Here is a 68,396-nt window from a genome sequence, read left to right on the forward strand (position 1 = left end):
AAAGTAATCAAGCACATTTAACAAATCATCAATTAATAATGTTAATTCATTTAAAACAATATATAAAATTATTTTAAATAACTTTAAAATAAATTATAAGATCAAAATATCCAACAATTGTATAAAAGGAATTTTGCACAAGTGATATTTACTACTCAATGTTATTAGTAGTGTTTTTTTTTTGTAATGAAGAATGTAACACCTTGAGCCAATATTTCATAATTCATTTCGACTTCGAGTTTTAAAACTTTTTATCCGTTGCATAGTTTTTAAACAAACATTCTTTTATTAAGATAAATTGAATATTGGGTTAGGGTGGTTACAAAGTGGTATCAGAGCCCCGTTGTCTTCGGACTGTGTGGGTTATGTGTCAGTCAGAGCAGGTCTGTGCAGTCAGACCGAGTGAGCGCGATGTCAGTCGTGTCTGTGTAACTGTTATGATTTCTTGTGAATTAATTTTTGTAGTTACACTTGCACATTAGTCACTATTTAATTGTTTTGCGAATGTGTGAATAGTTTCATAAATTTTGTTGCTAGTTCTTTTGTTAGCGTGTTGTTTTATTTGATACTCGAGACTTATGTTTTAATTGGTATTGACCTTAGCATCTATAATTCTTGTTTCATGATTGAATGCTAAAATGATGATTGTCTTAAGTGCTATTTGTTAATACTTGAATAATATGTGATGTTTTATTCTAGTTGATTGCGTATAAGATTTATTGTCTTATTTGCGTTTCTTGTGATTAAATTAAATGTGAAGATGATAATTGTTTCGTTGTTAATTGAAATTGTGTAGAATATTAGAATTTACTTTATGCTACATGAATTCATACATGATTTGAATATGTTAAAGGGATGAATAGTTTAATTTAACTATTTATACTAGAGTTTACGTGAATTCTTATGTATGTCTACATGTATGCTTTTATGTGTAGCTCTTTATGACATGAGATAATTTTATAACTAGTATTAATTTCTGATGATGTGAATCTTGTTGAAAATCTAAATTATTTTATTTGAGTATGTGAAACTAAATTTTCATGAAAGTAAGAAGAGTAGAATATTAATAGTATGGTTAAGTGGATTCTAGGATATGTTTGACATATATGTTTTGTTCTATATGATATGTGCTAGATTATTGCTAGTTGACTTGTGCTTTTGGTTATTTGTAAGTTATAGTGAATAACTATGCTATTTTCTATAAGATGAATTTGATAAATGTGTTGCACAAGTTGACTATTTTATTTTGTCATGTTAGTTATCATGTTAAGATAGATATATTCTATGCTTATGTGAATATGAATTGTTGAATTTTTAAAATTCATTGCTATGAAATATTTATCTTTTCTTGTATTGATTTGATTCTCAATTTTGAGATTTAGAGAAGATATATGTTTCTTGAATGTCTATGTGAAATGCTATGTTTTGCTTTTGTGCAATTTTATATAGATGTTCATGTTTTGTATTTCGTAGTTTACCCATTGTATGCGACATGTGTGTAAACATTGTCGATACTAGTTTCTTTCGTGGGAGCTAGTTAGAGAACCGTAGAAGTCTCCAGTTAGGTATGAGAGTTGAGAATTACAATAGGAGTTATAAGTGGGTTTGAGATAAGTGGGGGAGAAGGTTAAATTCCTTTGAGATGTTTAAGTGTAGAAGAATAAGATAGATAGAGATGTCCGAAGGAGAGCGTTCATGTGTTGGTGTTGTCCATTTCGGAGTTAGATGATTTGTAAGAACAGTTAGAAGACCGTTGGAGAAGAAGTTTGTCGGATCGATTGTTTTGCCATGAAGAGCGTCATTGTTGTTAAGTAAGAAGAGAGGATGAAGTATGAGAAAATCGGTGGAGATTAGTAAGATCAAATTCATTATGTTTGGAATAATGAAGAAATGTGTAGAGTAAAGTGTAGTATGTGATGAGAAAATAAAGGATTTCGGATATTGTAATCGTGAGTAGTTGAACAATATTTAAGTAATACAACTTAAGAGATGTTTGGATATTAGTATCTCGACAAAAGAAGTGATATTGGAAACTGTGATGAGAGATGAACGTGAAGTAATGATTTGGAAACAAGGTAATGGTGTTGTAGTTCGACTTAAGAAATTGAGTTTGGTGTGAAAGGAATAATCGTATTGTTAACGACGTAGTTTCGATGTTTATTAGTGGGATTTAGAACTAGATGTTGTGCTGAAAAACTTAAGACTGTGGTTTGGATAAGAATTGAACATATTCAGATTAAAAGGAACTAAGAGACTAAAAGGAACTAAGAGACTAAAAGGAAAAAGAAGGAACTTGTGGAAACTTGTAAAGTTGTGAAAGTTATCAACATAGATGAGATATTTTCGGAGTGAAATGGATTGAGTGGTACTTGTTGTGGAATGTTACCTTTCGGATGTTTTGTGCTTATGAAAGCACTATTGTAGTTTGGTAAAGATGGTTTATGCCATCATCATTATTATTGGCTATTTATTGACAAATTGAGGAATTGGCCGTCCTTGATCTCTTATTAATAAGTAGACGAAAATTGTGTTGATTGGATAAGACTAATTTTGTCAAACTTTAGTAGTGTATAGAGTTTTGGATATTTTATTGGAGAATTGAATGAAGGTGGTCTTATGCGGTTTGTTTTAGTCGGACAATTTTCGAGGGCGAAAATTCTTTAAGTGGGGGAGAGTTGTAACATCCCGATTTTATTAATAGGTCATTTATTAATTTAATTGTGTGTATTTTATTATGGAGGATATTATAATCATAATAGATATTAAATAGTTGAGAGTTGTAGACTAAATTAGAGTCAATATAATTAATGAGTAGAAATTAAGTAATTAGACTAAAATGAGCATTGAGCCTAAGAGGTGTTGGGGGGTGAGTTGAGTAAAGAGGGGGTGTAGGGAGTAACTAGTAAAAACCTAGTATAAAAGGAAAGAATTAGTAAGAGAATTCAATTTCTCTTGAAACATAGAACAGGGAAAGAAGGAGGCTTTGGGAGAAAGAAAGAAAAGAGAAAGAAAGAAAGAAAAGAGAAGAAAAGTCTAGGAGATTAGAAGAAGCTCAAGAGAGGGATTAGAGATTTCAACTTATTAAGGTAAGAGGATAGTAACATAATTATTGGAGATGAATTTATGAGAGGAGAGAAAATCATTTTCTCTAGCCCAAACTCTCACCATCTCAATTGGGGGTTTGTATGTGAGATTTGGGAATGTGTTTATTAATAACTTTTGTGTGTTGATTCATGATTCTACTTGTTCTATCATGATTATTGAGTGTTTTAATATGATAAAAATACTCACTTTGATGTTTGATGTTGTTGTATGATGATTTTAATTGGATTTGTGATTTTGAGCTTAAATCCATGAAATAAGTGATTATACATGATGATTAAGTTGTTTTTAAGTGATTTTAAGTATGTATGATCATAGTATATATTGGTAATGAATTTTGGGTCGAAATAGGTGCTTATATGTGAAGAATAAGTGATTTTTGAACAATCCCGTATTCAAAACGTGTTTTTCTGCAATTCTGCAGCTTTGCGTCGAAAATTGGCCGACGCTATGACCGACGCTACCTGTTGACTCGTAACCGTTGACTTTTTGTCTACTTTTTTGGTCGGAACTTATTTTGCTCAGTTTTTCGCGTAGATTTCGATTCCGGAGTCCATTTTCTGAGATTATGCTTGTATAATGATGTTGCCTATATTTTTGGCATTAGTTTAATTTAAAATAACTTTCGTATGCTTAATTAATTGAAATTGGTGAACCCTTGATGGTGTGAGACTTTAGTGTCTTGTAAATGAATATGTTGTTGATTAATGATGATGATTAGGTTGTTGATAGATGATGATAATCATGATGTTGATAAATGATGATGTATTATGATTAGATTGGTAAATTATTGATAAATAAATCTTATTGAAGATTAGTGTGATTACGTGATGATGTATTAGTGACGATTCATAATGTTATTGATTATGATGTTGATTTATGATATTGATTTATTGATGATGATAAATGATGATTTATCATGAGTGAAGGTATTCTAAAGACGATGATTTAGAATATTTGGATTGTATTATCCTTATTGTGTTGATGTTATAGTTGAGATAAAACCATATATTTGGTATATGCACATTTCATGCATTCATAAGTTGTGTCTATTGATGAGTATCCTAGAGACGATGATCTAGTTTACTGTTATTCTAGAGACGATGATCTAGAATGTTTTAGAGACGATGATCTAAAACACTTGGGTTAAGTTATCCAAGATTATGATGAATTGGTACCACATGCATATAGATATGTCTAGGTGACATCATATCTACGTGACATTAGAATGCGTTAGGTATTACGTGACATTCTTAAATGTTACTCGACATTGTGTATTTCATTTCTTTGTTCGAGAGTTTGTACTTCTCAAATGTGACGAGTAATTGATAAATGAATATGTCTAATACATGTCTGAGCATGTCTGACACATGTCTGAATATATTTGATATAAGTCCGATATATTTCTGAGTAGATCTATACATGTCTGTATATGTGGTGATTGTATGAGTTGAATTTACTCAATTGTATTTATTTTATTCAGTGTCTGATATGCGTTATATTCAGTCACTTTTAATAATTATGTTATCTAACCTCTGTTTTGTGTTTGTGCTGAACCGTTGGGGGTTCAGGTTCTCAGGTTGTATGTTTGTTGGTGTTCGCGTTGTTGGTGAAAGCTCTGCTCTGATTGTGACACGAGGAAGAGTTCATAGAGTCTTTATTTGTTGTTGTTTTATTTAAATTAAATGTGTATATTGTATAAAAGGAATTTTGCACAAGTGATATTTACTACTCAATGTTATTAGTAGTGTTTTTTTTTTGTAATGAAGAATGTAACACCTTGAGCCAATATTTCATAATTCATTTCGACTTCGAGTTTTAAAACTTTTTATCCGTTGCATAGTTTTTAAACAAACATTCTTTTATTAAGATAAATTGAATATTGGGTTAGGGTGGTTACAGTATTACTCTCCATTATGCAATTTCTCCTTAAAATCTCAAAAATTTGGATCTTTTATCATATTTAAATAAACTATTACATTAAATATAAAATTAATTTTACAAATAATTAAAAAAATCACAATATTAAAATTTTAATAATCCATATTTTTCATGTGTGAAAAAAAATGATCTATATTTTTCATAGAACATTAACCCGGGCGATAGCACGGGTAAGTTATACTAGTTGTGAGTTGTGAAAGAAGTTTTATTTTTTTACTTTTATATTTTGTATGAATCACATATGAGAAATTGCTATATTAAAATGACAAATATCATCAGAAGAAGTTCATTATCATTCATGTATGAACAAGTCATTATTTATAAACATTACATTTATAATTATTATATACCGGAAAACAATCTTACAATAACGAATAATTTTATAATGAAATTAATTTCGTACTATACAATATTCGCTCTACAATGAAAAAAATCACGATAACACCACGACACGTGTATAAGCACATGTATTATACTAGTTGTTTAATTATAAGAAACCGATCACACAATGTCACATATCATATATATTTTTGATTTATTTTTCCGTGACAATCAACATTCTCCAACTGAGATGTTGGAGTTTAACCTTGTGGATCATTAATAAGGAATATTCTAACATATACTTTCTCTGTGACATACTATTATAAAAATAAAAATAAAAACTTTATTTTTTAAGTTCATTCAACAATAAATATATTTAGTCTATAATATAGATCAAAACATCAATTGACAAATAAATTGATAAAAATATTTTTGCTTATAATATAGGAAAATGTTAAACAGTGTTTCTGGTACACTTTTTAAACATCTTAAATAGTAAGTTTTTGTTAAAATTTTATAGAAATGTGAGATGTCAACGTATTGAAAATTGAAATGTTTTATTTTTTAGATAAATTATCTCTTTAAATAAAATACTTAAAGAGTGCTCAGGAGACACCGTTTAGCATCACCCTATAATATATTAGGGAGGGGGTAACTTTTTCCTTTTAAATTAGCATCACACTAGCTAAATATAACTAGGAAATAAAAGATAACTAACTTTCACTAATACATCCAATATCACTTAGAAAAGTCTTCAGATTTTTATATGAGGATCCATCTTCCTTAATGCTTCCCTAGCCAAACTCTTCCATTTGTTAGCATTCCTTCTTAGTTCCTCTCCTTTTTCTTCTTTCCCGATCACCACTTTCAAACACTTCCTAATTTCCTCAGTTAGAGGGTCAAAATCGCAAGCTTATAAAAATTAGGGAGACAAAAATGTAATTTAGCCTTTTTTATAAAAACAACGGGATGTAAGGTGGTGATTTGAGTTTTTTATTTAACAAAAATAAATTCAACTCATATCATTAATAAATAAGTTTTGATATAAATAAGAATCGACTTAAAAATACAACGATTGGTCTTAAAATATACTGTTTTAGTTAGACTATGACCAACCATATTCGTTTTTAGCTTTGACAAACTTCATCTTAAAATTAAAAACCAGTAATAACAAATATTTAATATGAGAAATCAACATTCTAAATTCAAATAATTCATGTCACACAGATGAAATAGCATCAACAATCGGAATGATTTGAGTTACGCATTTGCACCTGTGAGATGATGACAATTGGGGTGAGACTCGATTGTTAGTGTTTCTTAGAATTCCAATAGGACACAACTAATATGATAGAACAAAATTCTTAAAAGCTGCAAGATATGGATGGAATATTAAGACTAATTCTAAAATGGACTAGGCTAGGAAATGGTCCATGATAGACAAGGACTAGTTAGCTTTAGATTAATCTATAGACCACCATAATATCATGCACCTTCCACATATGATTAGTTTCCTTAACTCTCTCCCTCCATCACCATCACATCACCCGTCTCTCTTTTTCTCTCTCTTCTTTATTTTCATAAACTAAAATTTTCCTATAATTTATTTTAGGCTTAAATGTACTTTTGATCTCCAATTTTTTAAAAAAATGAAGTTTTGGTCCCCCTATTTTAAAAATCAGTTTTTTAGTCCCCCTATTTTCATTTTTTTTGAGTTTTGATCCCCCATCCTATTTTGGGGTTATTTTTGTTGATGTAGCCTTGTAACTAATGATGTGACAACATTCATGTGGACAAATTTAATATCCATGTCATTATTATATATTTTTAAATTCAATAAAATTTATTTATAAAATATTTTAATTATTATAATTATATATTCAACTGAAATAATAATTGTTAAATCTTATAAAACATGAAATTTGAAATCATAATTATCAAACCTTCAACTACTAGAATTTTATTCACCATCAGAGAGAATCTTTCCTTATGGATTTCACCAATCCTATGGTTTCCGTTCAAACTCAACAGTTTCTGAATTTTTAAAAACGAAAAGAAATTAGAGATGATTTTGTGATTCAATAGAAATTACTCATACTCTTTAAACTATCTATGACTTTGGATGAGTTTGAATGAAAACCCATAAATTGTTTTAAGTTTGAAGTTGAATTCTAGATTGGTTTTATATAAAGTTGGATGATAATGAAAGTTTGAGGTTCTTGAAACACAAAACTTGCTTTCAATATGCAATAGTTTGATTTGAATCAAAGAGGACCACGTCCATGTTGTGATTGTTTGTCTTTTCTTAGGTTTAACAAATTAGAGGTTGTGAATTTTGGGATTTTTTATTTTAATGAGTTTACGATGATGATGATGATGATGATGAAACGTGATTATTTTGTTTTTTGGGTTGGTAAGAAGAGTAGGATAACTGGATAAGTGGAAGATAATGGGGGCTATGGATTGTTTGGTGTGATTTTTGATATTTTTGAATTATTTTTTGATTGATTTCTTTTTAAAAAATACGATAATTTTAATAATTAAAATATTTTATAAAATAAGTTTATTGAATTAAAAATAAATAATGATATGGATATTAAATTTGTCCATGTGGACGGTGATATGCATTAATGGCAATGTCACATCAACAAAATTAACCCTAAAATGGGATGAGGATCAAAACTCAAAAAAAGTTAAAATTGGGGGACTAAAAAGTTGGTTTTTAAAATAGGGGGACCAAAACTTCATTTTTTTGAAAATAGGAGGATCAAAAGTGTATTTAAGCCTTTATTTTATTAAAAAAACTTTGAACTTTGTACCCAAAAAAAAAACTGTGAACTCTAAGTTTGGAATTTACATTTTTATTTTTAAAATTATTTTAAGATAAAAGGTTAATACTGAAATTCTGGTACACAGTAGACAAGTGTTGTCCACGATGTTCAGACACTTGTCGTAACACTTGTCTTAACAGAAAGAACAATAAAGCAGAACATTAAAAACAGATACTGAAAAGCATAAACAACACACATAATTGTTAACTCAGTTCAGCCTAACAGCCTAATATGGGGGATACCAATCCAGGAGGAAATTCACTATCAGCAGTATTAATTCAGAGCTAAACTCCCCCGTTTACAACTCCTCACTTAATCCATACTCAATGCAACTTCTACCTAGGAACTCCTAGACATGAGACCCCGTCTCACTCCCCTCAACCTTACAACCAGTAAGGATTTCAATAACAACAGAATGGAGACACTCTCCTTGACAAAGATGAAGACACACTTCAATGACATTAACACCTAGCCAACGACTAAGTTCACAATTTGGAGTTGCTTAAAAGCTTCCTCCAAGTACAACACTCAACTCATTACCTACAGGTTTCTGAGTGAGGAAATATTGACCATCTCACAACCCGAGTGGTTCACTTTACACCAACTCTCCTAGAGAGTGGCTTAAAGACACGAAACCCTAAAAGACTACATCTTTGATATTCTATATTGATTCTAGTTTCGGTGTGTAAAACAGGGTTAGCAGCACCCTTTAAATAGCAGAGCCTCGTGGGCTTTTCATAAGGCTTCAGCTCCAATAAATCTTCTAGGTGCAAAATATATATTTTTACCAAATATTTCTTTGCATCAAATATTCCTCCCATAAATATATTTGTTGTAAATATATTTTAAAATTAAATCTTCTAATCTTCTTGAAGCACAAAGATTTATTTGAAATAAATCTTTTATATTTTCTGCAGCAATCTTCACAAGATATATTTTTGAAACAAATATTATATTTTCTAAAAGTTATTTTATTCCTTTAGAAAATAGAACTAGGGTTCGGCTGCCTTCAGAAACAATAGACCATGTGCGCCTTGTTGTGTAAGAAACCACGAAATAATTCTTCAATCAAATCTTCGAAAGATTGAATAGAAAATAAAAACGCTAGCTGGCGCGAACAATCAGACATACAAGTGTTGTTACATCTGTCTCAACACTTGGTGTACGCACATATGTCTCAACACTTGGCTAAAAGATGTTTTTGCAAAATGTAGCCAACATACAAAAACCCAACAAATACATTAACTAAAAGGGTTAAATCAGTTTTTGTATCTAAAAATTTAATGAATTTTAGTCCCTAAAAAATAAACATGATATATTTTCATCTCTTAAAATTTTTTATTTATATTTTTTTATCCTTAATGAATATAATTTTGACATGTCCTTGACATTTTTTTTAACATATTAAGGACATACAAAGATTTGACATAATAGATAAACGTAAAATGAACACAAAAAAAATCAATCGTTAGTTGATCTAATGGTGATTGGCGCATGACTTGGTAGTAAGGATCACAGTTCGATCCTCCGCAACTGCTTTCATGAGGGAACCGTAACCACTTGATATCAGAACTTACCTCCGAACCAGATTTAGTCGGTGCAGTGAGCCGGATACCAATGGTGAAAAAAAATGAACACAAAAAGAGTCATAAACTTGTGACAATAACATGCACACAAATACAACAGATAAATATAACTAGGAAATAAAAGATAACTAAGTTTCACTAATACATCAAATATCACTTAGAAAAGTCTTCAGATTTTTATCTGAGGACCCATCTTCCTTCACAGCTTCCCTAGCCAAACTCTTCCATTTGTTAGCATTCCTTCTTAGTTCCTCTCCTTTTTCCCCCTTCCCCATAACCAGTTCCAAACATCTCCTAATTTCCTCAGCTTTCACTATTCCTTCATCATCATGATTTAACCTCACCCCAGTCTTCCACACATCTTCAATTAGCTTGGCATTAGTAGTTTGGTCTGTCCACTGAGGAAATGCCACCATAGGAACCCCGGAACTTAAACTTTCCAACGTTGAATTCCATCCACAATGTGTCACAAAACAACCCAATGAACTATGTGACAGAACCTCCACTTGTGAACACCATTTCACTATCTTCCCATTACCATTCTTCTCAATTTCCTCTCTACAACTCAACTCGTCCTCCTCTTCTTTTTGTTGTTGCAAGTTTTTATCTCTAATTACCCACAAAAATGGAAATCCAGAATCCAACAATGCACGCGCAATTTCCTCCATTTGTCTCTTAGGCAAAATTGCTAGAGAACCAAATGAAACATAAACTACAGATAACTCATCCTTCGAATCCAACCATTCAATGTAATTATCATCCGAATCCACACGGATAACGTCTCCACCAAATGAAGTATCTGAAGGATCCTTACAATCCAAGAAAGCTGATGGAATCAATGGTCCGATGGGTATCATTTTAATCTTACCAACATCAACGACTCTGAGTGCATCTAATTCAAACTCCTCAATAGTGTTCACAAGTACTCTTGGGTTGGTTTCTTCATCCAAAATTTGAAGTTGCTCTTTGAAAGATGGAAGAGCAAAAGTGTACGTATTTGAAGCCAGTAAAAAAGATGGAAGGTCACAACTTTTAAGAGAAAATGACAATCCTGGTAAATCTATCGAGCACTTGGCATTGTCTGATATGTTTGTGATGTAGTCACCGTGGTTGAGAAAATAGTAATAGTAGATATCAAATACCGTTGCTGCTTGAATCCATAGAAGTGCCGATGGGAGGTGAAGCTCACGCGCCACTTTTGGGACCCAAGGAATGATGAGACTGTAGATTAAGCAAGTGAATGGACGACCTTCCTGTTTGGCAGAGAGTATGATACTTGTGAGAAATTCTGAGCTTCGACATTGAAGCTCAGACATGTAGGTGATAAAGTTGTCGTCACTTTTGTTTTCGTGACCGTCATCAAAGCCATCGGAAAAAGTTGCGAAGGAGAGATCGGGGATGGTTGGTTTGTTGACAAGACGACGGTGTAAGTAGATAGTGGTAGCAAAAGTGACTTGTGCACCCATAGTAACGAGTCGCTTGGCGAATTGGATAGCGGGGTTTATGTGACCTTGTAAGGGGTATGTGATGATGAGGAAATTATGGTTTTGCGCCATGATAGTGGTGGCAAGTGTGGTATGAGTGAATGTATGTGACGTGCAGGTTATGTTTGTATAGTTTGATGGGAAGTGTTTATATAATTGGTGATGGTGACTGGTGGGGGACGTTTGAATTGAAAAATCTCCATGTGCTACTCGTGTATTAGATTGGTTGTACACCATCTAATGACATTAATACTTGTGGTTTTGTTATCCAAAAAGGGTAGCAGCACAGCTTGTTGTCAGTTTGCCTTTCATTCAAGTGTAATTATCTTACGTGTATATATATAACATTTATAGCGCATTGAGGATGGCTCTTGTAATTTTGCAAAGCATGCATGAAACGTGAACACGTTGGTGTTTGGTAAGGTTAATCAAAACATTAGTAATTTGGCTTAACTACACATTTCGTCCCTTACGTTTATTTTAGGTTTCAAGTTAGTCATTTCCGTTAGTTTTGTCATTAATACCGTTTGAACAGTACACATGTCAGTGTGTATAGTATAAGTGTCACGTGTCTGTCCACATATGCAAATTGATTGCCACATGTGACAAAATTGACAGAAATGACTAACTTGAAACCTAAAATAAACGTAAGGGACCAAATTGATACTTTTTAAACGTAAGGGACCAAATTGAAACTTAAAATAAACGTAAAGGATCAAATATGTAGTTAAGCCATGAATTTTTTTTATAAAATGGGTGTATATAATAATAATATTCATTTCAAGCTATCAATAATTGAATGAAGTACTCGGTGGGTGTGAAAAGGTACATTTGGTTCAAGTTAAATAAGAGAGTGGAACTAGGTTGGTCCTTATGGGAAGAATATCAATCGCAACCGTGATTGAAAGGAGTTTTAAATCACTTGATGCAAGAACTGCTCCCAAATTAGATTAGGTAGTCCAATAAACCGAATAGTGATGATGAAAACCAAAAAAATAAAATAATAATAACATAGTTACATACAAGCAATTTTAAATCTAGACCGTTGATACCATATTAAACAATTATGTTTAAAAACTATCTTTTGTATTAAAATTATCTCGACGGTTAATTTTAGATCAGATGGTCAATATTGATCAACCAAAATAGTGAGTGTCTATATTCATTTCAAGCTGTAATAATTGAGGGTGGGATGGGTAGCTCAACTGGTTAAGTTAGTTGAGCTAAGGGTTAAAAAGCAAGAAGTCCAGGGTTCAAATCCTGACAAAGGAGAAAAAACTAACATAACATTGTAATACAGATACTAACATTGCTTATAAAAAAAATAAAATATAATAATTGAATGAAGTACTCGATGGTGGGTAGGGATGGCAAAAAAACCCAAACCCGAGAGACCCACCCGAACCCAAACCCAAGTCAACGGGCGAAACCCGATTTGACTGGGTTTGGGTTTGGGTTCGGGTGACACCCGATAATATGGGTGTGAGTTTGGTATCAGTCAAACCCACACCCGAAACCCATACATCCACCCGAAATATTTTATAATTACCTAATTACCCCCATAGTCTCCCTCAATTTCCTTGGAAGACCTTAAATTTTAGTTGTAATTTAATTTCTTGAAAGTCTATGTTGTAATTTCTCGAAAGTCTATGTTTGAATTTCCTTGGAAGACCTTAATTTTAGTTGTAATTTAATTCAAAGTCTATGTTGAAATTTAATTTCTTAAATTTGCAAATTATTTTCAAATGTGTTGCGGGTTTGGGTCTGGGTGGAAAAAACCCGAACCCAATGGGTGTGGGCGTGAGTGTTGTTTTGCCACCCGAACAGACTTTGGGTTTGGGTTTGGGTTTGGGTGATGATTTCGGGTGTGGGTTTGGTAAGTGTCAAACCCGCACCCGTGAGCGCCCGTTGCCATCCCTAATGGTGGGTCTGAAAAGACCCATTTGATTAAAGTTAAATAAGAGAGTGGGACTCAGTTGGTCCTTCCTTCATGTGCGGAGTACCTTCATATGAGGGGTTAAGCCTCAAAGAGGAATGCACATTATTAAAATTTATAATTATAAAATTTAAATCTCTTTTTTTTTTTTATATATTGAATCTCTTTTACTGATTTAACACATCATATTTTCTTATTATTTTTTTATATATTGAATTTCTTTTACTGATTTAACACATCATATTTTATTTATGGATTATATTAAACAATATTTTCAAGCCACTTGTTAAGTCTACCAAAAGAGGAAATCAAAAATAAAATTAATGTTGAGAATATAATTTTTTATATTTTTAAGATATTAAATACACAAGTTTCAAGATGAAATTTTCATTAGCTAAGGTTATATTTTTAAGATATTAAACAATATAATTTTTTATATTTTTTATATTTTTAAGATATTAAAGCCACTTGTTAAGTCTACCACTTGTTATATTTTTTATATTTTTAAATATACACTATTATATGGGTGTACACCGAACATCTTCTAAAAATAGTTTTTTGCTTATAATAGCACAACATATCAACAAAAATACTATTATTGATGGGTCGGACAATCATTAGCTAAGGTTAATCATGACTGTGGGACAAGGTTGCTCCTTCAGGGTGCAAGGTATTCTGAGGGTTGAAAAGGAGGAGGTGCATCTTGTGGGACTACGAAGGATATTTGGATGTAAGAGGGAGGTTCAAACCGAGAAGCTTGGGAGCCTAACAATAGTCGATGGAAGCAAGTGAAGGTTGGTGTCAAGGTCAAAATTCAAGTAGGACTTGGATTTGGTTTGGTGTCTCAAATGGTATAGTTCAAGATTGGAGAGAGCAGGAAGATGGTTCAGTCAAGTGGTTGATGCGTAAATGAACATCATCACTGATTTGAAGTCAATGTTTAGGATTATGGAGATTTGACTTGAAAATCAGAAAACAAAAATTATATTTGTTTTTAAACTCGATATGATTTTTTTGACGGCTTAAACTGAATATGGTTAAAAACAAAGAAATGTTGTATTTGTTTTTAAATTGGATATATTTAAAAACAAAAGGAGATTCTGTTTTATTTCAAAACAAATTTGATTCTATTTTTAAGGCATATATTTTTCTATAAATAGAGGTTGCTATTTGCATAGAAAAATGAGAGAGCAACAAGAGAGTGGACAAAGATGTAGAGACAAGGATTAAGCCTGCAACTGAAATTTCGAATCAGCTTTGTCTACAAACAAGGAAGCTATAAGTAATGCAACTAGGAATCTCATTGAGAGTTTGATCCTAGCTCAGGATGAACGCTGGCGGCATGCTTTACACATGCAAGTCAGACGGGAAGTGGTGTTTCCAGTGGCGGTTTGCCACCACACAAAGTCTAGTGTTTTAGATAGGAAAAATGGTTTTCTGTCGATACAACTCTAGGGGTGGGTGAACTATCTTTGTGGTACACCTCGAGTAGACTAAATCAAATTGAGTCACTTGACCACATAAAGAGATTCGGGACTTGGTAGAATTAGGATTGAAGGCTAATTCTTATAATCCAATTGGAATTTTTTGTAAAGTTACTCATTTGATATAGTGGAACAGAAGGATGCTTTCTCCCCCATAGTAGGTCATTGTTGGATTGAACTGGATAAACAAATATGTGTGTTCTTCCTTTATCGCTTTTATCGTTTGTTATTATTATTGCATATGCGCTTGATTTTTGTTGTCGTTCTTTTACTCCACAAATCAAGTATTATCGGTGTGATTTTAACCGAATTCACAACAATCTTCGTTGGGGCTTGCATAAACCGGTGTAAAAACCACACACTCGGGATAATTCATTCGAAGATGTAAAAATTGGAACTTCTTTTCCAGCAACTAAATTGCATGATACAATCAACCTTCCATGCTACAATAATTCCACTAGCATACCCACGAACTTCAGATGCCAAAATACCATCGTAACTTAGCAAAGTGAAAGTTTTTTGTAACTTTTCCAGATCACATCTAGTCTTCATAATAACTAGCATGACATGTTTCCAGATTTCTACATATTATTACTTACAATAACAATAAAATGAAGTGTTGGCTGCTTCACGGCAAAGTGAGTCTTAGTACATTGAATCACGGCAATTCTACACTAAAATGTGATTCAATGTAGTAAGACTCATTACAAATATAAACCTCAGAGCATGTAATTAGCAAAGAAAAACTAAGACTAAGACTCAATCTCACATATCAATAATTTCAGTGATTGTAATTATAATTCCAACAAATAAGTCACATTTAATTTCATATAATATCACCGTATAATTTTATCATGTACTATAAGCATTACATATTTCAATTTTGTCTCATTTGATCAATGTGAAATTGTTGGTCGCGATCAACTACGATTGGAATGAGGTTGGAACCACTGAACAAACTAAAATAAGATCGGAGGGTCCAAATTTAGGCTCAATATTTTTGAGTTTTGAGCAAAATTTAAAATTTATATTTTGGCTTAAATGCAGTTTTACCCCTTCTGTTTTGAAAAATGCGGAATTTTACCCCCCCTATTTTAAAATGCGGAATTTTACCCCCCTATTTTATAATTTGTTGGATTTTGCCCCCCCCCAAAATTTTGCACAAAATCTGCTTTTGAGCCTTAAGTTCAAAGCTTCGCGCAGAACTCAATTTGGATCAATACTTCACAAAACTGGTACCGAAACGACCGAAATCGAGTTAGTTTTCTACAGAATCAAACTCCACTAAATTTGGAGTTACAGAGAGAGATTAATTACCGTTTTAGTGAAGGTCTGTTCAACAATGGACAAACACCACCAATAGACTGAATGCGTAAGTGCGTGGAAAAACAACAATGGATTCAGTTTTTTATACGTAAAGAGTGTTAAGAAGTTCTACATCGGATGTGAGTTGGCTTGAACATGAGTTTATAAGTAATAGGCAATCATCGCCTTAAAAGTTGATTTTGTAAGGTTCAATTTGGTTCAACTCCTAATTCTAAAATAGTATCACAGTCTCTCCAAGATCCGTTGAGTCACCCGCTATCAGGCCACCTACCATTTATATCCACGTATCAAACCTAATAAGTGTTGGGCGTGAGAGCGGTGTTAAAAAATCTCACATCTGAGTTGGCATTAACATGAGTTTATATAGATTTCCCAACAACTGAACAAATTAAAATCTAAGTCTGCAATTTTTATATTATACGAGCAGATAAAATATTTCCAAAATGATCAACAATTTAACATCACACATTGTTTGAGTCAACTCCCCATAGGCTGAAACTGATAAGAAATTGTAGTACAAATAATTGATTTATCATTTATGTTGATCATGAAAAAGTAATATAGAGAAAGAAATATAAATCAAAGAATGATATTAAATTAAATTTAAAACATCTACAAATAAATACATTTCACACAACCGTTGTATTAAATAAGATCACTATTATAACTTTATAAGTTCTTCAATAATTGATCTCTCAGAACCTTGAACGCCTGCACTCAGCAGGAATACCTTGTGGGAATCGCTTAAGATCATTGCAGTAGTTATAAATCATGAAGTACTTTTGAACCCATCTCAATCTTCTTCTACCATAAGCATCAAGCTCGTTGTTCTGCAATGCAGAATCAGAGAAGGAATTGGAAGAGACAGAGGAGAGTTCAGTGGCTTTGAAATTGCGGTAGTAAGCTGTAAAGGGTGCTTTTGACCAATCAGTTTTCACCAAACCACCTCTTGTAGCCCAATCATCTGCGTTCCAGAGACTTGAATAGATTCTCATTGGTTGGTTCTTTGGGAATGGAACACCAACTGATTCAGCATTCTTGAACATCCTTATGGGAATGTTGTCAACTAAAAATCTGCAATTGAATATATCTTACATAAGTACTTATACGATAAACACTTAATTGAACTGTTTATGTGAACTATGACTATATAATTTGTTTGATTTGAGTACTTACATAATGTGTTGGGGCTTCCAAATGATAGAGTAAGTGTGAAAGTTCTTGGTTGGGTCAAACCAGAGGTAGAATTGTTGTTCTCTGTTTCCTTTGCCTTGAGAAAACACATTTGTGTGGAGAATGTAAGGATCGCCGCTAACATTTCCCAAGAACTCAAAATCAATTTCATCATGAGTTGGTCCTTGTGATGACAACTGCACCATATATATGAAGATAATACATTATTAATTTTATGTTACTGTTACTAAGAAGCAAATAAGCAGCAGAGCAAAAAAATATGCTCATAAAAGTATTTGTTATGATGAAGTTATGTTAAGGTTGCTTTTGAAAAAGAATATAATATATTATGTATGGAAGTAAAGAAAAGAATAAAAAACTTACGTAGTAAGCAGTGACAGTTCCGGCAGAGTTCCCAGCAACGAGTTTGAGTTGCATATCAATCCTACCAAATAAGTACTCTTTCTTGGATTGGAAGCCAGAGCCAGAGATTTTGTCTAGAGAAAGAGATAGAAGCTGACCACCATTGAATATCTTAGCACGGTGGTCACCCCATGCTAGATCAAAGTCTTGATAGAAGTTGGCCGAACATGTAGCTATCAAGGAGCTAATTATCACAACTCCAATCAGCATACTATGAATGCTAATAGAAGAAGCCATTACAAAAAGTAATTAGGAGATAGAGAGAAAAGTTTTTTAATGTAATTGTTGTGATTTGAAGGATGTGTTAGAACTTAGAAAGAAGGTGTATATATATATGAGTGTGTTAGAGGGTTCAAGGGAATTTGAATGTAGGGTTGTTGTGGGACGCGTGAAGGGAGTATTACCCTTAAAAGCTGGTGCCAGCTTTGCAAGTATTGAAAGCTGGAAGATTTTGTTTGGTAATTGATTTTTAATTATGCTTTTATACTTATGGTTTGGGTTATGTTTTGGTTTATGCATAGAACCAACGTTGTGAATTTTACTAAATTATTGTTATTATAGCGTCCTAAGTATGATACATATGTCAGGCGCCCACCCATTTGGATATGCTTCGGACCAAAGTATTTGAAACTAAATTAGGCGGTGGATGGAAATCGAGATGAAGGAACCGGAATTACTCAATTGAATTCAAGGAGAATAATAATGCTAGCGATATAGTCAATGTGTTTTACTCATATTTTTAATACTATTATTTATAAGGTTCTTTCAATACTACTCTTTATAATTTAAAGATATTTATCCAGCAATCAATAAGAAAATATGATACCTCCTCTCGTTCCCATTTTGTGTCACCGATCATCTTTAATGATCGGATTTCGACCTCCAACTCGAATAATTTTCAAGTAAAATAATAGAGGTAATTTTGGAATAAAACATAATTAAATTATAAGCTAATTGAATTAACTTATCAAAATAAACTATAACTTAGTTTTTTTTTTTGAAATTTTTTTTTATAAGCAATGTTAGTTGTTAATATTACAATGTTAGTTTTTTCTCCTTAACCCTTAACTTAATTAGTATATAAATATAAGCCATAAGCTCGTAAAAAAATTATTATCAAATATGTTTTATTTTCTACAATGAGCTTATAACCTATAAACTATAAATTTTAAAATTTTGTATTGTCAAATAGAGAGTCTGTTTTTTTTTTATATTTTATATTTTTCTATGCAGCTAGTAATAGACTCGTGCTATCGCAAGGGTCGTAGCGTTATGTCGATATTTTTTTAAGTTACACTTTGCTAATAGGGATGGCAAAAAAACCCAAACCCGAGAGACCCACCCGAACTCAAACCCAAGTCAACGGGCGAAACCCGATTTGACTGGGTTTGGGTTTGGGTTCGGGTGACACCCGATAATATGGGTGTGGGTTTGGTATCAGTCAAACCCACACCCGAAACTCATACACCCACCCGAAATATTTTATAATTACCTAATTACCCTCATAGTCTCCCTCAATTTCCTTGAAAGACCTTAAATTTTAGTTGTAATTTAATTTCTTGAAAGTCTATGTTGTAATTTCTTGAAAGTCTATGTTTGAATTTCCTTGGAAGACCTTAATTTTAGTTGTAATTTAATTCAAAGTTTATGTTGGAATTTAATTTCTTAAATTTGCAAATTATTTTCAAATGTGTTGCGGATTTGGGTGGAAAAAACCCGAACCCAATGGGTGTGGGCGTAGGTGTTGTTTTGCCACCCGACCAGCCTTTGGATTTGGGTGATGATTTCGGGTGTGGGTTTGGTAAGTGTCAAACTCGCACTCATGGGCGCCCATTGCCATCTCTATTTGCTAATTAAAATTAAGAAAATAAAATATTGCATTAAGACAGTCATTTGAAAAAGTAGAAGACTTTCATCAATATTTTATGATTTATTTAGTATATATAATAGCAATTTTGAGATTTTTATAGGTTATAATTTATCCCGTATGTGAAAGCATATTTTTTTTTTTACCAATGTATATATTTTGTACTTATAAATAATTTTTTTCGTATTTGAATTAGTATCGTATTTTGTCCCGCGTATGATTTTTTTTTACCAATGTATATATTTTGTACTTATAAATAATTTTTTCGTATCTTGTCAAAAAATAATAATTTTTTTCGCATTTGAATCAATATCGTATTTTGTCCCGCGTATGATTTAATTAGTATATATGATAATTATTTTGAATTGTTTATCGGTTATAATTTATCCTGTATCTGATAACATATTTTATCCGGTTTTTTTTTTTTTACAACAGTGTTTGGTTTATTTAGTGCATTATAAATATTTAAGGATAGATCAATGTAAATTTTGATATTAAATTTATTTTGTATATGGTAGTTAAAATTTATGTCAGTTATAACTTATCCCGTGTAAAAAAGTTTTTTTTGAAAAAAAAATAGTTAAAATTTGTCTCACATATGATAATTTTTTTGAAACTTTTATCAGTGATAATTTATCCAGTATATAATGGTTATTTGGAAATTTATGTCAGTTATAAGTTATGCCGTGTAAAATAGTTTTTTTGAAATTTTTATTAGTTATAACTTGTCTTACATATATTAATTATTTTGAAATTTTTATATCGATAGTTTATGCCACATATGATAGTTAAAATCTATGTCAGTTATAACTTACTCGTGTAAAAAATTTATCAGTGAAATTTTTATCAGTGATAGTTTACACATGACTTAAAATTTTTATCAGTGAGAAGTTATAAAGAATGTAATTCATGAAATTTGTTATTCAAATTTCAAATTGTTCTTTGGTGGAAAAATAAAGAGTTGAATATGAGTATGACCCATTGGATTAGTGTATGACAAAGTTGAAAAGATGACAATGACATGTGATTGCATTTAATATTTGGCATAAAATATGGCTTGGTTTGAACAACAACCAGATTTGTTTTCACGTAACCATGGCTTGCCAAAAACCAACTTTTTCTCTCACAAGTATACAAAATGCCTTGGTTGGCTCACAATAAGCTTGGTTTGTAGCAATATTAGTTTAGTTACACAAATTTTGGACACCAAATACTCTTACTTTAAACACATGGCAGCATTTGAAGCAAAGTTATTTGTGAGTTTTCTAGAACAATCAACTTTCTTATATATATTAGATAGATTAGATATAATTTTTTTATTTAATATCTATATTTTAATTTTCTGTAGTCATTCATCCAAGTTAAATTTTCCCGTACTGCCATTATCTATATATTATACAATATCAATTTTTTCTACTAATCTGCGACTTAATTCATACTTCTTCTGGTCATATATATGAAACGTTTCACTTTTCAAATTCATTGTAAAATAAATATATTTAAATTATATTATTGTCTTGATACATCAATTTTACAATGAATCTAAAAAATCAATTTTTTATTATATATAGGACCGGAGAGAGTACTCCCTATCTCGACATGATTAAAGGATATAATCCCTTGAACATGCAATGATGCAACCAAATACAGTACTCGTAATTTATTTTCTGATTCTGAGCATAAAACCACCGCCTTTGAGATTGCATATGGTGATGGAGATATGGGACTCATTAATTCCAAGGATCATGCATGCTTTGGGTTTGGGAGAACTTATCCATTTAATTGTTTGGTGGCTGCAGCACAGCAAGAAGCCAGTTCACGTTCTCGATCGCACTAAAAAATTTCACCATTGTTTTTGAAAATAGTACTGTATTTTTCTTTTTGCTGATATATATATATTTCCATTCAAATTTGTCAGCATTGCAAAAGACAAATTAAATGAAGCTGCGTAGTTATGGTACCTCATGAGCCATTGGTGATCTCGTGAGTCATGTCAGAAACCTCAACTTATACTGTACTTGATCCTTAAACCTATGATGAAGTAAAATCTTCTTTTAAGCATAGCGTGTGCATGGTTATGCCGTGTAAACAAAATATTTCGAACAAGTTCGATTTTGTAAAACCTTTGAATTCAAGTTTCAATTAAAAATAAATTTTATAGGTAAAATTAATTCTACGGAGAACAATTAAATATACCAAAATCAATATTAACATACCACACATATAAGATATCTATAATTTTTTATGTTTAAATAACACAATTTATAAAATACATTGGCTATATTCCTTTATTATTCTCTAATTCAAATTGTGGTTCCTTCATCTCATTCACATCTAGTTGGCATCCACCACCTAATTTTGTTTCCAATTTGTTTAGTCCCAAACCAAATTATATCAAAATGGGTGGGAGCCTACACATAAGTATAAAGCATAATTAGGACGCTGTGATAATTATCGATTAGTACAAATTCATAACGTTGGTTATGTGCATAAACCCAAAACAAAAGTATTAAGAATAATTGAAAAACAATGACCAAACAAAAGGTTCCAGCTTGCAAAGCTGGCACCAGCTTTTAGGGGTACTCCCTTCACGCGTCCCACTACCTTACATTACAATACCCTAATCCCACAATTCACATTCAAATTTCCCTAACACACAAGTATATATACACCCTCTTTCTAACACATTCTTCACATCACAACATTTACTAAACATTTCTCTCTCACAAACATTTTTGTGTCTAATTAATTAATGGCTTCTTCTATTAGCATTCATAGTATGCTTATTGGAGTTGTGATAATTAGCTCCTTGATAGCTACATGTTCGGCCAACTTCTACCAAGACTTTGATCTAACATGGGGTGACCACCGTGCTAAGATATTCAATGGTGGTCAGCTTCTATCTCTTTCACTAGACAAAGTCTCTGGCTCTGGCTTCCAATCCAAGAAAGAGTACTTATTTGGTAGGATTGATATGCAACTCAAACTCGTTGCTGGGAACTCGGCCGGAACTGTCACTGCTTACTACGTAAGTTTTTTATTCTTTTCTTTACTTCCATACATAATATATTATATTCTTTTTCAAAAGCAACTTTAACATAACTTCATCATAACAAATACTTTTATGAGCATATTTTTTTGCTCTGCTGCTTATTTGCTTCTTAGTAAAAGTAACATAAACTTAATAATGTATTATCTTCATATATATGGTGCAGTTGTCATCACAAGGACCAACTCATGATGAAATTGATTTTGAGTTCTTGGGAAATGTTAGCGGTGACCCTTACATTCTTCACACAAATGTGTTTTCTCAAGGCAAAGGAAACAGAGAACAACAATTCTACCTCTGGTTTGACCCAACCAAGAACTTTCACACTTACTCTATCATTTGGAAGCCCCAACACATTATGTAAGTACTCAAATCAAAATGAACATGGTCATTATCGAATAAACAGCTTAGTTAAGCACTTATAACATAAACATTTAACATATAAGTATTATGTAACAAAATATAAAGTGAAGTCAAACTGTTTTCATATAAGTAATTAATAAAAATAGCTGAAAATAAGATTCTATAAGCTCTAGGAAATAATATTAATTAATTTGCTTACCTCTATTAATTTTGATAACTAAACTAACAATTCATATAATCAATTGCAGATTCTTGGTTGACAACATTCCCATAAGGATGTTCAAGAATGCTGAATCAGTTGGTGTTCCATTCCCAAAGAACCAACCAATGAGAATCTATTCAAGTCTCTGGAACGCAGATGATTGGGCTACAAGAGGTGGTTTGGTGAAAACTGATTGGTCAAAAGCACCCTTTACAGCTTACTACCGCAATTTCAAAGCCACTGAACTCTCCTCTGTCTCTTCCAATTCCTTCTCTGATTCTGCATTGCAGAACAACGAGCTTGATGCTTATGGTAGAAGAAGATTGAGATGGGTTCAAAAGTACTTCATGATTTATAACTACTGCAATGATCTTAAGCGATTCCCACAAGGTATTCCTGCTGAGTGCAGGCGTTCAAGGTTCTGAGAGATCAATCATGAAGAACTTATAATAGTGATGTTATATATATGTATTATACAAGGGTTCTGTCAAATGTAATCTTTTTGCGCCTGTTTTAATTTATTATTATTCTTTGATTTTATTTCTTCCTCTGTATTTTTTGGTGTCTATTTTATATAACACGTGATCAAATAAATCAAATTATTTGTACCACTTTCTTATCAGTTTCAGTCTTTTGAGAACACTATATATATTATATACTCTGTTTCGTATAAAACGTCAATAATGATCGATTCTATTAATTTCTATTATCAAGACCAATTTGACCAGCGATCTAATGAAACTAAATTGAAATATCTTATGCATATTGAACTCAACCTTGAACCTTCTTTACTTTATATAAGCATAATATTGAGTAACTATGGGTGATGCTTAAGATACAAGTTAAGAAACTAAAGAAAGAATTAAAAAATAGGATTAAATAAGTTTTTGGTCCCTATAAATATATCATATTTCGTTTTTAGTCTCTATAATTTGTCTTCAAAGGTCCTTTAAATATATTTGGTCAACATTTTTGGTTCCACTTTTAAAGCAACTCATGTGTATCCTTCGAACTTTTGAATGATTTTCGAAAAAATTTAGAATTTTTTAATGATGGATGAATTATATATATTTTTTTAAGTTATTGGTGCTTAAATATTCATATTTAATTCATCTTTCGTTAAAAAATTATAAATTGTTGCAGAAGAGATTCTTATAATATTATAAACATGTCGATAGTAGTCCCTAAACAATGAAAATACACCAATTTATTCCCGAAACAATAATGAAAAACGACAAAATAGTCCATACACATTCAACTTTTTTTTTGGTTACATACACCATTTCTTCTCTAATTAACAATCTCTTGTCTACTTACTTCAGTTTCAAATTGCACAACAAATTTTGTTTCAGACATGGTTGGCAGGTTGTTCAATGAAGTTGGTTCAAACTCAACAAGGCTGAGAAGTAATAGATCAATGTTTATAAAAGAAAGTTGAACATTTGTGGACTATTTTGTTATTTTTCATGATAGTTTATAGACTGAAATGATGTATTTATAATTTTGGGACTACTAACAATAACTTTAACGGGAGAGTTAGCAAGTGGATAAGTGGGGAACTCTGGGTTCGAACCCCGACCCCTACATATTTTAGTTGATTTTAATAGTTTAGGAATTAAACTAGTGAGAGAGCAATAATTTAGGGACAATTGACCGTTTATTCCAATTTGATATGTCCATTGTAAACCAACTTCCCCACTTTCGGGAGCTAACTCCTCGTCTTCTAGTAATCGCGTTCATAACCCGACCTCTCAATCTTCTCCTGCGCATTCTCTCATGTTGTCTGTGCTGCACTAAGAGTCATTCACCCATCTTTTTTCTATCTATTCTAAACTTTTATTCCCTCTTTGTGGTCTATAAACTATTGAATTAGAAAAAGTAAGAGATGACTGAACAAAAAGGGCAGGATAGGATTCTTAATTTTCTTATTTCCTAATAGGAGAAATATAAGGTAGAATGTGTGCATGGTTTTAACTTTTAGGAATAAAGGAAACTAAATTGACTACTATTCAAACTATTCAAACTAAATTGCATACTATTCAAACTAAATTGACTGAAAGTTTGAGTTACCTGAGTAGCAGAAACCAAACTTACATGTTATAATAAACACAGGCTCTTCATAGTGATTTCAGGTTCCCTCCATTTGTAGTATACTCCATTTAGCCATTGATCAATGGGCTAAAAGGAGAATTTATCAAATGGAGGGAACCTGACCTCCTTCATAGTCAGAATTATTTTGTTATTTTGTCGTGATACCCAGATGTGCCTTCCATTTTTACTAGTGGTCAGATCCAAGCATCCAATGGATTAGAGTTTCATCAACACTAAAGTTATCTACAGTTATCATCATCTACAGTCAAGGCACTGAAAAACAATTCTATTTCTTCCAAGAGCCTCTTGCTGCCCATGTTAAATCCCCTGGAATCCGTATCTAAATATGTCTCTGCTGACATCAAATCAATGAGATACCGGCAAACATCTCCAAGATTATATGGCATGGTGAGGACCTTCTTTATTGGTTCACTTGGGAGACTTTCTTGAGCATTGTTAGTGTACATATGTTTTCTGCATTCCTGTGAATATCATAAATGGCACAACTATGTAATCAATATTATTTAAATGTGTACCAGAACCTACATGTTTCCCATATTCTTCTTTCAGTAAATTGCCAATTATCAGAATCAATAGGACCTTATAGATTAGATACAAGTGGAAGAAATTTTCTATTGACTTTACAAATATAAAAAAGATGAAAAGAGCAAGTTACCTGCAGCATTTGATTTATAGTTGCAATTTGTTCAGTACTTAAGAAGTCAGATTTCAGTAGTTGTCGAAATAAAACCAAAATTTCCGGGCTCAAATTGGTAGCAGCAAGGTTCTCCAGTATGCCAGATATGCATGAATTATTAAACACGGATCTCATCCACTGGGGTATTTTATGCAGTTTCAGCAACGCAATAGCAACAAGGACTGCAGGCGTTTGACTGTTCATGAATGATTGTGATGCTAAGGCAGGAGCTGCCAAAGATACTGTCATCTCCTCCATAATCAATCTACACCAACTACTCTTTACTAACTGTTCCGTTTCCTTTGTCAGATTTTCCCACCGCAGAAGAATTGACAGGCAGAGTGCACAATTTGTAGCCACTCTCTGGTCATTATAAAATATCAGCCCTTCCAATATACTCCTTATGGACATTAAGTACCCAACGGTACATTTCAATTCTTCATGTTTACTGTTTATTTGATCTGATATTCTGTTGAACAATTCTAACAAGCTATAAGAAGCAACAATCTTGACCACAGGAGAACCAAAATGCAGAAGTCTGCACAAGTCATGACAACGGATACCTATGAAGGCTAGTGGTTCTGATGAATTCATTGAAACAAGGAAGTTTTGCCAGTCCACAAACCCTGGAAGGATAGCGTGCAAGCTAGAACAGAGAATTTAGCATCGACAACAGGTTAAAAATCACCTATATTTCTGTTACAAAATTGATAGATTTCTTTACATTTATAGTAAATTGTGAAGGAAGTAAAATGTAACAAGCATTTATTGTAAACATGTTAATTAAAAACTCAAAATAATACCTTCTAGATTAATTCTTGTGTAATCACAAACAAGTCCAGCAACTTTTTAATTTATAAAAATGGAAGTGTGAGTTGTAGCTACTAGCTAACTAGCTATAACATCTCAATTCATAACTACTGCTTTAATATTAGGTGCAAGTGCAACTCTGCTTTTGACCTTAATTGTCAAGCCTTAGTTCGTATATTTATGGTGTTTACTTTAATTTTTGACTGACTGCCATGATTATGGGTGAGGAGTTATGAGTTTAACTCCATGTTCATCCTAATTGATCGTTAATGAATTGATGTCATTGAATTATTGATAGCTTTTGAAGATGATGAAAAATAAAATCCACCAACTTCTCTTCTTTATCATGTGGTTCTAATTTCATATTTAATACTAACATTATCTGGTTAAGAACTAATTTTACATTACTCTGCTAATGGTTAGGGTAAGGGCTTAGTAAAGGATCTCTGGCTTGGAAGGATGTTCTTTCCCATGCCCATTTGTTTTCTTAGAAACTAAGTTAACTAACTAGTTATTATTAAAATATTATCTGTTCTCTTATAAATGTATAAGTAAAAAAATTGAATAAAAAATCATATTAAAATATTGATATATTCAGTATTTTAAGGTGTGCTTATCTTGAATATATCCATTATTGCCATATTCAGTATTGAAAAAAGATGGTGCTTAAGGTGTGTTTTTAAAATTGTTTTTCCATAGTCCCTATCATTCATTAATGGTACAAGAAGTATGCATTCTCAGTTAGTCCATCGGATGTACAACAATATATCTATTTAAAATATTTTAAGTGCAGTTTTATTTTACCACTATTGATGCAAGCCGGCTTACCTTTTGATAGCGAAGTAATGAAGCAAAAGAACAAATATTAAAGTTTCTCCGGTACTTGTTCCCTCGTCATGCTCAATCAAAGAAGGTCCTTTTGACAAAGCTGCAAAGACTATAGTATTGACAACAGAGATTATACACGTGTTAAAAAGAATGGGCTTTGAAGTCTCTTCAAGTACTTTATTGGTGGAAAGATGTAAAATCAAGGAAAGAATGCCAATCACGAAGAGACTTTCTTGACTTAAGATATTTGCTTCTTTTGGTGGAATAGAGTACCCCATCATCTGCAGAAGTGGTACGTGCTGTTAGAACTAACAAAAATCATTGACCAAATCTCCGAATTTTCTAAGTTTAGGGATGATCGATACAAATTTATTGTGGATATATTGCAGCATCAGAACATAATATTTGCATTCCACCTCATCTCTACCTATTTTTAGTCTACTTTTATTTGTTTCTTGTATTTTAGATTTTGCCAATTCAGTTCCAACATTTTGAAATCATGCATGTAATCCATCTCCATTTGTTTGGACCTCATATATCTAGTTATAATGTCATACAGTTCACGTTTTCCCATATGTGATGAGCATTGCATTCCACATATCAGTATTATTTTCCATATATACGGCTTTTCCTTGCCAAAAATATGGATCAATTGATGTTAAATAACATCCTTCAGGATTTCAAATTTTAAAATTAGGAAAATGATATCCATATCAACAAAACTTAATAATATCCTAGTCAAAGAGAGACGGACAGATTACAGACCACATTTAATCTGATAAATACCCAGGTAAATTGGCACAAATAGAAAATCCAGGGACTAATTCTAAAGCAACAGTAAATTGGAAGGATCAAAATTACTCTGTATCTAGCTAGCCAAATAAAAAATACAGAGGTCACTCTAAATGGAAAGTGAAGCCCATAGACCACAGTTGGAAGTATCTAATCACACAGTGGTGATTAAATTTATACAATCTTAACAACTTTTTATGATAAATTAACATTTTAGTTAATGAAAATAGGATGCATAATGGAAGTTCAGTTACTCACCTTCATGGCTACTGCAACCCAACTCTGATCAGTTGATAGTGTTTTAGGATGCACTGAACTCAGAGTGTTAAAAACCAAAATCAAGATAGACATGAAAGTTGTTGTTGAGAAGCAACAAGTCCCGATTGTTGTTCCTATTCCATGCAAAGATAGCTGGTCAGAAGTAGCTGGACAAATATGAATCATAGTTGCCATTAGATTCAGAACAGATATTATGTCATGTTCCTGGTCTTCTTCCTCAGCGAGCTGTGCCAATAAGCATACGAAAATTCTAGCTCCATAGTTATTTTCAGTGGATACTAACTCTGCAAGTGTCTGTACATTCACAGTTTGGTTACTGTTTCCAATAATCATGCCATCCCCTTCTAGGTTATAGTTTCTGCAAAATTTCAAAATCTGATGACACAGTGATTTTATTATATTCTCTTGTTGAAACAACCAATTCAATGATACTGTGTGAATTCTTGCAGAAAGTAAATCCCATTCACCATTGTTTATGAGCTGGAATATAATCACCTCAGCTTCTCGACTATAGTGAATTTGGTAGTTCATGTTGCCAATCCCCCTCAACAAGCAGTAGAGATTCACCAGTCGAGTCACCGTCAAATTATCAGTTGTCCAATTATGAAAATCACTGCTATTAAGAAGAACATATTGTTCAAGAGAAGCTAAAACCAACTTATCATCTGCAAGTCTGGCAAAGAAAATTAGACAACGGTTAGTCAAAAGAGATGTGGATGAATTGCCAATAAGTGCAATAGGAGTCAAATGGATTTGGCAGTTCTCTACCTTTCATCATATATTGAACTGGTGTACATAATTAGCAAAGCAGCAGATTGACAAGAAGAAAAATCTAAACTGTCTGCACTCCTTTGCCCTAGCATAAAGAGTAAATCGACAGGATCAGAAGGCAGGTGTAAAGCAGCATCTCTAATAGGTTGTCCAGTATCATTTCCCAATAGAGAATCTATGAGTGAACCAAGTAACAAATATATTCTATGTTTCATCCTATCTCCTGCAAATAATCCCAGACATCCATATGAAAAACTGAACCAGCGGAATGACATCAAGGTCTCTGCAAATTCCCTAGAATTAATAGTACAATGCAGAAGCAGTATCGAATGAAAGATTTCCAGCAAGCCCAGGATAATTTCTTCTTCCATTTCGTTGATGCCAGTTGCAAGCCAAGGCAGTAAATGTGTTCGGCATATATCTAGAATGCCGCTTCTAAGTTCTAGTTTGCTAGTGTGAAAGGAGTTTCCATCATGACTGTACGCATATGCCTCTTTAAGTAGGTACAAGCATTGCAGAATTTGATTGATATTCCTCTCAGAAACATAGAGACAAGCTAAAATGGCATGTTTGACTGCTTCCTCAATTGATTTTGACATATCTAAAGCTCCATTATAAGATGGAGATCTCATAAGAGCCACAAATACTGAACAAGCCATTATAAACGTCTCAGGAATCATACCCATCTCCCCATCAGAATGCTTTATAAGCATTCTTATCAAGATGTGGACAAGTTCCTCCAGCTGAGAAGTTGATACAGCTCCAGGGCACTCAGAAATGCATTCATAAATGAGCTTCAGTGTCTCGTATTGAACTGGATGAAAAGGAACTTCAGTCACATAACGCAGTACTGGAACTAGAGTTGAAAACCCAACAACCAGCCTCGGTCTAAAAGCTTCCTCTGAATTTGATAAAAGATTTAGTACCTGAAGGCACATCTTGACTGCCGGATCTTTATTCTCTGTTCGTTGACAAAATAATTAGTAAGCTGCCTAGTTATAACAGTATGGACCAAATAAAGTTCTGCATTCACAGACTTTTAATGGGAAAAGATAAGCCAAGCAAAATTAAAATACTGTAAACTTTATTCAGATAATGAGGCTATAAAGTAAACAAAATTTCCCACATAGCTACAGAAATATCCCTTTAATCAAGGCAAAGAATGCCAGCGTATTTCTGCATAAAGTTCTCACCTGATAATCTCAAAATTTCAAATAAATAATCTGCAATATTTTCTTCCACCAAGACTTGAATCTGATTTCCTGAAGTCCCAACTGAAGACAAATAATGAAAGAGCAAATCTAGAGTGCCGATTTGGACTTGACTGTCTGATGAAAGTAATGGGCCTTTGATTGCTTCAGCAAACAGATTAACCAGAGATGCTCCTTTGGCTCCATCTTCAGTTTCAATGGAATTAACTTCACCAGGTAAAGACATGCTACCAATATCATATGCAGATTCTTCACTGAGCAACTGTCTTCGAGCCAGCATTGTCAAAAGTGCTGATGGGCAATAGAGGACTGTTAGTCATAATAAGGCAAGAATGGAAGTTGAATAGAAAATTATCTTACTAAAAATATATTATGTAAACGGTGGCTACATTGACTTCTAAGTTCTAACTCTCCTTGGAATGATTAATGTTAATCACTTGTGCTTGTGCATTAAGCGAGCACTTAGCAATGCATCCTTTTTAGAGAGATTCTAGCAGGAAATCAATCTTTCCGCTGACATTCATGACATAACTTGGTCATCAAAAGAGATGTATGACATGGAACATGGGCCTCTAAACATCAATGTTATCTTTGTTTCTATCTAGATGAGTACACAAAAGGAAAAAAAGAATCTCCTACAGTCGTTGTCGGTCCGAAATTGGCTTAACAAAGGGAAATACTGAAATTAAAAATCGATAACGAACCAATACAATTCAAGCGAACATCATCATTTTGAGTCTTCAATAGAACATCTCCTAACAGGTACAAAAGCTTTGGACAAAAGGGAATCAACATATCACTTCCATCACCCTCGTCCGATGTACTCTGAAGAACAGAGAGTTTGTAAAGCACAAAAAGGACTTCTCCACGAATCTCCTCACTGCACACAGAGTAAAAGACTCACAAATTATAAAACAAACCTAAAAGTGAAAAAATCATGGCAAGATGACAACATTCACTACATTTTCTCACCTTGGCAATTGAAGACCAGTAACAAGAACGGAAATGAGACCATATATATCTTTGATGTGCACATGGAGATCATCCTCCTTTTCACAATTCAGAAGAATCCCTAGGCAGTGAAGCTTTACACACAGTAGCATCAGAACAACAGAAACAGTTCATGAAACTTTTCATTCACTTTATATTAACATTTTTATTTTATAAATCCTCAAATTAAGAGGCTAATCAATGCATGCAAATAATAGATTCTCACCTATTAAAAAAAAAATAGATCCGCAAATTAAAAGGCTAATCAAGCATCGATTATGTAGAAGCTGAACAAGTAAAGGCTAATCAATGCATGCAAATAATAGATCCTCAAATTATTTGTACTAATATTCACTGATTTCAGATCATCCATATGTTCATGTAGTATTAAGTATTAACCACTAGTAGCATTTAGTGCGGAAATAATCAAGTAACACCTAATCAATGAATTCACAGAATAGATCCTCAAATTAATTATACTAATATATTCACAGATTTCAGGTATAGATTCAGTGTATTAACTAACATTTAGCAATTGCAATCGAGTAATAATCAACAAATAGAACTTAAGATCGGAAACTAAAAATGAAATTACCGTGTGCAACTGCCGTGGACTCCAACCTAAAGCACCGGAAGAAATTCGATCTGAAACCCTAGCAACGAATTCACGGCAAACGGAAGCATCCGATGAAGCAGAGAGGTTAACGATGAGATGAACGAGTTGTTCCGCGATAGGTTCATCGTCGAAAGAGGAGAGAGCGGTAACGAGAGGGGAAACGAGGAAGTGAGGATGAAAAGTAACGATAGAGTGAAGGAATTGAGGTATTGAGAGAGAACGAGAGAGTTGAGAGAGAGCGTAAGAGACATGGATAGTTGGAGAAAGAGGATTTGAGATTAGATTGGAGAAACACACGAGGCAGATTGTGCCGCCTTGGTTTGTTTGTAGGTTTAGAGTAGAACGGTGGCCTTGAGAACAACACCACCGTGAATCGCCGTCGTCATCGAAATCTATGTTCTGTGAATTGATGTCCATGTACATTCTTTGCTTTCAAAAATCACTACAATGGAGAATGGCGCCAAAATGGTTTTGCAAGTGTGTTTCGTTTAGGGTGGTTAGAATTGAGCGGGTATAAGAATAATACCAGCAACACACTCTTTAACAAACACACTTCAACACACTCTCTTTTATCGGTTGAAATTCACACGGGTCCCATAAAAAAATGTTGAACCATATAACTTTTATGGGACCCATATAAATTTTAACCAATAGAAGAGAGTGTGTTAGAGTGTGTTTGTTAAAGAGTGTGTTGCTAGCACTCCTCATGGTATAATTGAGTTTGACATAATTAATTTTGAGTAAAAGTGAGTTGAATGTAAATTGATTTATATTTGGATACATTTAGTAAAAGTGATTTTCACCAATTTATAGTGTTTGGATAATTTGGATCAAAATTGCTTTTGAGATGTCTAATTACCAAAATGGTTTTTTTAATTTAACTAACAATCAACAATTTAAAAAAAAACCACATATAAAAAATTATGAACAAAAATCAGTGAAGCCCAACCCAAGAGTAAAAAAAATTAAAAAAAAATCATTCAATCATTCAATGAAATCACATGCTCTCTCCAGATTCTTCCATCAAACGTTAGTTTTTCTGCCATTTCGATCTCTTAATATTCTTCTATCATTTCTTCTTCTCCAATATCTCAATATACTTCTCTCATTCTACAACTTCTCCATCACTCAATACTTGTGTGATAACAAAGGGAAAAGACCAGATCTGTATGGGTACGTGATTGAGTTTCAGAGTGAAAGGACAAGCTGGTTGAAGTGGTGAATCTGGGCAACGGAGCAGAAACCTATTTATGTGTAGGAATTTGGGAAGGATTTATGGGTAGTTTGGTAGGTTTACATGTCTCTGAAGATTATTTCTTTGGATTCGATTTTACATTGACGCAGAAGCTCCAATTTGTGGCTTTGAAAAGACTCGTGTTTGGAGTTAGAATCACGTTTAAGGGACTTGATTTTGCAAGTTATCCAAACATCCACAAATGGTTTGAAATCGCGTCTGAAACTGAAAACTAGCGTTTGGGACTTACAAACGCAAAACCAAACAGACACCAAAGTAGTTTAGGTTTTAGCTTATTAGGGTGTTGTTAGTTGTTATTGTTACTTACACCTCGGCTCTTTTATAGTCACACCCACTCTTTCTCTTTTTGTCTATAGTCCAAACAGAATTTCAGTTAAAAAAAAAATTAAATAAATGAGATTACCAAGTTTTGAACTCGATCTCTATAACATTTAATGTTTTTACGCACATGGAGGCAAAATATGTCTTATTATATTAATCTATTTATTTAAATTTCTCCCTAATTCACCACCCTATAGCCTATAGGTCTTTGAAGTGTTGTTTAAATTGAATTTGACGTTCAAAATCATACGATCCAAATCCAAAAATAACGTCATATTAATTTTGCTTTAACAAAAACAGTATGTATTAGTAATAATATTCATCATACAATTAAACTTTTTTTTTTCAATATCTGACTTTATCTCTGATTTATATGTCATAAACTAGAAGAATAATGTCTATGATATTGATTAATTAAAAAATTAAAAAAAATGTTTTCTTTCCAGTAGTTTAATGGCTAAACTCACATTATAAGTAAGAAGAATTTGGAGTTTGAATTCTGACCCCTCCAATAATATTTCTATTAAAAAGTACTTCCTCCGGACACAAATATAAGAAAAAATAACTGTTTACGCGGTGTTTAAGAAATTTAGTTAAGTGTAGTCAATTTTCTTCATTTAATGCAAAACATGAATTTAGTTTACTATATTACCCTTTGAAAAGTGATTTATACCTTGGAAATCACATAAACTTTTGAAAAGTGAAATAATTAAATAAGGGTATATTAGAAATAGTAGTATTAATTAGTTTAAAAGTAGTTGACTTTTACTTATATTTGTGTCCAAATTTTGAAGTGTTTTTTTTCTTATATTTGTGTCCGGAGGGAGTATCAATTAAGTTATCCTATCGGGGCAATTATAAAACAAAGTATTTTTTTTTTGGTAATAATAAAACATTAAAACAAATATTTAGGTTAAACGATTTTATGAACTAAATGTCTTAAAAGGCCTTGGGTAATACACTAGAGGTTCTGGGTTCAGTCATGAGTTCATTGTAAAACAAAAAAAGGCATGATTGTATCAGTTGGGTTTTAGTCTTTCGTCCGAATTTATAAGAAAAATATATTTATTTTTTAAAATTATAAGAAAAAAATTATTTCTATTTTTTTTTAATATTCTTTTCTATGTTAGTAGAGTACTGGAGTCACTGGATTAATAGTCTTTTATATGTTCTCCTGTGTCGCGATGTATAGCGGTGTATGTGGGTTGGGTTGAGTTGGGTTTGGTCAAAACCAAAATCCGAATTACATAAGGTATTTTGGATTGAGTCCAGTAAAATAACCATTCATTACAACATTGGGTCGAGTTGGGTAAATCCATTAATTTTCGGGTTGGGTTGGATAATGGGTTACCCAAATTATTTTTCTATTTTTTTAATATTAAATATCTAAATGTCGAATCATCATATTTTTTTTCTTCATAAAAGTAACTTAACCATTGTATTTTCTTGAAAAACAATGTATTTTTTCATTATAAAAAATAATCACCAATTTTTAGTGTAAACCCACTAATTTACAAGTTGGATAATGTGTTACTCAAATGATTGTTTTGCTTTTTTTAATATCAAATGAAAAAACGATGATTCATCATATTTGTTATAAAAATTATTCAATCTTTCTATATTTTTTTGAAATAGTGCGATGAATCATCATATTTACTTATTAAAATTATTCAATTTTTTTATTTTCTTAAAAAATAGTATAACTTATTTTCACTATAAAAAATATTTAACGATCAAATGAAAAAACTGTTACTGATTTCATAAAAAAAATTCAAAAAACCAAAGCACCAATGGGTCGGTAGATTTTTTGGGTTGGGTCCGGTTTTACCCGAAACCCAATTTTTTTAATTATATTTTCATTTTTGAAATCCATATTCACCAATTACCCGAGTCAACCCACTTTTTTGGGTTGGATTGGATGAGTTTGATCGGGTCTACCGGATTTGCCCAACCGATGTACACCCCTACTTCTTGCTCCTTCTACGAGTGGGAGGTGCAACATATTGGTTGTTGGAGGAGCCGACAGAGGTTGGTAGAGGTTAGTGTTGGCTTCTATTGACTTTGGTTGATGGATTGACTGATCTTGTCTTTCTTCTCTTTTCATTTGGGCTTAGCCCGCCTCATAGGATGAGAGGCCTAACACGCCAAAGTGATCAATATTCCGGTATACTTCCCTCTTATATTAAAACCTACATTCCTCTTCTTTAATAAACATTTAACATCCTCAAAAAATTTAATGCATATTGTTCTGGATTGGGCCTGGCGTCAAGCTCGGCCCAATAGCACTTTGGCCCGATGCTACACATTCCTGCTCAGCGACTACAGAAGTGGACACTTATGTAACTACCGAAATTGCATTGATTAAAATTTTTGAAATTTTTTTAATTCTATTAAATCATGTGATATTTTATAATTGATTGGTCGATTTATTTTGAACAAAAATGTGGATAATAGGTATCGACATGAATACTAAGGTACTCATAAATATTAAAACGGGTACAAAGGTTATGAGTGTATAAAAATTATAACTATAGTATCTACTCATCGTCAGTCACGTCTCTTATATATTTATCTTTCTTGTTAGAAAAGAAAAAAAACGATTATAGTCCGCATGGAAATTAATTTGTCATGCATTTTTTTATAAAAATTCGTCAAAATAGTGTTTATTATTGTTTTGATAGAGTTTTTTTTTGGTTGACAAATGGTCAAATAATTTTTTATCGAGCTAAGTATTCTCATGTTTAGTTTTATGACCAAGTCAAGCCTAATTATTTATTGGAAAATGCTAAACAGTGTCCCCGGGGCACTGTTTAAGGAACCAAATATAGTAATATCATATTGAAGTTTGTGCAGTCAACGCCTCAAAAATGTAAACAGTGTTATTTTTAATTTTAAAATTTCGTTTTTGGGTTTCCTTAACCAGTACTCTGGAGACACCGGTTAGCATGACCTTATTTATTTTGATAAGGAGTTGAAGAGTTAAACGTAATTATTTATTTTGATTCTAATTTATATGTGTGACGTCTAGTACTAAACAATTGATGACACATAAGCATATACTGTAGGTTCCATAATAGCATATCTTTATTATTAAAAAAAAAATAGCATATCTTTACTTAAAAAAAAAAGGGGTTTTCTAACTTAGACCCTAGTTAGGTCTAAGTTAGCAAGGTGCACCTTTTGAGTTGGACCAAAATACCCATTCTTTTAATTTTTGAAAGAATAGAGCAACAGGGGCATTTCTGTAATTTTACATAAAAAAAAAAATAATGACACGCGCCCCCACCTTCTTAAAAATTAATAGACGTGGATCCAGTGTCGCGCGCGTACGGAAGGACCATGGTTACAGACCGTTGATTTCCATCAGACAGCCAAGATGTGATCTCATTAAGGCTGTCTGATTGATCAGACAGCCCAGATCATCCTACCATCTTGTCTGCGCCACACTAGATTATAAGCTGGAGAGAGAAAATTTTACTTTTGAAAAAGGCAGCCACGTGTCAGCATATGAATGGGTCTGCGTGATTTTTTCCATTTTATGCTTTAAACTCGATTATTTCGTCGTAAATTAATTTTTTATTTTTTAATTTTTATACCAGAATTCATAATTTTTTTTTCTCTACAAATAGAGACTTGGTTTGTTTGATTTGGACACCGAAAAAAAAACGCAATTTTTCACTACTTTAAACTCGATTATTTCGTCGTAAATTAATTTTTTATTTTTTGTTTTTTATACCAAAATTCATAATTTTTTTTTCTCTACAAATAGAGATTTGGTTCGTTCGATTTGGACACCGAAAAAAAAAAACGCAATTTTTCACTACCTTAAATGAGATAAAACGATAATTAAAAACTAATGTTTGCTTCTGAAACCATTTATCTGGTACAATGGTTTCAGAGAGTTGTAATCTGAAACCATTTTGCTGGTAGAATGGTTTCAGTAAGTTGATTATTAGTTATTTGCTTCTGAAACCATTTAGCTTGTAGAATGGTTGCACATAGTTGTATTCTGAAACCATTTTACTGGTAGAATGGTTTCAGTGAGTAATTTATTAATTGTGTTTGCTTCTGAAACCATTTATCTGGTACAATGGTTTCAGAGAGTTGTAATCTGAAACCATTTTGCTGGTAGAATGGTTTCAGTAAGTTGATTATTAGTTATTTGCTTCTGAAACCATTTAGCTTGTAGAATGGTTGCACATAGTTGTACTCTGAAACCATTTTACTGGTAGAATGGTTTCAGTGAGTAATTTATTAATTGTGTTTGCTTCTGAAACCATTTATCTGGTACAATGGTTTCAGAGAGTTGTAATCTGAAACCATTTTGCTGGTAGAATGGTTTCAGTAAGTTGATTATTAGTTATTTGCTTCTGAAACCATTTAGCTTGTAGAATGGTTGCACATAGTTGTATTCTGAAACCATTTTACTGGTAGAATGGTTTCAGTGAGTAATTTATTAATTGTGTTTGCTTCTGAAACCATTTATCTGGTACAATGGTTTCAGAGAGTTGTAATCTGAAACCATTTTGCTGGTAGAATGGTTTCAGTAAGTAGATTATTAGTTATTTGCTTCTCAAACCATTTACCTTGTAGAATGGTTGCACATAGTTGTATTCTGAAACCATTTTACTGGTAGAATGGTTTCAGTGAGTAATTTATTAATTGTGTTTGCTTCTGAAACCATTTATCTGGTAGAATGGTTTCAGAGAGTTGTAAACTGAAACCATTTTGCTGGTAAAATGGTTTCAGTAAGTTGATTATTAGTTATTTGATGAGATTAAGGTAGTGAAAAATTGAGTTTTTTTTTCTGTGTCCAAATCAAACGAACCAAGTCTCTATTTGTAGAGAAAAAAAAATTATGAATTTTGGTATAAAAAATAAAAAATAAAAAATTAATTTACGACGAAATAATCGAGTTTAAAGTAGTGAAAAATTGCGTTTTTTTTTCGGTGTCCAAATCAAACAAACCAAGTCTCTATTTGTAGAGAAAAAAAAATTATGAATTTTGGTATAAAAATTAAAAAATAAAAAATTAATTTACGATGAAATAATCGAGTTTAAAGTATAAAATGAAAAAAAATTAACGCAGCCAATTAAAATGTGACACGTGGCCTGCCTTTTAAAAAGGCTTTCTCTCTCCGCGTGTTCCTCTCCACCACGCGCGCCTGTCGGCGCGTGTTCTGCACGCGCGCGTTTTTTGTCAAATGAGAAGCTGCCACGTGTCTGGGGGGGGGGGAAAAGAAGTGGGGGGCCCGTGTAAAATTGCAGAAAATTACAGAAATGCCCCTGTTGCTCTATTCTTCCAAAAAATTAAAAAATGGGTATTTTTGTCCAACTCAAAAGGTGCACCTTGCTAATTTAGACCCAACTGGGTCTAAATTAGCAGCCCCCTCTATATCTTTGTTAGCAATTTATTTCTATTTTTTCGAAAAAAAAACTTTAGCTATATTTACACTGGTAAATCGCGTATGTAGATAAGTTATCTTTCTTAAAAAAATAAATGAAAAGGTGTTGCTTTAAAAAAAAAAAAAACTTGTTTCCTCTTATTATCAATAAATAAAATCTTGTTAAAAGATAAAGCTAAAAAAAATCTTTTGTTAAAAGAGATTTTTCCGATTTGAAAATATTTTTAAAGATATTAGCGGAGATTTATTTTCTGTTATTTTAAAGGAAATATTATCTGAAAAGATTTGCTCTTGATAAACATTAAGTGATAAATCTAGGGTTGTATATCTTTCAAAGTTCACATGTGTACTATATATACATGCATGCCTCAGTATAATGTGCATCTAAAAACTATTCTAACCCATATCTTGATAAGAAAAATTAGCTAAGTCCATCACTCTCTTCCATCTTCCTCCGTCGTTCTACTTCTTGTGTCTATTTCACCTCTTTCTTTCTTTTCTCCATTCTTCTCAACAATATGGAAGTGCCTCAAGACATTGGTTTTGAGATATTTTCTTGGCTACCAGCAAAGAGCATTTGCAAGTTCAAATCAACTTGTAACACATTCTCTAAATTTTCGGAAGAAACTCTTTTTAGAAAAAAGCAGACTCAAAATTTGTTTGGGAGGGATGACACGTGCTTATTCATTCAATCCGATGAAGTTAGTCAAAGATACATCCCAAAAAGGATAGAGTTATATTCCTTACCTAAACACCAAGAGTCTTCTGGTGCTCCTAACAATGTTTTGAGTTTCCTATCAAAAAATACAACTAGTGTTATAGCTTCAAGTAATGGTCTAGTTCTTTGTCACAACATTAATGATCCACTCAAAGTTTTCATATGCAACCCAATAACAAAATCTTGGTCTTTTATTCCAATCCCAGAGTCACTTCAAATAAACAATAATTTTGCTAATGCAAAACTCATGTTACATTGCTCTTTAGACGACTACAAGGTGTACTTTCTTTTTGAAAACACAATGGAATGGAATCCAACTTATACATGCAGTGTTTATCATGGTAAAGAAGGTGTTTGGAAAACAATGGAACGTTGTTTTCTACCCGGTGGAAGGGACATGAAATTTGACATGCCTGTATTTTACAATGGAGCACTTCACTTTATCTCGAATAGTGGTGAATACTATGAGAGACCTAGTCCTTTTTATAAGCCGTATATAATGTCTTATAATTTAGAGAATGGAATCTCAACTATGTTTAGGTTGCCGAGAGAAGCCATAAGAGATTGTCATCGCCCATGTAATAATATGGGCATATTCAATTGGGGCAAAGCGTCAAACTCGAATGGATCAATCTGTTTGGTGAAAATAAGAAAGTCTACTTTTACAGTTTGGTATTTAAGAGATTATGAGTCATGTTCTTGGGAAAAGGTTTTTAAAATGAGGGTGAGAGCAATGGGGTTGAAGGAGAAAGATCTTGATGTTACATCGTTTACGGTTGTGAACGGTAATCTTTTAGTGTTTGCTACAAATGAAAGGGTTTATAGTTGTGGTTTGGATGACAAAAGATTTATGGTTATCGAAGAAATATGCCAACACAATTGTGGATTCAACCCCCACTTTATCTCCTACTTAGACACTTATCGTTCGTGTGGGATTAACGCCAAAACTATGCCTTGCTAGAGATTTATGCTGCCGCATGGAATGCATCTGTAAAAGCTCTACTGTCAGCAGACATAATATTGTTAGTGTTTTTGAGAAGTTGTATTATTTGTGCCGCAACCAAGTTTAATATTGTTAGTGTTTTTGAGAAGTTGTAATATCTAATTTCATTTAATACAAATTCAATGCATAATTAGTTTTGATCTTTGGATTTATTTGTTCTTTTTTTTTATATATAATATAAGTTCATTGTATTTATTATCTTAATTTACTTTGAAATTTATCTTGATAATAGTTATTAATTATTTAACTTTACTTCCTATTCCTATTAGTGTCTTTTATTTTCATCAGTAGTGTGTTATTATCAAGTTTTCTTGGCCTATTAACAGAACTTATTAATTTCATGACCATGGCTCTGTTGCTTAATTATCTTGTAACCAATAATCAAATGCTATGACAAATGTTTGAGCGGAGGGAAAAATCTTATCATAAAATAATAACTGCATATATCTTTGTCTCCAAGTTTGTTACCGTTCACACCTTTCTCCTTCTCCCCAAAAATCGTATAGCATAACTGCATAGTATATCTTTGTCTCCAAGTTTGAAGATCGCTTGTCTTGAGATTTGGGATGTAGTTATTGTTATTAATTAAATAATTTTTGGTAAATTTTCATTAATGTCATCTCAGGTAGGAGTAATGTTTTAGCTTCAAGTAGTTACTGTTATTCCAATCAAATTCAGTTAGTGTTATAGCATAAACTTTTCCTATCAAATGCAACAACAAAATCTTGGTCTTTTATTTCAATCCCAGAGTCACTACAAAGAAACAATAATTTTACTATTATAAAACCTTATGTCACATTGCACGTTAGACAATTATAAGGTGTTTATTCAATATACTCTTTTCACACTCACATTTTACTATTATAAAACCTTATGTTACATTGCACGTTAGACAATTATAAGGTGTATATCAATATTTATCATAAGGATATTTCTGTCCTTATAAAAACCAAACAATATATTCAATATACTCTTTTCACACTCACATTTTTCTCAATTTTCAATTGCTTCTCATAATCAAACACACTTGTAACAAACTACAGAGGAAATTAAAGAAGTGACATAGCTCTCTTTAATAAAAAGAAAAAAAGACATTAACACAAAATTCAGAAACATCCAACCACGTACCGTAGGTTTAATCAAATCTGAAGCAAAAGTAGCCGAAACCAAACCCTCCCATAACAGCAACAAAAATGTCTACTAGCAATGAATCAACTAAGTCAAGACACCACATAACATAACCACCAATGAGAGCCAACTGGATTTACACAAACAAACTGTAATCTAGACACAAAGCATTGTTGTCTTGTCTCAGAAGTCCTCATCCTCGTCCCTGATCTCAGCTTTCTTATGCGCCCCCACGATACATCGCCATATATGTCCTAATTCTAGCCAATCATTCCCTTTTTGCAGCCAAAAATGCCTCTCTCTGTGCGAGCTGTGGGTTTAAAGATTGATATTAAAGAATTCATATATGCAAAAAAAAAAAAAAAAACTAAAATTTTGAAACTTGAATCAAAAGCATTGCTAAAGGCCTCATAAACTTTGTTAAGATTTTTAGAAAAACTTACGATGTTCCTAACAGATCTTTCACGAGATCTTTTTCTACCAATTTTGCTCACATACTGATACATATAGAGAACTAGAACGAGTTCCCGTATGAATCGATGCACATGATTCTCCAGCTCGTTAATTTTAGCCAGGATAGTAAACAATGCCTCTCTCCCGGCCACAGTCGGCTGGTTTAGTAATTTATATTAAAGAATTAAGGGTTAAATATGCAAAAGGTCCCTATACTTACGAGTCATTTGAGTTTTAGTCCCTGCATTTTAAAAACATTTCATTTTGCCACTGCACTTTCATTTTACTTTAAAAATGGTCCCCAGACCTTTTTTTTGTTGTTGAAATGACACATTTTTGATGATCTGTCACTGTTGACTGGACTTTAGAATTGCAGTGAATCGATCAAAATACCCTTAAATAAGTAATTTTTTAAAAGTAAATAAAATTGACACATCATAAAAAAATGTGTCACTTCAACAAAAAATGGGTTCAGGGACCATTTTTAAAGTAAAATGAAAGTGCAGTGGCAAAATGAAAGGATTTTAAAATGCAGGGACTAAAACTCAAATGACCCGTAAGTGCAGGGACCTTTTGCATATTTAAGCCAAGAATTAAATATGCATGATGAAACCAAAATTGTGAAACGTGAATCAAAAGCATTGCTAAAGATTCCATGAATTTGTTAACAGAAATACTTGCCTTAGTTTCTTGATTACATAAGTTGCCTTGGTACGCCACAACTATAAAAACGACAATTATTCAAGTTCCGGTCCCGGACCACATATCGACTCATAAGGTAGACTAGTTTGAGTTTGCGTTTGAGTCCAACAAGAGAAGGCTCTTCCTTTGTGCACTCTACTGTTTGCTTCTTAGAAACATCTATTAATATATTTATTGTTTCCATCAAATAAGAAAGCACATATCAACAGTTGAATATTAGGCAAACTTTTTTTTTAACTCGGTATCCAGCCCTAAGACAGACTAATCCGAAGAGACCAATCACACCGCCCAATTGTGAGGCACATTTAAAGTGAGGTTTTTTTTTTCTGTTCTCTGTATAGACTAGCCCACCGAAATTGGCACCAGTGGAAATCGAACATGAAACCTTGAGAGGAGCATACCCCAAGGAACCAAGCCAACACCACTGGATCAACTCAAGTGGATTAATATTAAGCAAACTTATTTTCACATTCAGTTGCCTAGTCTTAAACGAAGGCAATAAAGTAAGAGAATCAAGAGAATTTAAAAATATGTATACATAGAACAGATTGATAAAATTAAAAAAAGGGGTGAATTGAGTTACCCATTTGGACTTGTGAGATGATGATTGGGAGAGACTGTTCCTTCCAATTCCAATAGGGCGGGCATGCAAAATTAATATAAAAGAACAAAATTAGTGTCTAGGGTTTAATTCCATCATAAAATTTCTCAATCAAAATCTTTAACAGCCAAAAAAGCCCCAATTTCAAATATTTGCAGGAATCACATAACAAAATTCAAAGGCAATAGAAATTATCAAGTAGAATTGAAAATACCTTGAGTTGTGCGTGCGGAAAGAGCGAGCGAGATGAAACCCTCAAAATGAGAATGAAAAGGTTACATGTACATTCTTTTATATTCCCTCCTGTAATTTTTTAACTCATTTTCTACTAACATAGAATATTTAATGTAAAAAGTTAACTGTTTTTTATAGGCTAAATTGGATTTTTGACCTCCTAAGTTTTGCAAACTTGCGATTTTGGCCCTCTAACTTTGAAAATAACATTTTTGACCCTTTATGTTTATCCGCTTTTGCAAAAGGTCAATTTTGATCTGGTCAACGCAAACATGGCAAGTCACTTAAGTGACTCATCTGCCATGTCATCATTGTTTGTTACTTAATAATCTTCCCGTCCCATTTTATAAGACTTCATTTGACTAGATGCATTATTTATATGTCTTGTTTTGACCATATTTTTCTAAAAATATATAAATGTAAATATTATCATATAAGATCTTGTTTGATTTGTTTCGACGCGTATTTTCAAAATATCAAATTTCTATAATTTTTACTAATGGACAATTAAATATATTCATAATTAAAGTTATGCATTGGTGTACGTGCAGTGATCAACTAGTTCATATATTTTATGGAAATGTGATAAGTCAACGCATTGAAAATTGAAATGTTTCACTTTTTGGATAAATTATTTCTTTAAATGAAATACTTAAAGAGTGCTCCGAAGACAATGTTTAACATGACCCTATATTATATTAGAGAGGGGGTAACTTTTTCCTTTTAAATTAGCATCACACTAGCTAAATATAACTAGGAAATAAAAGATAACTAACTTTCACTAATACATCCAATATCACTTAGAAAAGTCTTCAGATTTTTATCTGAGGACCCATCTTCCTTCAAAGCTTCCCTAACCAAACTCTACCATTTGTTAGCATTCCTTCTTAGTTCCTCTCCTTTTTCTTTTTTCCCGATCACCACTTTCAAACACTCCCTAATTTCCTTAGTTACGGGTCAAAATCGCAAGTTTATGAAAATTAGGGGGACAAAAATACAATTTAGTCTTTTTTATAAAAACAACGAGATGTAAGGTGGTGATTTGAGTTTTTTATTTAACAAAAATAAATTCAACTCATATCATTAATAAATAACTTTTGATATAAAAAAGAATCGACTTGAAAATACAACGATTGGTCTTAGAATATACCGTTTTAGTTAGACTATGAGCAACCATATTCGTTTTTAGCTTTGACAAACTTCATCTTAAAATTAAAAACCAGTAATAACAAATATTTAATATGAGAAATGAACATTCTAAATTCAAATAATTCATGTCACATAGATGAAATAGCTTCAACAACCGGAATGATTTGAGTTACACATTTGCACTTGTGAGATGATGACAATTTGGGGTGAGACTCGATTGTTAGTGTTTCTTAGAATTCCAATAGGGCACAACTAATATGAGAGAACAGAATTCTTAAAAGCTGCAAGATATGAATGCTGCAAGATATGAATGGAATATTAATATGTTAAAAAGTATCAAAAAGGCTTTTTCTAATATGAAATATTTGATCATGTGGTGCACGGTGCATCACTTGTCAATAACTCGCCATTTAAAAAAAATTGTCAATAATTCTATAACGAATACAAAGTATACAAAATTCACCGTTAGATTGAAAGTTTATATAATATAGATCATCCATACAGATTTTTTAAAAAATTAAAAATCATTTGATATATTATTAAGATCCATCAAAATTATCAATTTATGAATTTTTATTGAATAGCGTTAATTAATCACCTTTTCTTGTGAGCAAAGAAAAAAAAATGACTATAGTTCAGGAAAATTAATTAGTCTCGCCTTTTATTATAAAAATTCGTCAAATAGTTTTTTGTTTTTTACTAAATTTTCTTTTTGACAAATGTTCAAATATTTTTTATCCCCTAAATCTTCTAATGTTTAGTTTCAAAAAATTAGTCAAGCATTTTTATTTACCAAGCCAGGCCTAATTATAACAGTGAGAGTTTTTTTTTTTTTTTTTATGGAACAGTTTGATAAGGAGTTGAGGATTTAAATGTGATTATTTATTTTATTTTATTTTATATATACCATTCAGTTTTTTCCATCTTTTTTAGCATTGTATATGTCACGGGTACTTAGTATATAAACTTTTTTTTCTCGTTAATAGGATATCTTTAGGGTTGCTTGTAGTTCGGTTTTATTTGAGGTTTAATTCAATTTTTGAAGCTAAGTATAGAGATTTCGAACGAGTCCAATTCGAAAGTGACTCTCAAGTGTTGGTTGAGGCAATTCGTACCAAGAGGTGAGACAACTAAGAGTTTCTTTCAATCGTTAATGATATTATTCTTGTTATGTTATCTTGTGCAAATTTTGAAGTTAAGTTTATTAGAAAACAAGTGAATTTGGTTGCTCATATGCTAGCTAGGGCGGTTATTTCTTGGACTATAGTTTCCATAGATTTGAAATTATTTCTTCATGTATTGAACTTTTGGTGATTAATAAAATGCATTAAGTTTGTTTCATTCAAAAAAAAAAATTGACCGGTTTTGATAACCAAATTACAAATTGTAATTTTGTTTATTAAATATTAATATTATAAAAACACTATAATACAAAGTGTGATTTCTTTTACGAAATAAATAATAAATTTGATGTAAAATATAGTAACATAGTATAGTATAATAAAAATTATAATAAATTTTAGAATTACAATTATCAATTATATTTAAAACATATGAAATAGTAAAAAATAGATTAAATTAAACTAATAAAAAGTATTAAAAAAAATAAAAACCAATGAATAATAGCTTTGATGTAATATATCATATTGATAAAAAGAAAAATAAGTACTAAAATATATGTATGTAGTTTGGTTCGGTTTGGATCAATTTTAAAAAATCAATTCAAAATTATTTGATTCGATTCAACGTATTTTACAAAAGGACATCTAAATACATCCAAAATTATTCGATTTTTTTTACGGTTTTCGGTTTTTTGGATCGGTTTGCAATTTATAATCGGATTGGTTTGATTTGAGCACCCCTGGGTATCTCTATGTGTAACTATAAAGACTATTTCCTCGAGTCTTGTAGACTTAAATGAGTTGCAAACTCTTGTCCTAAAAGTTTTAAAATTGTTGCATACTTAGAGTTAGATGACACGGAAGCATATCCATGATAAGAAAAATTAGCTAAGTAATTGATCACACATAAGCATATATTCCATAATAGCATATCTTTATTATTAAAAAAAAAAAAAACATATCTTTACTTTAAAAAAAATACCTCCATACCTTTGTCCCTATACCTTTGTTAGAAAATTTATCTCTATTTTTCGGGGGGGAAAAAAAGCTATATTTACACTGGCAAATCTCGAATGTAGATAATTTTTTTTTTTAAGGACTATGTAGATAAGTTATCTTTCTAAAATAATAAGAGAAAATTTTCATTAAAGAATGAAAAGGTAGTTATTTTTAATTTGTTTTTATTTTTCCATTAAGAAAAGGGTGTTGATTTTTTTCTTTTTTAGGGCCTGTTTGGCCTACCTTTTTTAGATATAGAAGTTCTTTTAATCATAAAGTTAGAAATAATAGCTTTTTAACTAAAGTTAAAATTGTTTGGTAAATCTTAATTTTTTATAAAAAAAGAAGTTAAAAGTTGTTTTTTATTATAATAGAGTTAAAAGATATATTTGATAATATATTATTATTTTTCTAAAGTATAGAAACTGTTTTTTCTTTTTTTACTATAGCTTTTAGAAATTGTTGTTTGGCCTAACTTATTACTTTTAAGTAAAAAGAAGAGGAAAAAAAGCTAGGTCAAACGAGTCCTTAGTATTAAAAAAAAATGCCACTGCTACAAAAAAGCCCCTTTAATAGCGCTTGTTTTGACTTTTGATAGCGTTTTAAAGCGCTATTACTGATACCGCTATTATAAGTCTGGGTGCCTATAATAGCATTTTTAAAGCGCTATCAAATGTGTATTTTTAACAGCGCTTTTAGTAAAAAGCGCTATAGTATGTTGTTTAACACTGCCCAGGATATCTTTTGAAATGACGCTTTAATAGCTCTTTGCTATACAAACGCTATCATAGATACATATTTAATAGCGCCCGTGTCCAAAACGCTATTATATGTCCTCTTTTAGGTAAGCTTTTAATAGCAACCATGCAAAAAGCGCTATAGTATGTCCTCATATTATTATTTTTTGCTTTTGACATGCTCTGGAATTTAGAAAACAAATACCTTTGATTTTCATTAATCACAATCAAATACATAGTCACAATCCATTTGTTACAACACAACTATTCTAGTTACAACACAATCCAGTCACTAATATTGACAGGACTATTAACACTAGAATCACAGAAGACTAAGTGGCAAAAACATATACAAACGAAGACTCCATATTGACTAGAATCATAAAAGACTAGCTAAATGGACAAAACATATAGACCAAGACTCCATGCCAGGATATGAGGCAACCCTTCACAAAATAAACTTCATTCTTTACTATGAGTCTTTGACATATCCTGCATCATCTCAACAAAAAAAATATCAAAACCAACTCTAATCAATTCAAAATTGCAACTTGCATAGAGAAGTAAGACCACGCAAATGTCAAAATATACCAATGTAGATGTCAATACATGCCATATTTAACCTCAGATGCACCCAACAACTCTAGTATGGAAAATCTCCAACCCAAGCACACAACAACAATCAATATTGCTCCATAATTTGATCTGATATTGTATCTAATTTAAATGCATAAAATAACATTACAAAGGTATTCCTTATTCCACACACATACAAATTCACAACTATAAAAAATAATATTAGATATGTGAGACAACACTTAATTATTGGATAATTGGTAGAGTACTTGTGATGAACACAACCAAAGTATTGCATTTACCTGGGTTATTCTCCAATTCTAATATCTAAATCACCAAGGCAACTTCCAAATGATACTGAGTTGCACGCTATTCTCTTCCTCTATGTTCACATCATGTAGTATACTCAAATTAGATAGAAACAAAAATGATTAACAAATTGAACAAAATCTTTTGCAAAATCATGCTTTACAATTGAAATGTGCTCTATAACTGAACATAAATAAGAACTTAAAACATTTGGACCAACTGTCAATATTATAATTAGTATTCCGATTAAGCTTGTGATGAACAAGAATGAAATTTTACCTAGTTTTCGGTAGCATTTTGCATTTGCATTAGAAATTCAATTTGCTACTTCAAGACATCAATTTGTGAAACTTTCTCCTTAAATGCATTGATTTCAGCCTGTATTAACAGCAGCAGAAAAATAAATAGACATTGGTATAAGTTGAATTCCATGTTTATAGGCTCTAGAGGAGTCTGAAAATAGAAGAAGTCTAAACCTTCTGTTCATCCAACTTTTGTTTGATTTTCTCTGTAGCCCTTCTCTCTTCCTATTTCTCTTCTTTTCTCAAAGATAACAACCTGCAAAAGGAAGCATAATTTTATTGTAGTTGGCTGCATTCAAATTAAAACATAGGATGTGAGACAACTAGGCGAGTCAAACCTCTTGTTTCAAGTTACTCCTCATCAACTCGAATTCTCTCATGAATAAGAAAACAAAAGATGAAGTGAACTACTTCTCAAATATTGATGGCAAAACATGTATATGGCAGATTGAGATTCATACCATGATATTAGGATATTTGCATATTTTTAACAAGCTATGGTAGTCTTATTAGTGACAATCAGGAAATCGCAGATTTCTCTGCACAGGTACATAAAGATAAGTAAGCAAATACATCAATTTTTCAATAATAGACCCGCCACAAGACACTAAGGGACATAGACTACGCACTGAAGCCACAACCCAAAACAAAACCTGAGAACTCTAGAAAACTGCACACACTAAACCAATTAACAGAACAAGACCCTTCACACACTAAAAAACTCGAAATTCTAGAAAATTCATCTTCACTATACCAAATGGCTAAATAAGATAGTGACAACTGATAGTACTAACATCCATAAGTTCTTCACCGCTAAAATCCATAGTTGGATAGATAAGATATATAACTTGTTATAATTATTAATATGGATCTCGGTCACTCCCATCATAAATTTAAGCAAAATGGTTGGTTAATGAGTCACTTTTTGAGTGTTCTGCATCACAATTCAAATTTAGGCAACAAAACTACACCTAAGAAAGAATGAACTGATGAACTAAAAATAAGTCAAATTTTTAATGAGTGACTTTAAGTGTTCTGCATACTACTTTGATGTAAGAAGTGGAATAAGCTTCTATAACAATTGAAAATCAGAGTAGATATAGAACAATGAACTAAAAATAAATGCAATTGAAAATCACAAATTTAATATCTTCCACTAAAAATCACAATTGTAAACACACCACTACAGTTGAAAAAATAACAGGTGATTACCAACACCCAAAAACAACTTTGTCTTCTAAATTAAATCAATTTTGCAAATTCAATTGTAAGCATACCTTAATGACGGCAGTTTGAGTTGTGAAAGCACGACAACAAACGAGTACGACTACTGACGGTTAAATTCGTGGGTTATTGGATTAAGGTTCTTGGAGAGAAGATGATTTTTGGGTTATGGGTTAGGGTTCACGGTAGTTTATGGTTTCTTGGATATTAAGATTGACGAGTGTGATTGGGAAAGATGAGTTGAACGATTAATCTATTAAAATAAGACATGGCAAAATAATTGATTTTAATTGGGTGAGTGATTGCCTAATGCATATTACGCTGTATGTGCATACTCTTTTTTTCTAATTTTGTCTAACTCTGTCTAACTCCAACACTGCGTGATAAAATATATAATTTTTTTATGATTAATTTTGTTCAAGTATTAGTTAAAAGTAAATTATTGATAGTTTTAAGTAGGGCTGTCAAAATGGGTCGGGCTACCGGGCCGGCCCATTAGGCCTATATATTTTCACGGGTCGGGCTTCATAAATAGCGGGTCGGGCCTTATTGGGTCATGCCATATCGGACCAGGCTTTTCATGGGCCGGCCCACGAACTTTTGGGCCGGCCCCTTAAAGAATTTAAAAAAAAATGTTAAAAAAAAACAAACTGAAATTTTGATTTTGAAACAAAAAGATATTTTTTTTTAAGAAGAAACAAAAAAAAGATATTTTGACCCCTTAAATTTGTTATTAGTAGGATAATTATCTTTTAAATTTAAAATAAATTAGTTTTTATCTTTTTTAAATTTATTTTTCTATTGTAAGCTTATTTAAAGGTCATTCATACATTTTTTTTTAAAAAATCTGCTTTTGTCAAAAAAAAAAAATGCTAAAAAATAAAATAAAATTAATGGGCCGGCCTATCGAGCCATGTAGGCTTTTGTTTATCGGGCCGGACATAACGGGCCGGACCATAATGTTAACGGGTCGGGCCAGGCCATGCCCTTTAAATGTTCGGGCCCCCCCGGGCCGGGTCAGACCAGGCCGACCTATTTGACAGCTCTAGTTTTAAGTTACTTAGTACACGTAGAATATTATTTATAGTATGCAATTTAATTTTTTTATGGTTAAATTTGTGTTTTTTATTAGTTAATTTTTTGTATGAAATATAATTTTATTAATTTATATATCATAATTTTTTTACGACCCCCAAAATTTATTTTTTGGTTCTGCCACCGACATGAGTGGAGAAAGAGAGGCGTAGGAGAGTGTTAAAATTCTGCTTAGAGTGAAAATGAATGGAGAATGTAGATATGTACCCTTATAGTGCTATCACGTGCAATTTAAGTATAAGTACTGCTCTCCCCTCCACTTGACACTTAGACATATACTTGTGTTTTACATCATAATTTCTTCGTGACTTATCCCTTAAAGATATTTTAGGTTTCACAATTATTTTTTTTAAAAAAGTTAGTTTTGGCCCGTTAACTACTGTTAATCACATTAGTTATTTCCGTTAGTTTTTGAACGACTCATTAATCCCAACTCACATTTCTAACCAATATTACTTCTAGGGTCATGCTAACCGGTGCCCCCGGGGCACTGGTTAAGGAAATCAAAATTAGAAAGTTTTGAAAAGAAAATAACACTTTTTAAACTTTCGAGAAGTTGACTGCACAAATTCCAATGCCAAATTACTATTTTTGCATCCTTAACTAGTGCCCCGGGGGCACTGTTTAGCATTTTCCTTACTTCTATTAATTAAAGTTGTGATGTTACATAATCATAAGAGAATGAGTATCATGGATTAATTACGAGTCTTCAATTTGATTAAATAAAATAGACGGTTAATCAAACTTTAATTTAACATTTAGTGTCAACAAATCATAACTTTTTTTTTAATTAATTTTTTTTTAGTTTGAAATTGATACAGTAAATTTATAGTTTAATTTCTATCTAAATCTTCTCATGTTTAGTTTCAAAAAAACAAAAAGTCAAGTGTTAATTATCACAGTTTGTTAGGGAATTGAGTGAATTAAATGTGATTAGTTATTTTATTTTTACTTGTTTGCTTTCCAAGTTTGCACCGGTCACATCTTATTCCCCAAGGCGCGTATCCCACCCTATTTCATATCTTTGTCCCCAAGATATGGTGTGTGGTTTGGGTAAATATAAACTCTTTTTAATTACTGTGGTAAATCATGCATGTAGATTATTCACAAAAAAAAAATCATGTATGTACATCGCTTGTCTTGATATAAGTGGTTCTTGTCATCAATTAAATATTTTTAGGGAAATTTTGGTCAAATAATGAAACGGTGCGACTAAAAAAAAAAAAGGAAATTTGTTAAACGAGATTTTTCCAATTTAAAAAAGATATTCAAAGATATTATTTGAGATTTATTCTATCTTTTATAGGAAATATTATGTGAGAAGATTTGCACTTGAGATAAGCCTAGGGTTCAAATTTCAAATATATATACGTATGCAGCCTTTGTGTAACATGCATCTCAAAACTAGCTAACATTACTCCATCACCGTCTTTCACTTCTTGTTCTTCTTCTCTTTCGATCTATCCCTCCTTTTATTTTCTTCCTTCTCAAAAACATGGAAGTACCTCAAGACATTGCTTTTGAGATATTTTCTTGGCTACCCGCAAAAAGCATTTGCAAGTTCAAATCAACTTGCAACCCAATTTCCAAATTTTCGGAAGAAACACTTTTTAGAATAAAGCAGACTCAAAATTTATTCGGGAAGGATGACACATGCTTATTCATTCAACCCAATGAAATAAGTCAAAGATACGTCACAGAAAGGGTAGAGTTGCATTCTTTACCTAAGCACCAACTGTCTTCTGGTGCCCCTAACAATGTTTTGAGTTTCCTATCAAAAAATACAACTAGTGTCATAGCTTCAAGTAATGGTCTAGTTCTTTGTCACAACATTGATGATCCGGTTAAAGTTTTCATATGCAACCCAATAACAAAATCTTGGTCCTCTATTCCAATCCCAGAGTCACTTCAAACACAAAATAATTTTGCTAATGCAAAATTCATGTTACATTGCTCTTTAGACGACTACAAAGTGTTTATTTTTGAAAACACAATGGAATGGGCGCCAACTTGTTATAGATGCAATGTTTATCATGGCAAGGAAGGTGTGTGGAAAACAATGGAACATGGGTTTTTACCTGGTGGAAGGAACATGGAATTTGACATTCCTGTATTTTTCAATGGGTCACTTCATTTTATCTCGGATAGTGGTCAATACTTTATGAAACCTAGTCCTTTTTATAAGCCATATATCATGTCTTATAATTTAGAGAATGGAACTTCAACTATGCTTAGGTTACCAAGAGAAGCCATAAGAGGTTGTCATCATATCACATGTAAGATGGGCATATTCAATTGGGGAAAAGCTTCTAACTCGAATGGATCACTATGTTTGGTGAAATTAAGTAAGTCTACTTTTACCGTTTGGTTTTTAGGAGATTATGAGTCATGTTCTTGGGAAAAGGTTTTTAAAATGAGGGTGAAGGCAATGGGATTGAAGGAGAAAGATCTTGATGTTACATCGTTTACAATTGTGAACGGTATTCTTTTAGTGTTTGCTACAAATGAAAGGGTTTATAGCTGTGGTTTGGATGACAAAAGATTTATGATGATTGAAGAAATATGCCAACACAATTGTGGATCCAACCCCCGCATTATCTCCTACTTGGACACTTATCGTTCTTGTGGGATTAACGCTGAAACTATGCCTTGCTAGTTGCTAGGGACTTATGTTGCTGCCTGGTTAAGTGGGATTAACACAATTTTGGTTTGATTTGATTGTAAAATCCTTATTATTGAATTTCATATTTTAGCTTTTCGTATATTTGTGCCGTTTTAGTGTAGTTATTGTTATGTCTAGGCGTTGTCTTGATGTGTCTCTCTTGTTTTTGTTTGTTTGCCTTATGCTTTTTGTAAGCCTCTTGTAAAAGCTTAAACTTGATCCGGTTAAAAAAACAACAAACTATACCAAATTGAAGGTAATTAAAAAAAAATTACTGCGTTTATAAAACAAATAATGATAAGTTACTTGTCTAACAAAAATTTACTTATCATAAAGAAAAATTTTCAATTTTGAATAAAAAAAACTAGTAATGTAAATTATGATGCGGGCAAGTCAATTATGATGTGGGCAAATAACATATTGATTAAACAATTACACATGTTATTCTTACTTAATTAAATTTCAATAATGAATATAGTACAAAAATTTAATGTATTATATAATAGGTTGATTGAGGTAAATAACATTTTAATGAACAGAAATATTTTGTAACATGTTTTTAAAAAATTAAATAATAATGACATGTGTACTTCGATTAATCTACATGTCATTTGTCACATCATCAAAATTGACTTTAAATTGAAGTGGGGATCGAAAGTCAAGTATCCCTAAATTATTTTTCGCAGAAAAATCCAGACAAACTTAATAGATCTCTAGTAGTGATATAATGCCATATTTACCGATGAAATTAGTTTTCAAGTACATTCCAAAACAGTTCAATGGATATGACCGCCCTTTTAAATTCAAATGCATTTGCGGTTTGATCAAAATGCATTTCCTCAACAACAAATTATTGGCAAATAAAAAAGAAAGAGTGAATGAGGATAATTGAGGAATGGCTCCATGGGAGGATATAGGCTAGAGCACAATGCATCCAATCTTCTCCATGGTTAAAAGTCAAAAACATGTATCCAATCTTTAATCTCAACCATTGATTACTATAATGGTTAAAAGTAAACTTCTCCATATGGTGGAAAATTTGATAACTTCCACAGGCTAAAAATCATGCATCTTTAAAACTGCGTAAAGCAAAACTGCAATTTAAACCTTTCAAAGATTATGCAGACTTTGGAAGTAAAGAACGAAAACAGCGACGACAAAACAGTGTTCATTTCACCATGATGACGAGTCCTGTAAGCTTACTTCACAATATACAGTACAAGACAGTGTAAAGAGAGAATGACTGATATCAAACTCCAATGACATGATAAAATGACTTAGCAAATCTAGGGAGCATGTAAAAGTAAAACCACTATGTGAATTAATCCAGATGAGGAACCCAAAAAATAAGTATCTGGGCCAAAACAAATAGGAAAAATATGAAACAAAAATATCTCCCTCGTTTGCTATGCTGCTGTCGCAGATCAGGCAGCTCTTAACTTTAATTTCCTATCCTTTCTTTCCGTGATACCAAAATTCAACGTACTTTCGAATAATTTATTTTCTCCATTAAATAAAATTTGACCAGAACCCTAAAGAATCGTGTTTCAGGGTCTTGCTTCCCTTATTCTTCAATTCATGCAGGCTCTGATCTTCTCTTTGTTAAGAACAAAGGAAAGAAAGGAAAAATAACTGAATGCAACAGCATAATGCAGGACACACACATCATTGGTGAATTCCCCAAACCAAAGTCTATATAATCCATAAACTGTCAATCTCTCCTATCATCTGCCCTCAAGATTGGACAGCCAGCCTTTGCAGATGCTCAAAGAAAACTTGAAGACTAACATCATCGGTAAAGATTACATCTGAACCAGCAGCCATCTCGTGCGCATTATTATATGTAGCTGATGGATTCAGCTTTGCTAATAAATATCTAGCCTGTTAAAGACAACAGTGAAACCTTGGTAAGTTTCTAGTTATGAAAAATGGATGTATGTATGTTGAAGATTGAATACAAGATTTTAAGTTATTTTTATATTTGCATTTCAACTACTTGAACACAGAAACAATATAGAATTGCTTCTAACAAAATCACCTATGAACACAATGTTTTCGTTTGAATTGAAACCAGTGTTTATACAAACAAGTTAAATTGTAAATCATTGTCAAATGACTGAAATGGAACACAGCACACCAAACATACTACAGAACTATCAAGACCTGCAGCAGGTTGGCATTGATTCTGTATTGTATTGTGACAATATGCTTGGTTGTTCCGCATCATTTTCCACGTTCTCTACCCACCGGTGTGGTATACAAGTTACTGTGATATACTTAGTCCCCCCCATGAATAGCTTTCTTGCTGCATCTCGTGGTTTTCAATTCATACAAGGTTTGCATTTGTAACCTTCTCACTGTATAGGTGCTTGAATCTGCAAAATTGCTAGAAACTGTGGTAATGTTAGTTGATCATATAAAAATTTAGACATTTCCCTCCTGCTCCACCTCTCTTTCTTTCCCCTGTGTTCCCACTCAAACACGTTCAGGATATGCCCGACACAACAAAAATAGAGGAACAAAATTAATCACCTTAACAGAAATCATTTCCAACTTAACTGAAGATTAGTAAAGACACACCGGTGAAAACAATATACTCCAAAACCGACATTTTAAAAATGAGGATGTCTGGTTCTATTACATGACAATGTATAAACAAATAGGAGCACCATGACACAATATCTCACTACTACCTATAAGTTCTGGTTACTGATTTTGAAAGAGTAAAAATAGATATTGTTGGCTGGAATGTCACAGCACGTGACTAATCAAAACAATACAATACGAAGCAAAACAGAGAACCGATCAGTTATTAATTTCATTATCAAAGTTACGACGGCCATTCTTTAAGTAACAATGTTACCTAAAAAATTTGAGGACCAGACATGCCATTTTTGCACACACAAATTTGTGTGAAGTAGAAGGTCGAGTGAGCTTCACAAATAACATGGATTGTTTTCTGCGATTATACAGTTCCAACATCATTATCATCCGTCTAATTCCCACCAAGCACCTTTGTCATCCTTGTAGTCATCATCAACATCATCGAAGATATCTTCAATATCATCATCTCCAGATGTTTCACCAACTGCATCATCCAGGTTGAGTTTCTTTTTATCCACGTCATGATTGTATGTCCACTCCAACCTTTTCAATATATCACGATCTTTCCAATTTTCCACAACGGATACATCCTCCTTCTTATCCTCCCCCGTCAAAATTTCCTCCCAAGAAAAGGCAGTATCAGCAGTCCTTTTCAAGACCCCGTCACTACTAATATCCCCAATAACAACAGTCTTGAGACACCGTAGTTTTGCCTCCTTTATTACATCAACAAAATCAGAATCATCGGAAACAAGAACCACACACTCAACCCGCCTATGATCCATCATATCCACCATATGCTTTTGCAACGCAATATCTGCAGCTTGTGGCTTATCCAACACAGTTTGAACCCAAAACCCTGCCCGTTTCAGCTCATCTGCCAAACCATACCCAACTTTGGGAGTCAAAACAGCACTCGCAGCCTTTTTATACTTTTCCATTTTCATAGAATACTTACCCACCAATTTCACCTTCCTACTCCCTCTAGCCGACTCTATCTGATTCACTCTTTTTGCATTCTCACGCTGATGCAGTTGCTTGAAATGATTAACAAGCTTTTCATTAGTATAAAATTTTCTCCCACAAACACAACAAACATGAGGCTCATTACGCTTGATAACACCCTTATCCTCCAAACCAAACAACATTTTCCGCTCTTTCCTCATCTCCCGAACAACATGAGGGACATAGTTAAACGTGTGGCTATTCGCATAAGCAACCATATACCGAACAACACCGAACGAAGCTGCAGCTAGTCTCAGCTTATTAGCAACTTGATAAGGTGGAATTGAATTGGGTGGCTTGTTATCCAAATCCCAGAAAATCCCCACTCTACATAGCATCTCATTTGGTGACAAGTTCGGGTTATTATCAAAATTCCGGCTACTACCCCTAGAGCCAGAATGACAGTGTCTGAAGGCACCATATGTTTTGCAGCTTGTTGTAGGTTCTATTGTGTAGAAGATTCTACGAAATTTGAGGATTGAAATTGAAACCATAAATAACAAGTAGGTTTTCTGTTCTTCTACAAATCAAATATCCTCCGAAGAAAATAACTGAATCCAATCAAGTTTCATAGAATACAGAATGCTAATTTAACTAAACATTGATTAAAAGCACTGCAAGCAATAAAGGCATTTGGTACTTAAGAACATGTCTTACTTACTTACTTACTTACTTACTTACAGGGAGGGTTTTATTTCTTCATTATGATTTGAAGGAAATAGAAAAAGATGGAGAGAAAGGAAGGACCTCGCCTGCAACGGTAGTTTTGGCAAAACGAGAGGATCGAAGAAAGGCCGCCGATGGGTTCTGCGATGGGAGTAAATTTGTGGTCTCGCGACGGAACGGAACCTGCACCTTCCGCGATGTTTATTTTAGCGTTATTAGTTAATATTAGCATATAAGATTTGTTAAATTTGTTTTAATAAATTTACGGTCAAACAAGGTAAATAAATGTATATTTTTGTCGAACGGAGTCTTATAATTAGGGACGAAAGTATTATTACTTATTCACTCCGGTCCTAAATATAAGAGACAATTTACTTTTTAGATTTGTTGATAATTTAATGTCTCTAACTTATAATATAGGTCAAATACATTTTATTGTCATTGAATTAAAATATTATATTTATGACTGAATAGAGTATTACCAAACCCAAAATCTATAAGTCTACCACCGGCCAAAACTATAGTATTTTGATTTTCCTATAGTATTTTTACTTTTTTTTTCTTTTATAAATCACCTTCCGATATTGACTTTGTTGGATTTGGGCTCGCTTTTTATGGAGAAATGTTCAAGTTTGTTAATTTATTATATCTCACTTATATAAATGGATAGTGGTCATACTAGGGTTATTATGGGAGTAAATTTTGATAGAAAGAACAACCTACAAATAGAGAAAAGAAGAGAGAAAGCAACTCTAGCTTTCTATAAACCAGATGTAGTAAAACGTATATTCCTAATTTGTTAACTGTTGGATTTCGCTCAAATTTGGAGGGCAAGTTCATAACTCCAATGACTACCTTTTCACCATTCAGATTAGAGCTGTCAAAATGGGTCAGCCCGAATGAGCCGAATTTTTTTCGGGCTTGGGCCTTAAAATTCTAGCTCGAATTTTTCCCTGACTTGTTAGCCTGGCCCAATAAAACCCGTTTAAAATACGGGCTAGCCCGAATGGACCACAGGAAGCCTGCAAGCCCGAATAAATTATAATAAAAATAAATATGAGTAAGTATGTAACATTATTAAAGTTCTAAATTAAAAAAACTCGTAATAAGTATAGAAGTTCAATGAACTTGTACTCCTTTGTGATAAAAAAAAAGGTTGTTTAATGATTTCTCATATGCTCTGCTATGATTTATATTAATTTGAATATCCAATTTTGATATGCACAACACAATGTAACCGTTCTTTAGTTCTTTATAATGTTGAATTTGAACACTAAAGTAAAATAAAAATTAAAAAAACTAGACAGGCCCAAAAGCCCAACAACCCGTAAAAGAAGTGACAATCACCATAAAAATTCACATTTTTGTGAAACTCTAAGTTTGAACTCGAATATAGATGTTCAATTTAACAAAATTAGTATTTGTCAGTTGAAAGAAGGACACTACCAGCTATAAGAGCATCCATAATGGAGAAACTCAATTTTGAATACCTAAGTGAGTCTCACATGTACACATCACTCATTTATAATTTTTTAATGATAGTACCTGTTCTGGTAAAAAACGAGGGGGTTTGTATTATTGATCAAATGGTGTGATTACACTCAGTTCAATCCCAACAACCCTGGGAGTTTTATAAGTCAGAATTCGATCCTTTTACAAATGAGAGTATGGAGCTATTTATAGAGCTTCTAGTCTTCTTCTCCAAGCAAGGGTTCCTAAAAATCCGGTCCTTAGCATCTTCTTCGGTGGTATAGCGTGAAAATAGGGATGAGAACCTTGGTCTCCAAGCTATGGCAGTTGCGAGAAGTTTATTTCTTCCTTCTTAAGTCAGCGGTTGATACAAGGAAGGGGAAGATATTTACAGTAACACAGAATCCACCTTTTTTGGCGTTGCCTTAGAGTTGCAGGTCACGCCCTAGCTTCTAATCGCCTATTGGGTATTTTAGGGTTTACTTGATTTGGGCTTATCATCCTTTTTACTCTAATTGGGCTTACTGGATATTTTCTTAAGCCCATTGCCCAGTCCACAGCCCCCCAAGCACGAGGTCCAGAGGAATGAAGTGCTTGAGTAGGATTCGAATTTTCCCTCTAAAACCTGTAGCGCGGGAAGAATTTCATCACGTTCCTCCCCACTTTCTGGCGCACGTTCTTGTACTCCTGGACCATATCTATCAACCGCTTCTCCATTCACTGATACCACGATGGGATATTTTCTCTATAAAATGGAGCATTTGATAGAATCAACTCATCACATTCTCACCTGCTCTTTTGAAAGTTTTCCTTCTGCAGCATGTCTCCTAAAAGCCTTCCCTTTGAATGTGGTCAGTCTCCTGCTTCCCCCGTCATTAAACGACTCCGCCGTATGCTGAACCTGAGTACGGAGGACTTAATGGACGATTTTGGTGAATTCTCGGAGTTTGTCAAGGAACTTAATGATTATTGCTGGAGGTTGACCAAGGAAGAGAAACGTTTTCTTGATAGTGTGCTGCGTCTGGAGAAGGAACTGAAAGATAGTGCATCCTTTGTGATCGCTGTGGAAAATGTGAAGGAGTGCCACGCCGAAGTCACTGAAGCTGTTGACAGCCAGATAGAAATTACGAAAGAGACTATGGGTGTGCAGGAGGAAATCTTGGGGATATGCTTCAGTGAGGAGCGCAGAGTGGATGATCGTCTGGCGATGCTGAATAAGGAGATGAAGCCGCTGGTGAAGAGGAAGAGGGCTCTTCAAGGCGAGATAAGGGATGACATTGCTAAGTTGATTACCCGGCGCCATTCTTTGGTGGACCTTCTGGACAAACAAGGCGAACTAAGAGAGGATCTGAAGCCCATTGACGAGAATATGGTGAAGGCGAAGAGGGTGAAACGGGCATTGGAGGAAATGCACCGTATCGCCGTTGCCGATGCTGGTGAATTGGGGAGCTCTACCGTGCCATGAAGTCTTTTATTTGCTCATCTTTCCGTTTTGTGCTTTTGTTTCTAGTATTTGTAATTTGCTTCCGCATTTTGGGATCTTTGTTATTTCCATTCTGTTTCTTTGCTTCCGTTGTATTTCCTTTATAAGAATTTGAGTATTAAGCGATTTCTTTTCCTTATGTGTTGCTCTTCTGTTCTTTTTAGTACCGCCTTCCTTTGCGATCTTCGATAACAAAAATGGGTCAAATTTTGACTCCTTGGAAACATAAGAGTGGCATTATCGAGACAGTCAAAACTTGGTAGTTACAACCGTCCACGCATTTATTATTACCGTTAATAACGATGTTAAGGCTGAACACTGACTATAAATATCACCTGCTAAAAACTCGAATTTTCATCATCTTGTTTTGAATCTTTATGATGGAAAGTAATAATGCTAAAAAACCTGTTGCCAGAAGCACTCCGCCTCAGCGGAGGAAGAAAAGAGTTGAGGTTTCAACCTCTAAATCCACTCGCTCCCGAAGGTCTAAGGATGTCGAAAAGGTGGAGGTTATCGTTCTTTCCTCGGATACCTCCGATTCTGGTAGTGGTGATGAGGATTACGTTTCGTTTCTGGAGACCTATGTTCCTCCTGAGCTTCGTGCTTCTTCGTCCAGTGAAGAAGTGGGGTCCCGGGTCACCGTGGAATCCAAGATGACTTTCCCTGAGCCTGTGCGAAAGGATTCGGAGTCTGATTGATAGGATTTTAGGATTTCTCCATGTAGCCTTGGTTTCTCCTCGTTGTACTTTCCATTTTCTGCTAATAATAAAGATTTTCTTTCTTGCTTTGAGTAGAATGCATTACTTTATGTCTTGTCTTTGCTTTATTTTATGTCTTGCCTCTCCTTGATTTTTGGCTTTTTCTCGTTGGGCATTGTTTTGGATATCTTTGTTGCGCCCCCAAGGCGAATCAAGTTTTTGCTTTTTTGGCGAGATAATGCGTTCTGGCGTGGCCCTTCCTTTAAAGGCGTTATAGATAGTTACCTCGCCGGAGGGCGTGGTTTTTAACTGTCTGACGATAAATCTTCCCTGATTTACTCTTGAGATGCGCGCTTTGACACGTATTTAATCCGACGACGCGTGCGTTACCTCTTGCTTCAACTTCTGGACTTCAAACAGCCGAAAAGGTTTTTCTCTTTAAATAGTACCTCTGTTTCCTTCCCTTTACTTACTTCTTCTCGCAAATCCGTACTCTTTTTCGCATATCCTTCTTCGATTCTCCAGCAAGCCTTGCTTCGTGTTAGGACGCTTCCAGTTTATTGCTCCAAGCTTTGTCAATTTCCTAAGGTATTCTTCTTTTATACCTTATTCCTTTTCGCCGGTTTGGCCTGTGTTGCGTAGGAACCCTAATTTTCTGATTTAGGTTTAGAAAGATGGTTATTTTGAGGGAGTTAGACGATAATGAGGGGAGGGTTCCTATTTCTTCTCCTAGTTATCTCGAATGGGCGCAACAAGTTCGCGCCCACTATACTAGGGCTAACGGTGTTCTTAATAGCCGAGGATTTTACTCGGAATTATGGGGTTTTGATGTTGGGAGTAGTAGTAGTGATAGTGATAGTGATAGTGATAGTGATAGTAGTAGTGCTGATAGTGGTAATGACAGTGATTGCGTCATAATCTCCCCTTCCTCTTTCACAGGAAAGCGGAAGAATCCTTGTCGAGATCTGGTTGTTGCTGGTTATACTCCCGTCACCATGGAAGTTTCTTCAAAGTATACCAGTACGGAAATGGTGAGGAGCTTTAGGAAAGCCGTCAAGCTTTCAGACCCCTCTCGCGAAGACTCTATTATAACCGAACCCGTCAGAGAGGACGAGTTTGTATTTTCTAAGAATGACAACCCGCCACATTATTTCTATCTTTATACCGGCGTGATCCAACCCCTCAACATTTGGTTGCCTTTTACTTCCTTTGAGGCGGAGATATTGAAGGTTCTCAACGTCGCCCCTACCCAACTCCATCCTAATAGTTGGGCCTTTATCAAAGCCTATGAGGTAATGTGTTCCGGCTTCGAATTGGAGCCCTCAATTGGCGTTTTTTTCTCTTTCTACCACATAAAGAACTTGAAGCCGCATACTTTGGTCTCCCTTAGCAGTCAACCTAACCGTCGCCTTCTGAATCTATACGCTTCCAACTTCAAGAACTTTAAGAATTCTTTCTTTCGAGTTCGTAGTGCTGAGGAACTTTCTGACTTGATGTATGATGAGGTTGATGATCCTCTATTCCCTTTCTACTGGACTGATAACCCTAGGCTTATCAAGGGTGCTATCTTTGAGGCCTTAAACGATTTTGAGCAAGATACCGTCAACTTCCTTGACTCCTATGCTCTTATGGATACCGCCGATATTCTTAGGTGTGAGGGTAATAGTGAAGCCCTGACAGAGTATTTACGTAAGTAACGCATTTGGTATTTTTCTACTTCTGTTTAATGTTGATCTCGCCTTATTATTAACTCTTGTGTTTTTTTTTTGTGTCTCTTTTTACTTTGGCAGAGAGAATGAGGACTATTTCTAATGAGGAGAGACGGGCGTTCTTGGCTAAGGCTCGCCAGCAAAAAGCCAATCCTGTTGTCGCCGTGATTGATCCACTGAAAAAGCTGCAAGTGGAGGAAGCTGCTATGAAGGAAGGGCGGAGCAAGAAGAAGCATGAGGGGCGTATCCGTGTCGAGATCCCGGGAAAAACGGCCTCTGGAGCAGAGGAGAACGAGGGTGTTGCTCCTCCTCCTCCCAAAAAGCAAAAAGTTGAGAAGATTACTCAGAAGGCTGGGGGCGCTGACAAGGGCAAAGGCGCGGCTTCCAGTTCTTCTCAGCCTCCTGCTCAAGACGCTGAAACCGCTGCGCCCCTTTCCTGGAGCTCCTTCGATCCTCTGGAGTTTATTGAGAGAGGAGTAACCATGGTGGGCGACATGACTCGCTTCACCGACACTTCGACGGAAGACTTAAGGAAGAAGGCCTTAGAGTATGAAGTCAAGGGTACTCTTCTTAATTATCTACTGACAAACCGCCAAGAGCAAGAGGTTCTAGAGGCGAGGCAAAAAGTGAAGCTGGTTGATGATAATCTCGCTGACATTGAGAAGAGGTATTCCGAAACTAAGGCAAAGCTGGAAGGCGACATTAAGAAGCTGAAAGAAGAACGGGAGGGCGAGACAGAGAGACTGAAGAAAGAGTATGAGGAAAAGCTGTCTAAAGTTAAAGAAAGCTATGCCGCTTCGGAGGCCAAGCTCAAGGAGAATGCTGCTGCCCAGGATGAGAAACTCTCTAAGCTATCCAAGGAGAAGGATGAAGCGGTACTGTCTGTTGGGACCTTAGCTGATGAGAAAGCTAGATTGGAGAGTGATGTCACAGAGCTTCAACTCTATGCCGCCAACCAATATGACGAGGGCTTTTCTTTTGCTATAGAACAGGTTAAGCTTCTTTTTCCAGATCTCGATGCTAAGCGCCTTGGCGAAGCTGATGCAATGAATCAAATTGTTGACGGCAAGCTCGTTCCCTATGTTCCTCCTCAGTGAATGATCTCTTTTGTAATGATCTTGTTTTTGCCCTTCTGTGGCTTTTTGTAACTATTTTGTATGCCCTTTTGTGGCTTTGAACAATTTACTCTTTGTTGGGTTTCTGTTAATCCCTTTATTTGCAATGATCTTCTTTCTTCATAATTTTGCGGATGAATTTTGCATTACGTTGTGAGGTAACGCCTTCTGTTATTCTCACCTTGGAAACTTTGTCCCTACACCAGTTATATCTTCAACATTCTATAATAATTGTGAATCGATAAAAAAATACTTTATACCTGTTGTCATTTGGCGTTATAATGAATCGCCTTGCCTTGGTTGTGTGTGAGCTTCTTCTGGCGGTGTTGATAATTTCGCCTTTCTTTGCTGTATCTTTTTCTGACGCACCCAACTCGTAAGACTTACAGGTAACGCCAAGGCTTTGCAACCTTTTTAATTTTTCTTTTTCTGACGTACCCAACTCGTAAGACTTACAGGTAACGCCAAGGCTTTGCAACCTTTTTAACTTTTCTTTTTCTGACGTACCCAACTCGTAAGACTTACAGGTAACGCCAAGGCTTTGCAACCTTTTTAACTTTTCTTTTTCTGACGTACCCAACTCGTAAGACTTACAGGTAACGCCAAGGCTTTGCAACCTTTTTAACTTTTCTTTTTCTGACGTACCCAACTCGTAAGACTTACAGGTAACGCCAAGGCTTTGCAACCTTTTTAATTTTTCTTTTTCTGACGTACCCAACTCGTAAGACTTACAGGTAACGCCAAGGCTTTGCAACCTTTTTAACTTTTCTTTTTCTGACGTACCCAACTCGTAAGACTTACAGGTAACGCCAAGGCTTTGCAACCTTTTTAACTTTTCTTTTTTTGACGTACCCAACTCGTAAGACTTACAGGTAACGCCAAGGCCTTTCAACCTTGTTTAATTTTTCTTTTTCTGACGTACCCAACTCGTAAGACTTACAGGTAACGCCAAGGCCTTTCAACCTTGTTTAATTTTTCTTTTTCTGACGTACCCAACTCGTAAGACTTACAGGTAACGCCAAGGCTTTTCAACCTTTTTAATTTTTCTTTTTCTGACGTACCCAACTCGTAAGACTTACAGGTAACGCCAAGGCTTTGCAACCTTTTTAATTTTTCTTTTTCTGACGTACCCAACTCGTAAGACTTACAGGTAACGCCAAGGCTTTGCAACCTTTTTAATTTTTCTTTTTCTGACGTACCCAACTCGTAAGACTTACAGGTAACGCCAAGGCTTTTCAACCTTTTTAATTTTTCTTTTTCTGACGTACCCAACTCGTAAGACTTACAGGTAACGCCAAGACTTTTCAACCTTTTTAATTTTTCTTTTTCTGACGTACCCAACTCGTAAGACTTACAGGTAACGCCAAGGCTTTGCAACCTTTTTAATTTTTCTTTTTCTGACGTACCCAACTCGTAAGACTTACAGGTAACGCCAAGGCTTTGCAACCTTTTTAATTTTTCTTTTTCTGACGTACCCAACTCGTAAGACTTACAGGTAACGCCAAGGCTTTTCAACCTTGTTTTATGGTTCAGCGCTCACATCTGAGTTGATCTTTGATAAAGATTCGGAGCTCAAGTTTGAGATAACCATTTTCGTTGATTCAGAGCCCGTAACTTAATCAGGTTGACGCAAATATTTTGACATAAGCAAGAAGATATATACTACTAGAATTTTGAAATTCAATGAGCCTCGATAAAAACCCCAGTTAAAACAGGGGAAAAGAGTGTCTCATTGTCTTTTTATTCATTTATGAAAACGGTTCTTATACATCATTAAAAATATTGCTAAAAGAAGAGAATGGTTTTACTTATTCTTCCACCAGAAACGTGTTGCCCCGCGATTAGCTGTAGTAGAACTTTAAGTTTGCTATGTTCCACGTCCTGGGGAGGATTCTTCCTTCCATGGTCTCTAGGCGATATGCTCCTCCTTCGAAAGCTTCTTGCACCCGAAAGGGGCCTTCCCAGTTTGCCGCGAACTTTCCTCCTTTATCCTTTCCCATAGGTCTTTTCAGCACTAGATCGCCCTCTTGGAAACTCCTTTGTTTGACTCTCGTATTATAACGCCTAGCGGCCCTTTGCTTTATGGCGAATTCTCTGAAATGCGCTCTTTCTCTTCTTTCCTCGATCATGTCTAGGTTCTCTTCCAAAGCTCTGTCGTTCTCTTCCTGCGTCGTGGTTTCTCTGCGCCAACTAGGAGGATTTATTTCCACCGGGATCATCGCGTCTGAACCATAGACCATTGTAAATGGCGCTTCTCCTGTCGAGGATTGGGGAGTGGTGTGATACGACCAGAGGATGGGTGAGATGTGGGCTACCCAAGCTTCGCCTTTACTATCTAGCCTCCTTTTTAAGGCTCTTAGTATCACCTTATTCGCTGACTCTGCTTGTCCATTAGCTTGTGGATGCTCTACTGATATAAAGGTGTTTTTGATTCCTTTGCTTCGACAGAACTCTACGACCTTTTCGCTGGCGAACTGTGTACCGTTGTCGGATACGATGTATTTGGGCAGTCCAAATCTGCAGATGATTTTCTTCCAATAAAAGATTTTTACCTGTTCCGCCGAGATGCTGGATACCGGTTCTGCTTCAATCCATTTTGTAAAGTAGTCCACGGCGACGATGATCCATCGCGCTTGTTTATAGCCAACCGGAAACGGACCTACGATATCTACACCCCACATGAAAAAGGGCCATGGGGATAATACTGACTTTAGTGGCTCCCCCGGAACGTGATGCAGGTTGGCGTGTCTTTGGCATTTGTCACAGTTTCTTACATACATGGCGGTATCGTCATGTATATCTGGCCAATAAAATCCTGCTCTTAATATCTTTCCTGCTAATGCTCTTGAACCGATATGACTACCACACGATCCTTCGTGTACTTCAGACATGATGCGCTTGGCTTCTTCGGTACTGACGCATAAAAGGAGGGGGGACGCAAATCCCCTTTTGTATAGCTTATCTCCTACCATTGAATACCATGCCGCCATTTTCCTCAATTTAAAAGCCTTTTCCCTTTCTTTCGGGAGTTCATCCTTTTGGAGGTACCGGATAATGGGCGATCTCCAGTCTTCCTCTTCTATTACCATCATCACCTCTTCCCCGCTGATGCTGGGAGTTTTTATGGTCTCTTGGATAACGGTTCTATGACTTCCTGGTTTTTTGGTGCTCGCCAGCTTTGACAATAGATCTGCTCTCATGTTTTGTTCGCGGGGAACGTAAACTAATTCGAACGAATCGAAATGCCTAGCTAGGTTTTGCACTCTCTCCACGTATTTGATTAACTGTGGCTCTTTCGTTTGAAACTTTCCTGATACTTGGTTGGTTACCAGTTGGGAATCACTCATGGCCCTTAGCTCTTTTACCTCCATATCGCTAGCTAGCTTCATTCCTGCTATCAAAGCTTCGTATTCCGCTTGGTTGTTGCTGGCTTTGAAGGCGAAACGTAGTGATTGTTCTATCATAACGCCATCCGGTCC

At 33.7% G+C, this 68,396-nt stretch overlaps 7 protein-coding genes and 2 long non-coding RNA genes across 14 annotated transcripts; 4 read left to right on the plus strand and 5 right to left on the minus strand.

Moving 5' to 3' along the window:
* Nucleotides 1–1,001: 1,001 nt before the first annotated feature.
* Nucleotides 1,002–4,893, plus strand: LOC123911712. Its single transcript, XR_006810619.1, has 2 exons — nucleotides 1,002–3,086; nucleotides 4,674–4,893. It is a non-coding gene; the product is annotated as an uncharacterized LOC123911712 (long non-coding RNA).
* Nucleotides 4,894–9,694: 4,801 nt separating this feature from the next.
* On the minus strand, nucleotides 9,695–11,699 carry LOC123908497 (phloretin 4'-O-glucosyltransferase-like). The gene has a single exon (XM_045959150.1). It carries the CDS (start codon nucleotides 11,500–11,502, stop codon nucleotides 9,928–9,930), a length of 1,575 nt encoding a protein of 524 aa, XP_045815106.1. The 5' UTR covers nucleotides 11,503–11,699; the 3' UTR covers nucleotides 9,695–9,927.
* A 4,885-nt stretch (nucleotides 11,700–16,584) lies between these two features.
* On the minus strand, nucleotides 16,585–17,914 carry LOC123908000 (xyloglucan endotransglucosylase/hydrolase 2-like). The gene is made up of 3 exons (XM_045958494.1): nucleotides 17,569–17,914; nucleotides 17,188–17,381; nucleotides 16,585–17,085 (listed from the first exon to the last, which is right to left on the minus strand). Exons 1-3 carry the CDS (start codon nucleotides 17,842–17,844, stop codon nucleotides 16,707–16,709), a joined length of 849 nt encoding a protein of 282 aa, XP_045814450.1. The 5' UTR covers nucleotides 17,845–17,914; the 3' UTR covers nucleotides 16,585–16,706.
* A 4,177-nt stretch (nucleotides 17,915–22,091) lies between these two features.
* Nucleotides 22,092–23,710, plus strand: LOC123908001 (xyloglucan endotransglucosylase/hydrolase 2-like). Its single transcript, XM_045958495.1, has 3 exons — nucleotides 22,092–22,502; nucleotides 22,690–22,883; nucleotides 23,135–23,710. The coding sequence occupies exons 1-3, from the start codon at nucleotides 22,227–22,229 to the stop codon at nucleotides 23,511–23,513; spliced, it is 849 nt and encodes a 282-aa protein (XP_045814451.1). The 5' UTR covers nucleotides 22,092–22,226; the 3' UTR covers nucleotides 23,514–23,710.
* A 79-nt stretch (nucleotides 23,711–23,789) lies between these two features.
* LOC123907999 (protein PUTATIVE RECOMBINATION INITIATION DEFECT 1) lies at nucleotides 23,790–32,658 on the minus strand. The gene is made up of 9 exons (XM_045958493.1): nucleotides 32,153–32,658; nucleotides 31,540–31,652; nucleotides 31,272–31,447; nucleotides 30,550–30,858; nucleotides 29,354–30,317; nucleotides 28,565–29,258; nucleotides 27,515–27,795; nucleotides 25,856–26,522; nucleotides 23,790–25,661 (listed from the first exon to the last, which is right to left on the minus strand). The coding sequence occupies exons 1-9, from the start codon at nucleotides 32,594–32,596 to the stop codon at nucleotides 25,419–25,421; spliced, it is 3,891 nt and encodes a 1,296-aa protein (XP_045814449.1). The 5' UTR covers nucleotides 32,597–32,658; the 3' UTR covers nucleotides 23,790–25,418.
* A 7,014-nt stretch (nucleotides 32,659–39,672) lies between these two features.
* LOC123904905 (F-box protein At5g49610-like) lies at nucleotides 39,673–40,833 on the plus strand. The gene has a single exon (XM_045954510.1). It carries the CDS (start codon nucleotides 39,673–39,675, stop codon nucleotides 40,831–40,833), a length of 1,161 nt encoding a protein of 386 aa, XP_045810466.1.
* A 1,147-nt stretch (nucleotides 40,834–41,980) lies between these two features.
* On the minus strand, nucleotides 41,981–44,061 carry LOC123908413. Of its 2 annotated transcripts, none has more exons than XR_006809621.1 (3): nucleotides 43,974–44,061; nucleotides 43,742–43,781; nucleotides 41,981–42,313 (listed from the first exon to the last, which is right to left on the minus strand). It is a non-coding gene; the product is annotated as an uncharacterized LOC123908413 (long non-coding RNA). The 2 variants fall into 2 exon arrangements; XR_006809622.1 differs by having other exon boundaries at nucleotides 43,742–43,775; nucleotides 43,974–44,059.
* An 8,939-nt stretch (nucleotides 44,062–53,000) lies between these two features.
* Nucleotides 53,001–54,161, plus strand: LOC123904906 (F-box protein At5g49610-like). The gene has a single exon (XM_045954511.1). It carries the CDS (start codon nucleotides 53,001–53,003, stop codon nucleotides 54,159–54,161), a length of 1,161 nt encoding a protein of 386 aa, XP_045810467.1.
* Nucleotides 54,162–55,307: 1,146 nt separating this feature from the next.
* LOC123908087 lies at nucleotides 55,308–58,672 on the minus strand. 5 transcript variants are annotated; one of them, XM_045958598.1, is made up of 3 exons: nucleotides 57,031–58,664; nucleotides 56,331–56,542; nucleotides 55,308–56,048 (listed from the first exon to the last, which is right to left on the minus strand). In XM_045958598.1, exon 1 carries the CDS (start codon nucleotides 58,268–58,270, stop codon nucleotides 57,155–57,157), a length of 1,116 nt encoding a protein of 371 aa, XP_045814554.1. In that variant the 5' UTR covers nucleotides 58,271–58,664; the 3' UTR covers nucleotides 55,308–56,048; nucleotides 56,331–56,542; nucleotides 57,031–57,154. The 5 variants fall into 5 exon arrangements, with proteins under 5 accessions (XP_045814554.1, XP_045814552.1, XP_045814556.1 ...); XM_045958596.1 differs by having other exon boundaries at nucleotides 56,331–56,560; XM_045958600.1 differs by having other exon boundaries at nucleotides 56,314–56,560.
* Nucleotides 58,673–68,396: the final 9,724 nt, after the last annotated feature.

Source organism: Trifolium pratense, linkage group LG2 (genome assembly GCF_020283565.1).
Source record: "Trifolium pratense cultivar HEN17-A07 linkage group LG2, ARS_RC_1.1, whole genome shotgun sequence".
Taxonomy (NCBI): Eukaryota; Viridiplantae; Streptophyta; class Magnoliopsida; order Fabales; family Fabaceae; genus Trifolium; species Trifolium pratense.

What these genes read in the sequence shown, in the direction of transcription:
- LOC123908000 (XM_045958494.1), bottom strand. Translation starts at nt 17,844, where the DNA reads ATGGCTTCTTCTATTAGCATTCATAGTATGCTGATTGGAGTTGTGATA. An exon ending in GAACTGTCACTGCTTACTAC is followed by an intron (nt 17,382 to 17,568) that starts GTAAGTTTTTTA and finishes TATATGGTGCAG; the next exon opens with TTGTCATCACAAGGACCAAC. An exon ending in TGGAAGCCCCAACACATTAT is followed by an intron (nt 17,086 to 17,187) that starts GTAAGTACTCAA and finishes ATTCAATTGCAG; the next exon opens with ATTTTTAGTTGACAACATTC.
- LOC123908001 (XM_045958495.1), top strand. Translation starts at nt 22,227, where the DNA reads ATGGCTTCTTCTATTAGCATTCATAGTATGCTTATTGGAGTTGTGATA. An exon ending in GAACTGTCACTGCTTACTAC is followed by an intron (nt 22,503 to 22,689) that starts GTAAGTTTTTTA and finishes TATATGGTGCAG; the next exon opens with TTGTCATCACAAGGACCAAC. An exon ending in TGGAAGCCCCAACACATTAT is followed by an intron (nt 22,884 to 23,134) that starts GTAAGTACTCAA and finishes AATCAATTGCAG; the next exon opens with ATTCTTGGTTGACAACATTC.
- LOC123908087 (XM_045958597.1), bottom strand. Translation starts at nt 58,270, where the DNA reads ATGGTTTCAATTTCAATCCTCAAATTTCGTAGAATCTTCTACACAATA.
- LOC123904906 (XM_045954511.1), top strand. Translation starts at nt 53,001, where the DNA reads ATGGAAGTACCTCAAGACATTGCTTTTGAGATATTTTCTTGGCTACCC.
- LOC123908497 (XM_045959150.1), bottom strand. Translation starts at nt 11,502, where the DNA reads ATGGTGTACAACCAATCTAATACACGAGTAGCACATGGAGATTTTTCA.
- LOC123907999 (XM_045958493.1), bottom strand. Translation starts at nt 32,596, where the DNA reads ATGTACATGGACATCAATTCACAGAACATAGATTTCGATGACGACGGC. An exon ending in ACTGGTCTTCAATTGCCAAG is followed by an intron (nt 31,448 to 31,539) that starts GTGAGAAAATGT and finishes CTCTGTGTGCAG; the next exon opens with TGAGGAGATTCGTGGAGAAG. An exon ending in GGGTTGCAGTAGCCATGAAG is followed by an intron (nt 27,796 to 28,564) that starts GTGAGTAACTGA and finishes CCACTTCTGCAG; the next exon opens with ATGATGGGGTACTCTATTCC.
- LOC123904905 (XM_045954510.1), top strand. Translation starts at nt 39,673, where the DNA reads ATGGAAGTGCCTCAAGACATTGGTTTTGAGATATTTTCTTGGCTACCA.